At 36.2% G+C, this 72,089-nt stretch overlaps 2 protein-coding genes across 7 annotated transcripts in view; one reads left to right on the top strand and one right to left on the bottom strand.

The window, feature by feature from the left end:
* The window catches only part of LOC120354220, an 18,852-nt gene extending 7,106 nt beyond the window's left edge, over positions 1–11,746 (bottom strand). For 5 of the 6 annotated variants that reach the window (XM_039441006.1, XM_039441010.1, XM_039441007.1 and 2 more), the window contains exons 1-5: positions 11,584–11,746; positions 10,909–11,010; positions 9,094–9,291; positions 5,693–5,842; positions 1,103–1,285 (exon numbers count right to left, since the gene is read on the bottom strand). In XM_039441006.1, the coding sequence (XP_039296940.1) occupies positions 1,103–1,285; positions 5,693–5,842; positions 9,094–9,291; positions 10,909–11,010; positions 11,584–11,592 (642 nt within the window). In that variant the 5' untranslated portion in view covers positions 11,593–11,746. The remainder of the gene's footprint in view (positions 1–1,102; positions 1,286–5,692; positions 5,843–9,093; positions 9,292–10,908; positions 11,011–11,583) is intronic. The other variant, XM_039441011.1, reaches the window with a different exon arrangement.
* A 2,750-nt stretch (positions 11,747–14,496) lies between these two features.
* LOC111048902 (neprilysin-1) lies at positions 14,497–63,739 on the top strand. The gene is made up of 15 exons (XM_039441207.1): positions 14,497–15,016; positions 20,491–21,355; positions 22,218–22,262; positions 31,921–32,082; positions 36,088–36,171; positions 38,167–38,375; positions 42,030–42,215; positions 43,990–44,201; positions 45,769–46,020; positions 47,613–47,864; positions 49,118–49,328; positions 56,437–56,602; positions 58,054–58,173; positions 61,828–62,024; positions 63,527–63,739. The coding sequence occupies exons 2-15, from the start codon at positions 20,509–20,511 to the stop codon at positions 63,737–63,739; spliced, it is 3,156 nt and encodes a 1,051-aa protein (XP_039297141.1). The 5' UTR covers positions 14,497–15,016; positions 20,491–20,508.
* The last annotated feature ends 8,350 nt before the right edge of the window (positions 63,740–72,089 follow it).

Raw genomic sequence — 72,089 nt, 5'->3', positions numbered from 1 at the left:
CAACATGATACAGTATCAACACAATATGATACAGTATCATCTCAACTTGATACACAACACTATGATTTGATACATTCGCTATCTGCTTTGTGGAATGATAGACGAGGATAGCAACACCAATGTCAATCAGATGCTGCCATCATAATGTGGACTTCACTATGAAACAAGAACAACCACAACATGATACAGTATCAACACAATATGATACAGTATCATCTCAACTTGATACACAACACTATGATTTGATACATTCGCTATCTGCTTTGTGGAATGATAGACGAGGATAGCAACACCAATGTTAATCAGATGCTGCCATCATAATGTGGACTTCACTACGGAACAAGAACAACCACAACATGATACAGTATCAACACAATATGATACAGTATCATCTCAACTTGATACACAACACTATGATTTGATACATTCGCTATCTGCTTTGTGGAATGATAGACGAGGATAGCAACACCAATGTCAATCAGATGCTGCCATCATAATGTGGACTTCTCACTATGGAACAAGAACAACCACAACATGATACAGTATCAACACAATATGATACAGTATCATCTCAACATGATACACAACACTATGATTTGATACATTCGCTATCTGCTTTGTGGAATGATAGACAAGGATAGCAACACCAATGTTAATCAGATGCTGCCATCATAATGTGGACTTCACTATGGAACAAGAACAACCACAACATGATACAGTATCAACACAATATGATACAGTATCATCTCAACTTGATACACAACACTATGATTTGATACATTCGCTATCTGCTTTGTGGAATGATAGACAAGGATAGCAACACCAATGTAACAATGTTAATCAAATACTGACATTATAACGTGGACCTTATTTAAAATTATATCGTGCCATTATATCGAATTGGTAAAGTCTATGGGTGCATGGGGATGAGAAAATACTCAGTGCCGGTTGCACAAAAGCTGGTTAAATTTTATACATGATTAATCCTATGAGAACCAATCAGAGAAGCGATCTTATCAAAAAGGCCTTCTCTGATTGGTTCTCGTGAAATTAACCACGGTTAAAATTTAACCGGCTTTTGTGCCTCAATCATTCAAATTACCTTCGGACTATTTTCGTGCGGCTCACTCAAACAGACGACCATTTTAGTGCTCTTTTTTCTATTATTTTTTCCAGTTGTTTTTGACGCTAATTCAGCTGACTCGGATGGCACCAGTTTGAAGTGGTTGAATTCACCATTTACATTTTTATCATCGCTTCGAGTTCTATCGACAATGTCTAACCTCTGAAACAATTGCAATATACAAGTTGAAATAAAATCTGGTGTGGCGCACTCACACAACTTTCCTTGCCGTTATGAAAATTGATCATTTGACGCTAGTGTTCCCGCGCATCTCAAGTCTACTATTCAAAGATTTGAGCCAGCTGGTGACAGGGCAATAACGCTGGAGACACACATGAGGTCTGCTATCTCTTCATAGTGAATGATTTAATAGAATCAACAATAATTTGCAATTGAATAATCACATTTTCTCGAATTTAAAGCTTATTTTCAATTTTAGGTGAAAATGTTACTGAACATTAATTGTAGAGATTTTCATGCTCAATCTACTCCACTTGATTTTTTTCGTTTCAATTATATCTGAAGCCTGATAATTGGGAATCTATCTGCATTGATGGGGCGAAGCTCCTGAAATTTTTACAGATATGGGACTTGTGGCAGTTGATAGAGCTTATCGATGACTATTTAAGGTATAACTTTGATCAAAATCGTTGGAGCCGTTTTCGAGAAAATCGCGAAAAACCCTGTTTTTGACAACATTTTTGCCATTTTAGCCGCCATCTTGAATGGCATTTGATCGAAATTGTTCGTGTCGGATCCTTATATTGTAAGGATCTCAAGTTCCAAATTTCGAGTCATTCCGTTAATTGGGAGATGAGATATCGTGTACAGAGACGCACATACACTCATACACACACACACACACACACACCACACACACACACACACACACACATACAGACCAATACCCAAAAATCATGTTTTTGGACTCAGGGGACCTTGAAACGTATAGAAAACTTGAAATTGGGGTACCTTAATTTTTTTCGGAAAGCAATACTTTCCTTACCTATGGTAGTAGGGCAAGGAAAGTAAAAAGTAGCTGGCAGCAGAACAATTACAACATAGATTAACAAACAATATTGGGGCACCGAGCTTCGCTCGTTATTTATTTATTGACTTTTGATAAACCGAACACAATTCTTTAAAATGATTGGGGAAGGACTAACACGCACAGCCCAAAACTGTTTCTTCCCGAATCCTATACTATTAAACGACCAATTTCTGTTTATATGTTTGGATGTTCAATCAATTTCTGTTTATATGTTTTGATGTTCAATCAATTTCTGTTTATATGTTTGGATGTTTATATGTTTGTATTTCACCGGATCTCGAAAACGGCTCGAACAATTCTCACGAAATTCAGAGCATAGTAGGTTTATAATATGGATATTCGATTGCACTAGGTCTCATCCCTGGAAAAACTCTCTGAAGGACATTAAGAGGATAATTATTATTCATCCTTGGAAGAACAGATTTCGTCTTTTGTCGATAACAGAAGATGCGTGTGCCTGTGTGGGAGATTGATTGATTGATTGAGTACTTTATTTATGTAGATTACAATATATACTGGCTTATACACTTATATACAATAGCTTACAATACAGCAAAATTATAGATGAATTTACATAATATAGACTAAGAAAATAATTATTGAACTGTATATGATATGAAAAAGTAATTTGTAATATAATAACTATAGATATTATATTGTTATGCATCTACATAAATTGGCGGAGCTTTGGACATATCAATGTCCATTCTTCGGAAAGAATATTAAAAATATCCTCCCCACTAACTCTCTACCAAAAGAGAAAGAGAGAGAATTATTACCAGCTGTGTAATCATAATCAATCAGCGAGAAATTCTATCTAGCTAGACAATTTAATCGACTTGATCAACATAATCTGATTTGTTAACATGATAATCCTCCTGAACTAGAGTATATGATAATTTTCAAAGTTGATCATTATTTGACAATTTTTAGTGATTATTGAGTGTTAATTTATTATTCAATTTGGTTTGTAAATAATTTTAAATTAGAACTTTTTTGTTTTCAAATGTTTGAACAGAAAATTGAACCTGAATTCAAGTGTATGGAACATAACCTACTTTCTGGACCATTTATAGTGTATAAATCAAAATTCGGGAAAGAAGCAGTTTTGGGCTGTGCCTGTTTGTCCTTCCCCAATCATTTTGAAGAATTGTGCTCTGTTTATCAATAAATAAATAACGAGCGAAGCTCGGGGACCGATATTTTTGATTTATACACTATAAATAGTCCAGAAAGTAAGTTATGTTCCATACACTTGAATTCAGGTTCAAATTTCTGTTCAAACATTTGAAAACAAAAGAGTTCTAATTTAAATTATTTACAAACCAAATTGAATAACGAAATAACACTCACTAATCACTTAAAATTGTCAAATAATGATCAACTTGAAAATTATGATATTAGACACAGTCCACAGTCAGTGGCAAAATGGAGAGACTTGGCAACGTTTTTCTTCTATCTTTCTCCACTGCCATTATAACGTGGACCTCACTATAGGACTATCGGCTTCAGTTAACAGTCACATTTGCAACATAAAGGTCCTTCACCAATGATACAGTATCGAGACAATATGATACAGTATCATCTCAACAGTCACATTTGCAACATAAAGGTCCTTCACCATGGCATAAATCACAATAAATGATACAGTATCGAGACAATATGATACAGTATCATCTCAACAGTCACATTTGCAACATGAACGCCCTATACCATATCTTCTCTTATGCTATCTTTTCTCTATATGGTAATTACTGCATAGTTAAGAATGAATGGCTAACTAATTGACTTACCTTGTCTAGTTCTGTGATGTCTTTTTGAATCGACTGTTTCAAGTTCTTGTGTTTTTTCTCAACAGACTCTGCCAATAGATCACTAAGAGTAAATCCTTTATTGCGTGTATCTGCCTCATCATTATCATCATCGGATATGTCAATCACATCCTGAAAACAAAAATAATTTCAAAAGAAAGCTGACAAGAATTATTCATATCACAGAAGTCCTATTATAATGTGAACACTGCCTTGAAAACTAATGATAATATTTTAGTGTGAAAGAATAAATATTCAAATAAATTTGCATTGAAAAAACCTGAGGGGTGAAAGAAAGGAGACAGGGCCGCAGAAAGCAATGGATGAACAGGTAGAAGTTGTAGTGACCCTTCAGTGGTCGCCTATTGTTTCGACATTTTCGTGGTCTATTGTTAAGGATTTCACTCCGAGGAATAAATTGGTGGCCCAGTCCGATTACTTAAAGGCATTTTCAGCTGTAAACCAGTGGTAGCCTACAGTGATTGGATAAACACACACATTACTATACATTATAAGTACAAATTTAGTCAAACTAAGAACGTAATATTTTTTATATTTTTATAAAGATTACGTTCTTTTATACTTATCCTTACGTCCTATCATATTCAGTGTACATGATGAGACTATAGTTATTTGTGCAACTAGTGCGCAAAGTGACAGTTTGCTGCACCGAAAGAAACGTTTACGCCCGAGCCGTAGGCGAGGGCGGAATGGTTTGTTGAGTGCAGCAGAGGAACTTTGCGCACGTATTTCACATTAAGTTTTTCCTACAGTCACATTTGCAACATAAAGGTCCTTCACCATGGCATAAATCACAATAAATGATACAGTATCGAGACAATATGATACAGTATCATCTCAACAGTCACATTTGCAACATAAAGGTCCTTCACCATGGCATAAATCACAATAATGATACAGTATCGAGACAATATGATACAGTATCATCTCAACAGTCACATTTGCAACATAAGGTCCTTCACCATGGCATAAATCACAATAAATGATACAGTATCGAGACAATATGATACAGTATCATCTCAACAGTCACATTTGCAACATAAAGGTCCTTCACCATGGCATAAATCACAATAAATGATACAGTATCGAGACAATATGATACAGTATCATCTCAACAGTCACATTTGCAACATAAAGGTCCTTCACCATGGCATAAATCACAATAAATGATACAGTATCGAGACAATATGATACAGTATCATCTCAACAGTCACATTTGCAACATAAAGGTCCTTCACCATGGCATAAATCACAATAAATGATACAGTATCGAGACAATATGATACAGTATCATCTCAACAGTCACATTTGCAACATAAAGGTCCTTCACCATGGCATAAATCACAATAAATGATACAGTATCGAGACAATATGATACAGTATCATCTCAACAGTCACATTTGCAACATAAAGGTCCTTCACCATGGCATAAATCACAATAAATGATACAGTATCGAGACAATATGATACAGTATCATCTCAACAGTCACATTTGCAACATAAAGGTCCTTCACCATGGCATAAATCACAATAAATGATACAGTATCGAGACAATATGATACAGTATCATCTCAACAGTCACATTTGCAACATGAACGCCCTATACCATATCTTCTCTTATGCTATCTCTTCTCTATATGGTAATTACTGCATAGTTAAGAATGAATGGCTAACTAATTGACTTACCTTGTCTAGTTCTGTGATGTCTTTTTGAATCGACTGTTTCAAGTTCTTTGGTTTTTTCTCAACAGACTCTGCCAATAGATCATTAAGAGTAAATCCTTTATTGCGTGTATCTGCCTCATCATTATCATCATCGGATATGTCAATCACATCCTGAAAGCAACAATAATTTCAAAACAAAGCTGACAAGAATTATTCATATCATAGAGGTCCTATTATAATGTGAACACTGCCTTGAAAACTAATGATAATATTTTAGTGTGAAAGAATAAATATTCAAATAAATTTGCATTGAAAAAACCTGAGGGGTAAAAGAAAGGAGACAGGGCCGCCGAAAGCAATCGATGAACAGGTAGAGGTTCTAGTGACCCTTCAGTGGTCGCCTATTGTTTCGACATTTTCGTGGTCTATTGTTAAGGATTCCACTCCGAGGAATAAATTGGTGGCCCAGTCTGATTACTTAAAGGCATTTTCAGCAGTAAACCAGTGGTAGCCTACATTGATTGGATAGACACACACATTACTATCGATTATAAGTACAAATTTAGTCAAACTAAGAACGTATTATCTATATAATAAGAGAGAGTAGGGTTGTGTTTGTTCGTGTGTTCGTTTGTTCGCATCAAAACATGTCAACTTGTGGATTGCATACCGGAAAAACGGGAATGATTTAGATCTCCTAATTTTGAACATAGATTCTAAAAATATCAATCTCGTGCACCTGGAAGCTCAAATTTCAATTTTCCTTCTAGATTTTTCAGAATTAATGTTCAAACTTCATTAATAGTACATACAATTTCATAAAAAATCACCAAATCATATGGTCGGAATTAAGAAAATTCATTATATTAAAGGACTGGATTATACACGTATACAGGTGTAAAGTAGTATAGGAAAATTATTATGTTTGACGCATCATCACGTCTGAACTACTGGACTGATTAACTTGAAATTTTGCATATAGATTCTTGCTTAACCGAGGATGGTTATAAACCTATTTTAAATTCTTCAATATTTGATTACATCAAGTTTTCAGTTTGTCAAGTTTTCAATTATTTGTCATGCTTTCACTTGTTGTAAGGAAGCAGCAGAACATTTCTCTTAAAAGGGAAATTAGAAGATAGGGGTTTGGGGATCCTTTTCGAATGATAAAAACAGGTTTTCCGTCGCACCCAAATTTTTTCCACCATTTTGAATACAAGTTCTTTTTTTAATTGAAAGGTAGTCATATGATACATGATTCCGATACAGGGTTTCCCGAGAAAAGGTATGGTGAAAACCGCACATCGATATCTCAAACCTTTCAAAATTTATTCTCATTCATTTCCTTTATTATAGTATAGAAGCTGATAGATAAATGGATGATATATCCATCTATCTATCATCTTCTATACTATAATAGAGGAAAGAACTGGCTTAAAGACGTACACACACGTGTAGAGGATAGGAAAATTATGTTTGACGCATCATCACGTCTGAACTACTGGACTGATTTACTTGAAATGCTGCTTATAAATTCTTAATCAACCGAGGATTCTTATAGGCCTATTTTCAATTCTTCTGGATTTCATTACGTCAAGTTTTAAAATAGATCCTTGCGAAGCACGGGTTACCTGCTAGTTTTTTATATTTTTAAAAAGATTACGTTCTTTTATACTTATCCTTACGTCCTATCATATTCAGTGTATATGATGAGACCGAATACATTATATAGACAGATCATCAGCTGATGAATAGCGCACGAGGTGTGTAACCACGAATTGTATGTAACTCAAGTCAGTCTGTATACAGCTTGTGAGCAAGTTGAGTTTCATCAAAATGAACAATTAGAAATAATTGAATAACAAGTACTTGAACACTGATCTAAATGCAATAATAAAGTAAGAATACAAGTAACAGGTAAGGTGGAAAGTAATAGATGAGTCCCTACCAGCTAAGACTGCCTTCAAGAAAGCAGACGGGGCCACTCCGGCCACTAATGAGGGTAATGAAGCGGATTCAGAGGACAGTAGAGTGTGATAGTCCACAGTTGGAGGATGAACCTTTTTGGAACAATAGCCCAGTGTACAGGTAGCGCGGCCCCGTCTCCTTTCTTTAACCCAAACTGAGTTATATATAATGCATATGCATTCATAGGACATGGTCAATAATAATTTTACACTCAATTTCTTTAAATACAAATAGACTCAAGTAAGTTTTGGAGCCACTGACAAGCCTCTTCTCCAGCAGCATTTACTTCAGTCAGACCTCCATGATATGAGTGTTGTGGACACTCACATATCATTAACATTAACAAATGAATTAATGAATGAAATAAATATCATGTGTTTCATTGATTGAATTTGACCACAGGGTCAGAGGTGTATCCCCCCCCATGCTTTCGTCAGCTTAGCACACCTACCCACCTGCGTCCTCAACCAACAACTGAATTGAAATATATTTTTCCTACAGATGGGTACCCTGAAAAGTGACCATTTCTGCACTGATTGCAGGCCACAAAGAATCACTTTCCGCAGCAAAATCAAAATTAAGTTGGTAACAGTGACTGTGGGTCTAGCACGTTATAAGATTCTTGAGGTGGTGGACAACAGTGGATGACAGCCGCCCCCCCCCGCCATTCAAACACACAACATACTACATTCTATTTAAAATAAATTAAGGTTTTTATTAATAACAGCATCACAAACACAAACATTTGATGCATTTCAGGCAATTTCACCCATAATTACCCACTTTTCATATTCAATGGTAACTGTGGGAAAAATTTAATGTGAAATACGTGCGCAAAGTTCCTCTGCTGCACTCAACAAACCAAACGTAAACGTTTCTTTCGGTGCAGCAAACTGTCACTTTGCGCACTAGTTGCACAAATAACTATTTCCTACAGTTACCTTGAAAAGTGGCCATTCCTGCACTGATTACAAAACGCAAAGAATCACTTTTCCGCTCTAGTGCAGGAAAATTCTTTTCTGCACTCCAGATTTGCAACATGGCAACGCAAAATACTTAGTAGGTTATATGGAGCAACAGTGCAGCAAAATCAAAATAAAGTTGGTAACTGTGGTATAGTGTTGTGGTGCACGTTATAATAATATGAAGGCAGTGGATGACAGCGACAGCCACCACATTCAGCACACAGCCGCCTTCATTCATTTACTACTACATTATTCAATTTGACAATAAATTAAGGTTTTTATTAATAATAAAATTACACAGAAAAACATTTGATAGATTTCAGGGAATTTTCCCAATAATTACCCACTTTTCATATTCAATGGTAACTGTAGGAAAAATTTAATGTGAAATACGTGCGCAAAGTTCCTCTGCTGCACTCAACAAACCATTATTCGGTGCAGCTAACTGTCCCTTTGTGCACTAGTTGCACAAATAACTATTTTACTTACATTATTTTCGTTTGAAGGCTCTTTTGTTTTATCAACATTTTGTTCTCTTTCTTCTCCTCTATCCTCCTCCTCCTCCTTCTCTTCTACCGCTTCTTCCTCTTCTACGTTTTCCTCTTCCTCTTCTATGTTATCCTCTTCCTCTTCTTCTTCATCGTACTCTTCTTCAGACCACACATGTGTTGGAATGTCCAGTTCCTCCTGAAAATAGAATACATTTTTTTCTTATAATAGAACAAATAATTCACTAAAATTAGATTCACTTTAAACGATCAGCGTTATTATTATTATTATTATTGTAATTTGTTACGTGAAGCCACAAATCTGAGCAGAGCTCAAGTGGCATGTAACATGTCATGAACATTTTTCTATGCAAAGTGTATGCATCTGTATCAACTCAAAGTATGAAGGCACCACAACATTCCTCCATTGTATAGGGACACGCTTCCACAAGTACATTAGTAATTGAAGACAAGAAAAGCCTATGACTACCACATAACCGTATTCTTTCAGGTAGACAATTGAAGAGCTTCAGTCCCGAATAATATGGTCCTTTTTCCAAAAGTTATTATTGAAACCAGCATCACTGTTTCCCAATCAAGCAATTTAGATTTTATTCAACTGTAAACTGGAAGACTATAGTGAGGTCCACGTTATAATGGCAGTGTCTGATTATCAATGGTATGCTATCCTTGTCTATCATTCAACAAAACGAATAGCACTATCTCTTTCTCCTTTGCTCTGTTGCACAGATCGTCTTTTAACAATGTAGAATTAATAATAATTAATTAAAAAATATTTCATCTTCATCTTTATGAAATTATTAAGAAATATAATTTCTTGCTTAATAAAATACATTTGATTATTTTAAACGAGAATAGACAGTTAATATATATTACACTAGCCGTCAGGCTCGCTTCGCTCTCGATATCCGTCTAGCCAGTCCGTCTGGACCACCGACTGGATCGTCCAAGAATGAGATCAGCAGGCTCGCTTCGCTCGCCCGCATTTTTCATTTGAGCATTTTTATCAGACTAAACGTCTGGCTAAACGGATATGGCGAGCGAAGCGAGCCTGACGGCTAGTAACATAATATTCCCAGGATTGAAGTAGCAGTGCCCAATCAATTTTTCCGCGATAAATGCATTTAAATCTTCAACTTGGTGCCAACCTAACAAAGTCAACTCAACTTAATGCCAACCTGACAAAATTATTAATTTAGTTGCCAGTTAACAACTGTTTCGAAGAGGTACTCTATCTAGATTATAGTTCTATAGTAACATATGATATGGAAATTTCAATTATAATTAAGAGATTGGGAGAAGAAGAATATACATGCTAAAAGACGAACCTTAAACCCTTAAAGGGCCAACTGAACATACCTACCAAATTTGAACGTTTTTGGTCCGGTAGATTTTTAGTTATGCGAGTGAGTGAGTGAGTCAGTTAGATTAATAAACCTGTATTAGCTACCGTCTACAGAAGGCATTGACAGAGAATCGACAACGTTGTTCTCATATCTTTCTCTACTGCCATTATAACTTGGACCTCACTATAGGATAAAGGATGCATGTTTTTAGCTGCCCCACGAAGCCGACAAATTTAACAGCCGCCAGCCTCTGGACCGACCCTTGCGGGTTTCCTGAGCCTTGAGACGGAGGAAGAGTGAACCAAAGGGGTCCTGAGTTGCTACTACTACATAGGATAAAGAGAAAGCAATGCTACTTTATACTCTTTTGATACCGGTACTTATATAGCATGCATATAAGAGTATGCAGAGTATAACTTGAAGTAGTATGTAAATTGTTTTTTACGAACCTGTTTGAATTCAATGTCCTCATTTTCGAATTCATTGTTCAAAGATAGAGGATCGGTGATTTTGATAGCTTGAATTTCATCATCGAATTCCGAATCGCAAACCTGAAAGGAAAAATGAATAAATCCCGTTTCAATTAAAAACAAACTATGGATAAAATGTCGAAAAATTCCACCTGATTTTCAAAATTGTCAAACTATTGTTAACGTTTTACATTAAATTTGTTCAAAGGAAGAGTTTACTTTTTAACTTTTGGAATAATAACCTAACATGTAAATTAACTTAAAAATTGAGGTAGGGTACTTGATGCTCAAATTTTTAATTATCTTCCAACTAGAAAAAATGAATTCAATGTTAATCAGAAGTGATAAATAAAAAATAGATAATTAAATAATTTTGAAGGGAACATTCAGTGGCATTAGACAAAATACGGTACTGTTTAGATACTAAAAATAAACAAAATAAATTCTAGGTTATGATTTTTCAAGATTCTTGATTACAATTTTATTTGAAGGTACAAATTAGAAAAAAAACAAATAACTCCGAATTAGAAAATATGTATGTTTATTATTTTTTATATATTTTTATATAATTATTTGAATATTTATAAATAAATATTAATTCTAGTTGGTAGGGACATCTCTGAACACAAGACAAGCAAAGCGCAGAATACTTACAGAAACCATTTTCACACATGTTATTATTCACTCAAAGATTATAATTAACATTTTTCATAGTTTAAATAATTAGCAACAACTTAAAACAAGGAATTTCATGTTACTTATTAATTATAACCAAAACAACATGGAAGAAGACCACAATAACATTTTTAATTTGAAGAAAGATCACGTGATCACAATGGCAATTCCCTGTTAGCGTAGACGAGTCAAGTAGATGCATAGAGGTGCTTGGAGTGAAACATTGAGTTTCACGTTTTTGCCGCTAATGTCGCTATAGTGAGGTTCACGTTATAATGGTAAATTTTGATTATAGTGAGGTCCACGTTATAATGACAGAGGATAAAGATAGGAGAATAGCGATGCCGATTCTCTGCATTAATTAATTATATTTTATACACTGTCAAAAACATAATTGGCATCGTTGTGGACCTAAAAAAGGATAGTACCACCGGATTTGCCGAATGATAGACAAGGATAGCAAAACCAAAGTTGAACAAATACTGTCATTATAACGTGGACCTCACTATAGCAATCATGGTATTGCTATATTTGTATGTCATTCAATCAATCAATTCAATTCAATCAATCAATTTATTTCCAAATACAAAAAATATTTTTACAAACATAATAATCATTAAATTACAATAGTTTTTGGCGTGACTGGAAAAAGAAGCCTTGAGCTTCAGCCACGAGAAAAAAGCGGATAGCGCTATCTCTTTCTCGCTTTGCTCTGTTACCGGATCATCTTTTAACAATGTAGAATTATTAACTAACATTTTTCTCCACTGCCATTATAAAGTGGACCTCACTATATCTGTACCTTGCTAGTGTTTTTGAGTCAATTTTTTTAAATCAGTCTCATTCTGTTCAATCTAATTTTTAAAACTTATGCTTTATTTGAGTTTCTATTATATGAATAGTATATTGAGAAATTAGTTCAAGATTTTTAACAAATGATTTATCCCAACATTGATTCACCCACCACAGTTAATGAAGAAGCTATTCATTCTCGATTATAGAAATTCATTCTTCAGTCATAGAAAAACATAATTTCTCTACAAATAAAAAATAATTATTGATGATTTAAAACAATAGAACAGTTAATATTACATCATATATTCCGGTATCAGCTATCCTCTATAGAAGGCATTGACAAGGCAACGGATCAGCAATGGTTAGATCTCATATCTTTCTCCACTGCCATTATAACGTGGACCTCACTATACTTAAGGTGGGCTCCGAATCTATTTAAAGTCAAATACACTGATCGTTCAACAGGTATACAACGCACTCTCAGAGAAGCAGGAGGAGAATAAGAAGAAGAATGAGGAGGTGGCGGAGGTAGAGGAGAATGAGAAAGTGAGAAGGAGGAAGTGGATGAGAAGAAGGAGAGGAATAGGATGAGAACAGAGAGATTTCATTGAAAAGGGAAAGGAAAGAGCTGGCTTGTTATCTCAACAGAAAGAAAATGAGGAGGAAGAGGGAGAGGATGAGGAGGAGAAAGAGGGGTGATGAAGAAATAAAAGTAGGGGGTGCATCAGGTTGTGTAAGGTATATTCGAAATGAGTAGCGACACTTCTGTCCTTTGCTATTACTGTGATCATACTTTTTATTCTCCTTCTTCTTCATCATCATAATTTTTTTTCTTCTTCTACATCTTCTTCTTCTCCCTCTTCTTCTTCATCTTCTTCTTCGTCTTCTTCATCTTTATCTCGTCTTCGTCTTCAACGTTGAAAGGGTGGCAATCGATTTTTGTGTAACTACCCTCTTGCTAACATTCACTCACACTCTTTCTCTTTCACCCTCTAAGTCTCTCACACTTTCAAACACACTCTCTTATTTTCTCTCTCTCTCACTCTTTCTCTGTCTTCTCATCCTCCAAATCCCATTATTCTTTTTACCTTCACGCCAAACATATTTAAAAACAAAGTCTCTGTCACGTCTCTTATCTTTCAGACAGGTATCAACTTCTCTTCCACTACTCCTTCTTCTCCTTCATCTTCTTCTTCTTCTTCTTCTTCTTCTTCTTCTTCTTCTTCTTCTTCTTCTTCCTCTTCTTATTATTCTTCCTCTTCTTCTTCTTCTTCCTCTTCTTCTTCATCTTCTTCTTCTTCTTCTTCTTCTTCTTCTATTTTCCTCTCCACATCTTCAACCCTCTCTCCTACTTGCATTTTACCCCGTCAATTTTTTTTCTCTCCATTCTTTTCATCCTACTCCTCCTCTCACTCCTTTTCCCTCTCTTCCACCTCAGTTCAATAATTATTTTCTTAGTCTATATTATCTAAATTCATCTATAATTTTGCTGTATTGTATATAAGTGTATAAGCCAGTATATATTGTAATCTACATAAATAAAGTACTCAATCAATCAATCAATCAACCTCCTCCTCCTCTTCCTCCACCTCTCACACCTTCTTCCTCTTCTACTCCACATCTTCATTCTTCTCCAAACAAACAGAATTGGTGAAAAGGTTCTCTTTCCGTCGAGATAACAAGCTAGCTTCTTCCATTTCCCCTTCCACTAGAATTCCTTCTCACCCTTCTCCTCCTCTACCGCCTATTCCTCCTCCTCCTCCACCTGCACCTTCTCCTTCTACTCCTCCTCCTGCACCTGAACCTTCTCCTTCTACTCCTCTTCCTCCACCTCCTCCTCCTCCACAACCCATCATCATTTTCTTTCTGTCGAGATAACAAGTCAGCTTTTTCCATTTCCCCTTCCACTAGAATTCCTTCTCTCCCTTCTCCTCCTCTACCTCCTATTCCTCCTCCTATTCCTCCTCCTATTCCTCCTCCTCCTCCACCTCCTCATTTCCTCCCACTCCTCCCCCTCCACATTCTCCTTTCCTCCCACTCCTCTTCCTCCACCTCCTCCTCCACATCCCATCATCATTTTCTTTCTGTCGAGATAACAAGCCAGCTTTTTCCATTTCCCCCTTTCACTAGAATTTCTCCTTCTGCTTTTCCTCTTCCTCATCTCCTCACTCCACCACCACCTCCTCCTCTACCTCCATCACCCCCACCCCTTCACAGCATCCCCTGTGTAAAATAAACTGGACCTGCGTGGTGCGTCGCAAATATTTCCCCATCATATTTATTTACGTTCGCTACGTATAGCTGACTAGTGATCTACGTTCTAGGTTCTCTCTCTCTCTTCATCTCAGTGTACGTACTCAAATACGTTCCCCAAACAGATCCCAACACGTGTCTAATTATGTAGTTAATCAACATTTTGTGGCCTTAATCAAACCATCTACAAAACCATAAACACTAAATTTTCCAGTTGTCAAAAAAATAAAATTTTCTCAGTGCACCGTCTCCTGTGAATTTCTTTGGTGATTCTTTCCAAAATTTGCCCACCAACTCCTTCGGGGGCCAGTGCTGTTCTACAGGGGGCAGAATTGCCCCAAAAATAACCCTCAACCCACAACAGGTAAGTGAGCCCTGAAATCGTAACCTCAAATTTGAATCTATTGAATTTCCGTTCACAGAGTGGAATAGTTACATGTGTAGTGTTGAATTTGTGTAAAGATTTGATGGTTAGACATTAGGGGAGTCGAGAAGCATGCAGTATTTTGAATCTATGATTATAGGTTACAGGTGTTAGGATAGGTTATATCTGGACGTTGAAAAGTCAGCACCTGATTAACATTGGTGTTGCTATCCTTGTCTGTCATTACACAAAGCAGATAGCTCTTATTCTATCCACGTTATAATGGCAGTATTTCACTTGCATTGGTGTTGCTATCCTTGTCTGTCATCAATACATTGTCTGTCATGTACTTCTACATTGTTGAAGAACGATCTGGCAACGTAGTGGGGCTAGAAAAGGATATACTGTAATAGCTATTTATGTATAAGAGCGTAATGCGCGACTTTATCACTCGTGCAAAACAGTTATCACATGACACAAAGCAAAATTTTTTCTACAACTGACTTAACCTGTTAAATTACTTATATTGGCGGAGCTACAGTTACCGACTTTTTAGGTTAAGATCTGACCTTTTGGCGAGCTGCTTACCATCAGCTGATTAGCGAGCGTAAAGAAAATCTTCTGCACATGCGCGAATGATTTGCGAGTGTCAAGAAAACTTACTGTGCATGCGCGGATGGTTAGCGAGCAAAAAAGTAGATTCTCATCAGAAATGAGCTGTTTTACGAGGAGAATTGAGTATGTAAATTCTTTTTTTACGTGCAGTTGTAGAAAAATGATATCCTTGCCATAAACACACGACCGGGAGAGAGAGAGAGAGTGAGTGTGACATTTGACAATTGACCCAGTTATTGCTGGCATCTGGTGACAGAGCTGACAACTAGTAGTTTTCATTGTCGACTCATTGTCGACCAATGAGAGAGCGAGTAGGCGGAGCTATGAGGCATGGCTTACGAATTCCCACCTCAACTGTCATTGACTCTCTTCTCCCATGAAGTATAGTGCATTGTTTCTGGTTAGATTCACGTTTTAATGGCAGTATTTGATTAACAATGATATTGCTATCCTTGTCTACCATTCAACAAAGTGGATAGCGCTATCTCTTTCTCGCTTTGCTCTGTTGTCAAATCGTCTTTTAACAATGTATAATTAATAATCAACTAACATAATATGTCTATGTTAATTATGTGAATTCATTATGAAATTATTGAAAAATATAATTTCTTGCTTAATAAAATATAATTGATTATTTTAAACGAGAATGAACAGTTAATATTACATCAATAAACCTGTATCAGCTACCGTCTATAGAAGGCATTGACAAGACATCGTCAAAGTTGTTATCCTATCTTTCTTCACTGCCATTATAACGTTGACCACACTACAGTTTATGTGATTATTCAAAAATAGTAAAAAGTATGAAGAAATCATAAATCGCAGATTTGAGATTTGAATATCGATAATATAAATATAATATTGTGATGTAACTACATAAATCGACGGTGTTTCAACAAATAATTGTCGACTCTCTGAAAATGATGAATCGTAAAATAATATCCTTGCCATAAGCACACGACCGGGGAGTGAAACATTAAGAGAGAGCGGGAGAGAGAGTGAGAGTTTGTAGGGGTGAGGAGGGAGATTATAATGTAGGGGGGAGCTGGCTGTGATAATCATGCACCTAACGAGGCTGTAGGGTGATTTAGGGCTAAATTAGAAATGGGGTGACTAATGAAAAAAGGGTGAATATAACGGCAGAATGAGTAGAAAAATACGAAGAAGAAGAGGATAATGATGAGGAAGAAGAAGAAGAGAAGAAGAAGAAGGAGGAGGAGGAGAAGAAGTATAGTGAGGTCCACGTTATAATGGCAGTGCTTGATTAGCAATGTTATTGCCATCCTTGTCTATTATTCAACAAAGCGGATAGCATTATCGCTTTCTTGTTTTGCTCTGTTGCCAGATCGTCTTTCAACAATTTAGGATTGATAATTAATTAACAAAATGTGTCATCTTAATCATGTAAATGCATTATGAAATTAATGAAAAATATAATTTCTTGCTTAATAAAATATAATTGAACATTTTAAACGAGAATGAACAGTTAATATTACATCAATAAACCTGTATCAGCTACCGTCTATAGAAGGCATTGACAAGACAGAGGATCGGCAACGTTGTTCTGCTATCTTTCTCCACTGCCATTATAACGTGGACCTCACTATAGATCAAGGGACTGAGGAGGGGTTGATTGATTAGGATGAGTTCCAGTGACAGAGGAGGAGGAGAAGACGAAGAAGAAGAAGAAGATGAAGAATAAGAAGAAGAAAAAGAAGAAGAAGAAGAAGAAGAAGAGGAAGAAGAGGAAGAAGAAGAAGGAGAAGGAGGAGGAAGAGAAGGAGAGATTTTTCCGCTATATAAGGAGCAATGAAGCATATTTTCGCTTTTATCCCAGTTAAGATCTCGTGAGCGGACTTACTTGGCTTGAAGCAGGACTTAGCGTCAGACTTCGTTTAGTACTTAATCCGACTACTGAGGTACTAATTTCTTCCATCCATAGTGAGGTCCACGTTATAATGGCAGCATCTGATTAACATTGGTGTTGCTATCCTTGTCTATCATTCGACAAAGCAGATAGCTCTATCCTCTACCACCTGAGCACTGTTCCCAGATCATACTACAAAAATGTAGGTATATAATTAATTGAGAAAATTCAAATTCAAACTAAATTATGGAATTGTATTATCAAATTATCGAAAAATATATTTCCTTGACGAATAAAATATCCTATTATATTAAGCGAGCAATTTCTGTATATCTGTTAATATTTATCCATTTCTCTATTTTTATATCTGGTTATCTGGTTATTTATGTTCAACAGATCTCGAAAACGGCTCTAACAATTTTCACGAAATTTGGAATATAGTAGGTTTATGATATCAAAACTCGATTGTACTAGGTCTCATCCCTGGGAAAACTCGCTGAAGGACATGAAAAGGGTAATATTCATCCTTGGAAAAACAGATGATGATTTCGTCGTCTGTCGATAATAGAAGATGCGTGTGCCTGTGTGGGAGATCAGCTGTGTAATCAATTAGCTTACCCTATCTCACAAGAAATCTAGACTCGATGTCAATTATTAGAGATGGTATATATCACAATATTCAAAGTTAATCATTATTTTACAATTCCAAGTGATTAGTGAATGTTATTTAATTTGGTATGTAAACAATCTAAATTAGAACTTTTATGTTTTCAAATATTTAGACTGAAAATTTCACCTGAATTCAAGTGTATGTAACATAACCCACTTTTTGGAATATTTCTGTAGTGAGGTCCACATTATAATGACACTGGATAATGATAGGGGAATAGCGATGCCGATTCTCTGCATTAATGAATTATATTTCTACACTGTCAAAAACATAATTGGCATCGTTCTGGACCTAGGAAAGAATAGGCTTTGTCGAATGATAGACTAGGATAGTAAAACCAAAGTTGATCAAATACTGTCATTATAACGTGGACCTCACTATAGAACAAGAACAGCCACAACATGATACAGTATCAACACAATATGATACAGTATCATCCCAACTTGATACACAACACTATGATTTCATACGTTAGCTATCTGCTTTGTGGAATGATAGACAAGGATAGCAACACCAATGTTAATCAAATACTGCCATTATAACGTGGACCTCACTATAGAACAAGAACAACCACAACATGATACAGTATCAACACAATATGATACAGTATCATCCCAACTTGATACACAACACTATGATTTCATACGTTAGCTATCTGCTTTGTGGAATGATAAACAAGTATAGCAACACCAATGATAATCAAATACTGCCTTTATAACGTGGACCTCACTATAGAACAAGAACAGCCACAACATGATACAGTATCAACACAATATGATACAGTATCATCCCAACTTGATACACAACACTATGATTTCATACGTTCACTATCTGCTTTGTGGAATGATAAACAAGGATAGCAACACCAATGATAATCAAATACTGCCTTTATAACGTGGACCTCACTATACCAAATGCACATATTGTAATCAATGACCAATAATTAGCATTAAAATCTAAATTCGGGGAAGAAACAGTTTTGGGCTGAGCCTGTTAGTCCTTCCCCAATCATCTTGAAGAATTGAGTTCTGTTTATCAATAAATAAATAACAAGCAAAGCTCGGTGTCACGATATTGATTGATTTTTTTGGTAAACTGAAATCTAAAAACTTGACACATGACGAATTGAAGACTTGACGAACTGAAATACCGACAAACTAATAACTGAGATATACCAGTATCAGCTATCCTCAGCTATCCTATAGAAGGCATTGACAAGGTAGAGAATCAGCAATGCTGTTTCTCTCCTATCTTTCTCCACTGCCTTTATAACGTGGACCACACTATATAGAGCGTGGATCCAACTCTGCTAACTCAAAGTGACAGGAACACGATAAGGCTCTATACACAGGTGCCTATTGTGTGAGACAGGTCTATTTATTTACACAACAGTCCTACGTTTTACTCTCTCTTCTTCTTCTTCTTCCTCTTCTACTTCTACTTCTACTTCCTCTTCTTCTATTTCTTCATCTTGTTCTTGTTTTTCTTCTCCTTCTTCTTCTTCTTCTTCTTCTTCTTCTTCTTCTTCTTCTTCTTCTTCTTCTTCTTCTTCTTCTTCTCCTTATTCTTCTTCTCCTTCTTCTTCTTTTACTTCTTCAACTTTTTCTTGTTTTTCTTCTCCTTATCCTTCTTCTTTTCTTTCTTCCTGTTCTTCTCCTTCAAATACTTCTTCTTCTTCAAAAATGAGTAATCTCATTATTTTTCAAGAGTATACTCAGTGTTTTCAAGTTTGTGTTTCTTAAATGGTTCCAAATAACTCAATATTATCCGTTTTAAGTGGTAATTGAGTGGAATATTTCTAATCAATTTATTAATTCAAGCCATCTCAGTTCAAAATTTTAAGTTTTCATGTTTATTTTGGACTAAAATTTTATAAAAATCGTACACATTAAATTCTAACCTTATCTTGGACTTTGTCACCTATAAATTTGGTATAAAAATAACACAAGGACTAACTTATTATTTTATCTACTAATTTTATTACTTTGGTTTCATTTGCATTGTAAAATGAATGAATAAATGTGGTATTCATGCAAAAGATATAAGATCAGGTCATTCTCACTCAGTAATAGCCTACCCTACTAAAATTTCATATTTTACGACAAAAATTTATTACTGGAACACTTATGCATAGCCATACTTTATACAGGAACTGATAAAATAAAGTATGTAGAGGAACCCCACTGAAATAATCAGTTGGGTGGTTGAGACGTGATGATGCATCATTTGTGAATTTCCTATCCCCTACATGTATAAGCCAGTTCTTCCCCTTATTATAGTACAGAAAATAACAATTTTATTTTGTTTTGTGTTGAACTACAGATCTCACTTTTGGAGCCAATGAACGGCTGCACAGTGTTTCCAGCCGATGGCACGCTTAAACTGGCAACAATGGACAAAGACGAGCTGCACATCCGCGAGAACCCGCTGTCACAAGTTGGCAACAGCGCACTGAAGGCTACACCACAGCAGCAGTCTTGCGGGCAAATTGGCAACAACGCTACAGAGGCTACACTGCAGCAGCAATCTTGCAAACAAATTGGCAACAGTGCGAAGGAATCTATGCCACAACAGGAAGGTGGCAGGCAAATTGGCAACAGTGTGAAGGAAGCTATGCCACAACAGGAGTGTGGCAGGCAAATTGACAACAGCATGAAGGAAGCTATGTCTCAACAGCAGTCTTGTGGGCAAATTGGCAACAGTGCAAATGAAGCTATCTCACAACAGCAGTGTAGCAGACAAGGTGGCAACACCGCAAGGGAAACTATGCCACTACAACAGTGTAGCAGTCAAGGTGGCAACACTGCAAAGGAAGCTATACCACAGCAGCAGCGTAGCAGGCAAATTGGCAACAACGCACCACCAGCTCCACCGCAGCAGCAGCAGTGTTGCCAGACTGCCGGCCTTCGTGTCCTATATGCCAGCGGTGGCGATGGCGGTAGCGGAGAGGCGGCAACACCGCACCGGCGGCTACGCAGCAGCAGCAGCGGTGACGGCGAGCTGGCAACACCGCCCGGGAGGCTGCGTCGCACCAGCAGTGTAATGAGGCTGGTTATGTACAGGCCGGGCTTTGTCGCCTCTGTGCTTCTACTCATCTTTGTCCTGCTGATTGGCGCTCTCGTTCTAGTCGGCATGGCACACGAGGAGTGTACTAACAACGGGCTTCTACTAAATAGAATACAAAAAGGTATGTACATCAGTTTATTGATGCATATAATGAGCTCAGTTTGAAGAGAATATCAACGTCTTCCTTCTATATCTTCATTATTTTCCATGTAGAATCAACCGCTTCCATGTAAATTTGAGTTGAATGGAACCCACCTGACTTCCTGATAATATACGACTTTGAACTGTCATAACTCCTCCGTTTGTTGATCGATTTCGCTCGGTTGAAGCTCAGTTTGTAGAGAATATCAATGTCTTCCTTTTTTATTCCCTTAAATTTTCATGTAGAATCGACCGCTTTCAAGTAAACTTGAGCTGAACGAAACCACCTCTGACTTCCTGATAATATATGACTTTGAACTATCATAACTACTTCGTTTGTCGTTTGATTTCTCTCGGTTACAGCTCAGTTTGTAGAAAATATCAATGTCGTCCTTCTGTATCCTCATCATTTTCCATGTAGAATCAACCGTTTTCACGTAAACTTGAGCCGAATGAAACACCACCTCCGACTTCCTGATAATGTATAATTTTGATCTATCATGAGTTAACTCCTTCGTTTGATTCCGCTCGATTGAAACTCAGTATGTAGAGAATATCAATATCTTCCTTTTGTATCCTTATTAATTTTCATGTAGAATCAACCGCTTTCATCTAAACTTGAAAAATCATTACTATACTTATAAATATTCGAGATTTCTATTTGATTCGTCAACACTCAAGGTATTATTTTTTGGGTAGATTTCAATTGCAGTGCAACAAACCGGTAACAGTTTGTGTGATGTATTGCTTGTATTATATTCTGTGTTATACCCATGCTGTTTGTGAGTGTTTCTTTATGCAAAAATATGAATTTTAATCTCAAATTTCAATTTGAATTTCAGCAGCCAGGCAAGAAGTATGTCTTACCGAGGCATGTGTCAGAACTGGTGAGTTGATTATCTATTATCAAAACTATCTATTATCAATTTATTCATTTTCTAGCAGGTAACCCGTGCTTCACAAAGGTCTAATTAAAAACTTGACCCACTGAAATCTTGATGAATTTGAAAATAGACCTATAACCATCATCGGTAAAATAAGAATTCATATGCAGGTAACCCGTGCTTCACAAAGGTCTAATTAAAAACTTGACCCACTGAAATCTTGATGAATTCAAAAACAGACCTATAACACCATCATCGGTAAAATAAGAATCTATATGCAGGTAGCCCGGATTCCACAAGGGTCACATTAAAAACTCGACCCACTGAAATCTTGAAGCAAAAATAGACCTATAACAACCATCCTCGGTAAATTAAGAATCTATGTGCAGAATTTCAAGTTGATCAGTTGAGTAGTTTAGACGTGATGATGCGTCATTCGTGAATTCCCCACTTGTATAAGCCAATATTGTTTCCTTATTTTATTATTGATCAAAATTGAAGATAAATCCTATCTTACAGAGTGGATTCCCGTATCAAATATTCAATGAAAATGTATAACAAATGTTCTACTATATACCACTAGCCGTCAGGCTCGCTTCGCTCGCCATATCCGTCTAGCCAGGGGGCTCCGCCCCCTGGACCCCCGACTGGGTCGTCCAAGAATGAGATCAGCAGGCGTTTCAGCATTTTTATCATATGTTAGGACGATCCAGGCGGGGTCCAGACTAAACGTCTGGCTAAACGGATATAGCGAGCGAAGCGAGCCTGACGGCTAGTATTTCAATATTCCCAGGAATAGCTCTGATTGAAGTAGCAGTGCCCAATCAATTTTTCCGTGATAAATGCATTTCAATCTTCAACTTGGTGCCAACCTAACAAAGTCAACTCAATTTAATGCCAACCTGACAGAATTATTAATTTAGTTACCAGTTAACAACTGTTTCGAAGAGGTACTCTCTCTAGATTATAGTTCTATGTTAACATATGGTATGGACATTTTTCAATCATAATTAATAGAATAAGAAGAATATACATGCTAAAAGACGAACTTTAAACCCTTAAAAATCACCCTTAGAGTTAAAATATTGCCAAAAGATTTCTTAGTGCGCCTCTAAAGGGCCAACTGAACATACCTACCAAATTTGAACGTTTTTGGTCCGGTAGATTTTTAGTTCTGCGAGTGAGTGAGTGAGTGAGTCAGTCAGTGAGTGAGTACCATTTCGCTTTTATATATATAGCATAACTGAAATCAAATTTGGATACACTTCAGAATACCATACACCGACGTTTTTTTTTTTGAATACATTGCATGATTCGAGGAACACCAGCTGATGATAGAAGAATAATTATTACAGAGAGCTACCAGGTGATCGGACAAGCAGAAGAATATAATGAAGGAGAAGAACGAAACAAAGTAGAAGAAGAAGGACATGAAGGAGAAGAAGGTGACAAATAAGACGAAAAAGATGGAGAAAAAGGAAACAAAGAGGAAGAAGAAAATGGAGGAGGAGAAAGAGACAAAGAAGAAGAAATAAATGGAGGAGAAGAAGGAAACAAAGTAGAAGAAGAAGGAGATGAAGGAGGAGAAGGAGACAAATGAGAAGAAAAAGATGGAGAAAAAGGAAACAAAGAAAAAGGAGAAGATGAAGGAGAAGGAGGAGACAAAGAAGAAGAAGAAGAAAATGAAGGAGGAGAAAGAGACAAAGAAGAAGAAATAAATGGAGGAGAAGAAGGAAACAAAGTAGAAGAAGAAGGAGATGAAGGAGGAGAAGGAGACAAATAAGAAGAAAAAGATGGAGAAAAAGGAAACAAAGAAAAAGGAGAAGATGAAGGAGAAGGAGGAGACAAAGAAGAAGAAGAAAATGAAGGAGAAGAAAGAGACAAAGAAGAAGAAATGAATGGAGGAGAAGAAGGAAACAAAGTAGAAGAAGAAGAAAATGGAGGAGAAGAAGGAAACAAAGAAGAAGAAGAAGAAGAAGAAGAAAATGAAGGAGAAGAAGGAAACAAAGAAGAAGGAGAAGAAGAAAATGAAGGAGAAGAAGGAAACAGGGAAGAAGAAAAAATGGAGGAGAAGAAGAAAACAAAGAAGAGGAAGGAAATGGAGGAGAAGGAGGAAACAAAGAAGAAGAAGAAGAAAATGAAGAAGAAGAAGGAAACGGAGAAGAAGAAAAAATGGAGGAGGAGAAGAAGGAAACAGAGAAGAAGAAGAAAATGGAGGAGGAGAAGAAGGAAACAAAGAAGAAGAAGAAGAAAATGGAGGAGGAGAAGGAAACAGAGAAGAAGAAGAAGAGATGGTATGAGACAACCCCGAAAATGATAATGGAATGCGAAAATTGGAAATGGGAGTGTGTGTGCCAGTATCTGAGAGGAAATGAGTTTTCCGAAGAAGAGGAGGAGGAGGAGGAGGAGGAGAAGGAGGAGGAGGATGAGTGTCGTAATTCATCCTGAGTGAGTCGTGCGTGATATTGACGATGATGATGATAATGATTATGAGGCTGATGGGGAGGGGGAGGAGAAAGATGAGGAGGAGGGAGAGGGGGATGAAGAATAGGTGGAGGAGAAAGAGGAGGAGGAGAAGGAGGAGGAAGAGGAGCGATGAGAGACAGGTAGTAAATTATTGAGAGGAGGAAGAGGCGGTGTGTGCTGATTGAATGCATTATATCTAAATCGCTTCAAATCCTCACTGATTGAATAAAATATCACAGTAGAATAAACAGAGGGATAAAACATAATCGAAATACAGAATCGTAATACATAATCTATACAATATAATAAAAGAAAGAACTGGCTTATACACGTAGAGGATAGGAAATTCACGAATGACGCATCATCACGTCTCAACTACTCAACTCATTAACTTCACATTTTGCATAAATACATTCTTAATTTACCGAGGATGGTTAAAGGCCTATTACAAACTCTTCAAGATTCTACTTGATCAAGTTTCAAAATGGACCCTTGCTGGGCACGGGTTGCCTGCTATCAAAACTAGTAGTTCTTTGAACAGTAGACCACACGCAGTATTCTCATCCACAAGTACCTGATGTCACCTGTTTTAAATGTTAACAAACTCAGTTCACGTTTAAATTTGTATTCCATATGATATAACTAACCGTCAGGCTCGCTTCGCTCGCCATATCCGTCTAGCCAGGGGGCCCCGCCACCTGAACCCCCGACTGGATCGTCCAAGAATGAGATCAGCAGGCTCGCTTCGCTCGCCTTCATTTTTCATTTAAGCATTTTTATCATATGTTAGGACAATCCAGTCGGGGGTCCAGACTAAACGTCTGGCTAACCGGATATGGCGAGCGAAGCGAGCCTGACGGCTAGAAATATAATATTCCCAGGATTGAAGTAGCAGTGCCCAATCAATTTTTCCGCGATAAATGCATTTAAATCTTCAACTTGGTGTCAACCTAACAAAGTCAACTCAATTTAATGCCAACCTGACAAAATTATTAATTTAGTTGCCAGTTAACAACTGTTTCGAAGAGGTACTCTATCTAGATTATAGTTCTATAGTAACATATGATATGGAAATTTCAATTATAATTAAGAGATTGGGAGAAGAAGAATATACATGCTAAAAGACGAACTTTAAACCCCTTAAAAACAACCCTTAGAGTTAAAATATTGCCAAAACATTTCTTAGTGCGCCTCTAAAGGGCCAACTGAACAAACCTACCAAATTTGAACGTTTTTGGTCCGGTAGATTTCTAGTTATGCGAGTGAGTGAGTGAGTGAGTGAGTCAGTCAGTGAGTGAGTGCCATTTCGCTTTTATATATATAGATTCATACAGTTCCGTGATAATCTTTCCATCTGATGAAAATTATTTTTTTACAATCAAAAATATTATAATTTCTTCAGCATCATTCAGTTCATTTGATTATTTTTAATCACCTATGAAATTAGTTTTTTTTCAACTGTGAGAATATTGATACTGATGGGCACGCATAATAATACCGTGACTGCAAAACAAAAAAATCTGGTGTGGTGCACTCACACAACTTTCCTTGCCGTTAAGAAAATTTATCACCTGACGCTAGTGTTCCCGCGCATCTCAAGTCTACTATTCAAAGATCCAAGCCATCTGGTGACAGAACTACAACGCTGGAGACACATGAGGTCTGCTATCTCTTTCATAGTGAATGATTTAATAGAATCAACAGTTGCCTACAGTTTGCAATTGAAATAAAAACATTTTCTCGAATTTCGAGCTTATTTTAAATCTTAGGCGAAAATTTTACTGGACATTAATTGTAGAGATTTTAATGCTCAATCTTTTCCATTTAGAATTTTTTGTTTAAATTGTATCTGAAGCCTGACAATTGGGAATCTAAAAGCAAACTTTGCATAGATGGGGCGGAGCTCCTGGAATTTTAACAGATATGAGACTTATGGCAGTTGATAGAGCTTATCAATGACTATTTTAGGTATGAATTTGATCAAAATCGTTGGAGCCGTTTTCGAGAAAATTGCAAAAAACCCTGTTTTTGACAACATTTTCGCCATTTCAGCCGCCATTTTGAATTGCATCAGATCGAAATTGTTCGTGTCGGATACTTATATCGTAAGGACCTTAAGTTCCAAATTTCAAGTCATTCCGTTAATTGGGAGATGAGATATCGTGTACACAGCCGCACATACACTCATACACACACACACACACACACACACACACACACACACACACACACACACACACACACACACACACACACACACACACACACACACACACACACACACACACACATACAGACCAATACCCAAAAACCACTTTTTTGTACTCAGGCGACCTTGAAACGTTTAGAAATTTAGAAATTGTGGTACCTTATTTTTTTTCGGAAAGCAATACTTTCCTTACCTATGGTAATAGGGCAAGGAAAGTAATATTGGAACCAAATACCTTAAAGAAGCATACGTCTTTAAGTTCTTTGATTGAAACTATAGACCTTATAGAGAAACAGGAATAGACTGGCTTCTCCAGACATCATATTATGTGTAATCCACTTGTCAGCTGATTGATTATGAATAATTCTATAGTCTGATTTATCCTATCTTCAGAGTAGATTATATATAGTGATATCGTAGTATGGAGGAATTCCTTTTTTCATATTATCCTTAAAATGCGAAATTTCAAAAAACCTTGTGTGTACATCGACGCGCAGTTGAATAAGGAATATTTCTGCCAAATCTCATAGAATTCTATCAACGCGTTTGGCCGTAATCGCGTTACATACAGACAGACAAAAGAAAATCCGAGTTAAAACATAGACCTCACTACGTTCGGTCAATTTTCAAGAATCAAATAATAATAGTAGATCAGAGATACCGGGATGTATTGGATCACAGCTATCTATTATAGAAGGCGGTGGTAACTGAGAATCGGCAACTCTGTTGTCCTATCATTTGCACTGATTTTATAACAGAAATCTGACTATGGAGTGAGATTCACATACATTTGTCAGCTTTGTTTAACCGGGAAAAATACATATTATTCAAGAGGAATACTGACAAATGAAATATCACAAAACTCAGAGATGCTAAGCGGGTTGCATATATTACTCCTGTGATTTTTTTCTCATTTAGTTTTTTAATGTTTATTAAAAACTAGCGGGTAATTAACAGTTGACAAACTGAACCCGTTCTTCGCAAGTGTGTAATATGACAAATTGAAAACCTGATTCACTGAAATCTTTAATTAATAATCAGAAACAGGCCTATAACCATCCTCGGTTAATTAAGAATCTATAATGCGAAATTTCAAGTTAATCAGTTGAGTAGTTGAGACGTGGTGATGCGTCACTTGACAAACTGAAAACTTGACTCACTGAAATCTTTAATAACCAAAAAAAGGACTATAACCATCCTCGGTTAATATTAAGAATCTATAATGCGAAATTTCAAGTTGATCAGTTGATTAGTTGAGATGTGATGATGCTTCAAACATAATTTTCCTATCCCATACATAAATGTTTAAACCGATTCTTTTTCTCTATTATATTTTAAAAATATTTTTCAATATTATTTCTCCTATCTAGAAAAACAATTTACTTTTTTCTGTTTTCTCCAACGGTATGATAAAGGAGAGACAAACTAAAGGAAGGCGTAAAAAGTAATAAATGAAAGATGATGTAAGATTGAGGATTGAATGAAAAATTGTCAAAAAACCACCGATTTATTGATACTAAGTAAGACCAATTTCGGTTATTACACCATTGTCAATCTCTGATTAACAAATTTATTTATTTATTTATTTATTATTCATTCTTTTTACAATGGAGCACAGATCGGGAGAGAAAAACTAAGAATACCTTGTACTATTTCTCTCCCAAATTTAGGTAACATTAAAAGTCCAAAATGAGAAAAACTAGAAAACATCAGTTTATCAGATATTGACATTGGTGTAATAACCGAAACCGGTCTCTCTAAGTATCAATAAATCGGTGGTTTTTGACAATTTCTCAGTATTTTTCATTCAATATTAATAATTACCACAATATCAACTTCTCAACTACACAAATAGATTGAGGATAAATAAAATACGATTATTGATCATCTCAAATAAGAATGAACAGTTAATATTACATCAGATATACCGGTATCAGCTATCATCTATAGAACACAGTGGCAAGTCAGAAGAATAGGCAACGATGTTCTCCTATCTTTCTCCACTGCCATTACAACATGGACCTCACTATAGTTGTTCATCAATCTTGATGATTTTTGTGATGACACTCGTCCGCCATTTTGAATACTGATGAAGCAGCAGCCAATCAGAAGAGAGCTTTCAATAATTGGAGTACCGTGTCAAGATATTTATTCATTAATCCAGAATCTATTCATCTATCCAAAATATATTCATTTATTCGTAAGATGTTTTCCTACGTGCTTTATCTTGTATCATACTTTTCAGCAGTGTCCCAATTATTAGAGAGCTTTTGAAAATGGAGAGAACGGAGAGAAGGGAGAAAATGGAAAATATGAATTATGAATGAAATCAAGTGAAAGCAATCCAGACGTTTCCATTGGCATAATTTGACGAGAAAATAGTTATTTGTATATCTAGAGTGAAAAGTACGACTTTTTCTCCCTGAGGGAAAAGTTTGAAGCCCGAGGCGAAGCCGAGGGCAACAATTTTCCTGAGGGAGAAAAAGTATTTTTCACTGGTGATGTACACAACATTTTTCCTCCATCTACATTTTTTTATAGAAACTGCAAATAAAATCATTTTAATAACTTACGTATTGGTGACAATGTTTCCTAACAACATAACCTGAAATCTAAAGCCTAAAAACTGGCCGTTTGATTGGCACTGCCGATTGCGAAGTTGCAACAATTATATCAGCTGGGTGTCTACCAAAAATGGCTGACTCCAGATCACGCGGTTAAGATTTGAATTGCAGATCAAGAATATTTTTTTGGCTGGTATTTTGAATAGAATAAGATATTTTAAGAATTGTATAAATTTTTATCGTCTACTAATATTAAGAATATAATATCATTCAAACATATATTTCATGAGTTGATCAAATTTCTGGTTGTGGTATTGAATTCAGTTGACTCAATGACAGACACCTCTTTATGCTTTCTCATCTGAGCTTAGACCTTCTGACCTATTCCAAATGTACGTTTTTAAAATAGAGATGCTTCCCATGTTATTTAAATGGAGTCACTTTTACTCCCTAGGGAGTTTTTCTGTTTTTTAGTACCGAGAGCGAAAAAGTGACACTTTAGTATCATGTTTCAGGGAGTAAAGTAAGTACTTTTGACAGTAGGTGGAGGAAAAATAAATGTATTATTGACTAGCAGGTAACCCGTGCTCCGCAAGGGTCTTTTTCAAAACTATAAACCCCTGACGGACTGAAATCTTGTCTCATTGAAAACTCGACGTAGTGTATTGAGGACTAAAAAAACTGAAATATGAAAACTGGACAATGTAAATACATGCCGAATTGAAGACTTGATTAACTGACATCTCGTCTTACTGGAAACTCGACCCAGTGAAAACTTTACGAATTGAAAAACTGAAATCTAAAAACTCGACAAAGTAAATACATGCCGAATTGAAGACTTGATTAACTGAAATCTCGTCTTACTGGAAACTCGACCCAGTGAAAGACGAAATGAAGACTCGACGAACTGAAATCTTGTCTTACTAAACTCGAAAACTTTACGAACTAATGACTTGAACTCGACAAAGTAAATACATGACGAATTGAAGATAAGACCAACTAAAATATTGATAATATTAAGTATGAAATCCTTTCTACTAGAAATCTTTTCCAACCGAGTACTTGACGTACAAAAAACTTGACGAACTAATAACTAGACGAACTGAGAACTTGACAAACTAATAGCATAGAGAAACGATAGCGTAAGTAGATATCCTATGGTATAGGGCGTTTATGTCGCAACTTTCACTGTTATCCCAAGCCGATAGTTCACGTAGTTCTTTCCCATGCAGCTGTGTGACGCTGGTAGTCTCTAAAATTGTGCCGTTCCTACACTCTCACCCCAACAAAACAGTAAAAATTGACAATAATCGACAGTAATCGGCTTGCGATAACAGTAAAAGTTGCGACATATACCATGGGATATCTATTTATGCTATAGTTTCTCTATGCTAATACCTTAACAAACCCACTAGGAACTCGATGAAGAAAACTTTTTCAAATTGCAGACTTGACAAACTGAAATCTTTCTTACTAGAAATCTTTCCAAACCGAATACTTGACGAACAAAAAACTTGACTAATTAATTGACCGAGCGAAGTGAGGTCTAAGATTCAAGTAGACGGTTTGGCATTAGGCCTACTCTTAATGTTTGAATGTTTATATGTTGCGCATTCACGGCGAAACGCGGTAATAGATTCTCATGAAATTTGACAGGTATGTTCCTTTTTAAATTGCGCGTCGACGAATATGAAAGGTTTTTGGAAATTTTGCTTTTCAAGGTATATTATCCTTGAGGAAAAAGGAGCCTCCTTCATACGCCAATATTGGAGTGGAAATCAGACTATAGAATTATTCATCATAAATCAGTTCTCTAGTGGACTATAATACTAGCCGTTCAAAAACATCGAACATCTTGAAAATGTATTTTCCCATCAACGTTGTAGACAGTTGCAGCCAGACCTGATAACAGCGCTTACACTCACATTCCGGGACGACACGTTACGGTACGATAGGACAGAAAGCTCTATGTTTATTTGGGATTTTTCCTAGACATTTTAAATTGATAAATTATTTATTTATTTTTGAGAAAACATAACAGGTCAATGTAACCATAGAGAAACAATACCGTAGCGTAAGTAGATATCCCATGGTATAGGGCGTTTATGTCGCAACTTTTACTGTTATCCCAAGCCGATTACTGTCGTTTATTGTTGATTTTTACTGTTTTGACCGGTTAAGAGTGTATGAACGGCACAATATGAGAGACTACCAGCGTCATAAAGCTTCACGGGAAAGAACTACGTGGGCTATCGGCTTGAGATAACAGTAAAAGTTGCGACATAAACGCCCTATGCCATGGGATATCTACTTATGCTATTGTTTCTCTATGATGTAACTTACTGAGCGCGAGGTCTAATGTACACAGAGCTACTAGTAACTAGATGAACTGAAAACTCGACGCAATGAATCTCTGTTTCAGCTGCCACCCTGCTATCAGCCATGGATCGTACAGTCTCGCCGTGTGATGACTTCTTTCAATACGCCTGCGGGTCTTGGAATAAAAAGCATGTCATCCCGGAAGACAAGAGCTCTATCAATGTATTCGACGTCCTATCAGACCAACTGCATATCATACTCAAAGGTATGTGTACTAACATCTTACAGAACATTTAGGGCCGGATGAATTCTACAAACCATCAGTTTTAATACAATATGATACAGTATCACCACACATGATACAGTATCATCACAACTTGATACACAACACCATCATTTGATACAAAACTTTCAAACTTTGAATGAATTCTACAAACCATGACTTATCTTCTTCCTATCTCGGACTATGTGTAACCTATCTAAATTTGAGGGAGGAATGGCACAAGGTTACTTATTTTTCCTCTCCCTATCATTTCGATGATGTACTTATTGTATAAATTAAGAAAGATTGATTTTTGCTGAGGGTCGGTTTCCGAGCTCGGGACTTAGCCAAGTCCTAGACTTTAAACAGCTGGAGTCAGAAAATTAGCTTTCCAAAACGGGCCGTAGTCGCAGCTTCTATAACAGTAGTTGCAGTTTTTATGTTCTCATTTCTATAATATTGGAAACGTTTTTCCTTGACGAAATTAAACATTTCTAAAGAATTCAAAATAGCTGAAACTTTACACTATTTTCTATTTATTTTATTTTGTGCTCAATTTTCTAGTTATTCGAAATTTAATTCAAACGTGACTTTGACAATGACTGCGACTACGCCCCGTTTCGGAAAGCCAATTTTCTGACTCCAGCTGTTTAAAGTCTAGGACTTAGCTGAATCCCGAGCTCGGAAACCGACCTTAGCAAAAATCATTCTTTCTTAATATTCATACAATAAGTACATCATCGAAATGATAGGGAGAGGAAAAATAAGGTAACCTAGTGCTATTCCTCTCCCAAATTTAGATAGGTTACACTTAGTCCGAGATAAGAAGAAGATAAGTCATGGTTTGTAGAATTCATTCAAAGTTTCAAAGTTTTGTATCAAATTATGGTGTTGTGTATCAAGTTGTGATGATACTGTATCTTGTGTGGTGATACTGTATCATATTGTATTGAAACTGATGGTTTGTAGAATTCATTCAAAGTTTGAAAGTTTTGTATCAAATTATAGTGTTGTGATGATACTGTATCATGTGTGGTGATACTGTATCATATTGTATTGAAACTGATGTTTTGTAGAATTCATTCAAAGTTTGAAAGTTTTGTATCAAATTATGGTGTTGTGTATCAAGTTGTGATGATACTGTATCATGTGTGGTGATACTGTATCATATTGTATTGAAAATGATGGTTTGTAGAATTCATTCAAAGTTTGAAAGTTTTGTATCAAATGATGGTGTTGTGTATCAAGTTGTGATGATACTGTATCATGTGTGGTGATACTGTATCATATTGTATTGAAACTGATGGTTTGTAGAATTCATTCAAAGTTTGAAAGTTTTGTATCAAATTATGGTGTTGTGTATCAAGTTGTGATGATACTGTATCATGTGTGGTGATACTGTATCATATTGTATTGAAACTGATGGTTTGTAGAATTCATTCAAAGTTTGAAAGTTTTGTATCAAATTATGGTGTTGTGTATCAAGTTGTGATGATACTGTATCATGTGTGGTGATACTGTATCATATTGTATTGAAACTGATGGTTTGTAGAATTCATTCAAAGTTTGAAAGTTTTGTATCAAATGATGGTAATGGGTTGAAATGAATTTCTAAAAGTTATTTCATATCTTCTTGCGCTATCTTTCCTCTATGCTATTATTTAGAAACTCTGAAAAATGTTACTTTGTACCGGTTGCACAAAAGTCGGTTAAATTCCGATCATGATACAGTAGAAACATAACCTATTTTTTGGACATGTAATCAAAATTTGGGAATGGAATAGTTTTGGGCCAAGCCTGTTGTTCCTTCCTTATCATATTTATATGATTTGTAATTGTATCCACGAATAAACCAATCAGGGAAGGCTTTTTCGAAAGAAACCAACAAGAGAAGGCTTTCTCGGAAATAATCAATCAGTTGAGGTTTTTCCCGGAAAGAAGGCTTCTCTGATTGATTCTCGTAGAATCAATCACGATCAAAATTTAACAGACTTTTGTGCAACCTGCACTCAGTCTTTAAAAGGTGAGTGAAACGAAAAAGTGCTTGTAAACACTGGCCGAGAGATAAAGTGACCTAAAGAGAGTGTGTGTGTGTGTGTAAGAGAGAAAGGGGAAGAGAGAGAGAAAGAGGGAGATTGATTGATTGATTGAGTACTTTATTTATGTAGATTACAATATATACTGGCTTATACACTTATATACAATAGCTTACAATACAGCAAAATTATAGATGAATTTACATAATATAGACTAAGAAAATAATTATTGAACTGTAAATTATATGAAGAAGCAATTTGTAATATAATAACTATAGATAATAGTTATATTGTTATATATAGTTATATTGTTATGCATCTACATAAATTGGCGGAGCTTTGGACATATCAATGTCCATTCTTCGGAAAGAATATTAAAAATATCCTCCCCACTAACTCTCTACCAAAGGAGAGGGAGAGGGAGAGAGAGTGAGAGAGAATAAGAGTGAGTGATTGTGAAAAACAAGAGTTATGATGAGAAAAGCTCTCATTAATATTGATAAGCTCTTGAAGAAGAAAAAGAAGTGGCATCTCACTGTTTTCATATAAAAGCGTCTCCTTCTTTCTTTTCGTATCCTCCTCCTCCTTCTCCTCCTCATCATCATCATACTCAACCCCTCAATCACCTCGTCCTCCTCCCTCTTTCTTACTTTCTTATTACTACACGTCCTTCTTTTTTTCGCAAACAAAAAAACTGTTGAATATTTGAGGCGTCGAGATGGGTACTTACTTCAATAGCCACTCACGCTCCACTCCTTTTACTCCTTCTCCATCTCCTCCTCCTTCTCCGTCTTCTTCTTTCTCCTCCTTTCCCGCCTCTCCTCCTTCTCCCTCTTCTGCTTCTTCATATACATCATCTTCTCCTTCGTCTTCTTCTTCTTCTTCTACTCATTTTTCTTACTCATCCAAAATGTGTTTCAACGTTTTCAAATGTTTATCAAATGCTGACATTATAACGTGGACCTCAATATACTCTGTGACTATGAATAAACAAATAAATAATTGACCGAAGCGAAGCTGAGGTCTTAGTTTCGACTCGATCAGCTTTTGTCTGTTTGTTTGTTTGTACCGCAGTTACAGTCGCAGTTATTGTCCGATTTGGATGAAATTTGGTATACAAGTTCTTTGAAACAAGGTGCAGAAACGTATGTGTAACGACTCTTGATAAGACCTCTGGTTTTGATATAAATTTAATATAATTTGTGCCGCTCTAAAATGTGCTGTATTGAATGAATGGTATCGTTGGAATGCTATCGATATTCGATAGAGGACAAGATTTGTCAGCGGTGAACCTTGAAACGTCTGAGCCGCTCCAAATCATACTGCATTTATTAATATTGAAGAAAACTTCTCACTTGATTGCACCCATTTCTTCTTCCCTTTTCAACACGATATTTCCCTGTTTCATAGATGAATAGTTTCTAGACCTACCGAACCGGCCGGAGACATCACAGCTTAGTTAGCTCTTGTTTTCGTTTTAGTATGAGATCGGAAACCGACTTGTGAGCATAAACATTCTGCATAGGCATAACAAGTCGCCTTAACATTGAATCCACTTTTCATGAAAAATATTATTAGCAACCTTCTGTCATTGTCACCAACAAACCCTTGTTATTTAGAATAATTTCCGTCTCACTATCGTCTGTGAGACGATTCATAGTCTAAATTGCCTAATGCATATTCCATTTTTCTGTCAGTTGACCGATTTCTTATAATTAATTGTTAGAAAATTTGTAATATTGTAAATATGCGGACGATATGAATGTACCTCCTTGAGAGACCGGTGTCCCTGGAAACAATGTCTTTAGCACTTTCAATGGAGAAAATAATAGATGACATGGATAAATCTTCACAATATAATGTACTTTCCTAATGGCCCTTCTCATTAGTTTGAAAGTTGTAGGCTATTCATGAGCGAGGTCTACTGTTCGCAGAACTACTAGTTAATTGATAAAGTGTTTTCTTGTGACAGGTGTGCTGGAAGAGCCAAGCAATGATGAAGACAGCTCTGCTACAAGAAAGGCCAAACTGTTCTACAAGTCCTGTATGGATATCAGTGAGTATTCGTCAACTAAAGCAAAGCCTTTCTGCAAGAGTATTGATATCAGATGTTATAAAGATATAATTTTTATAAAGATGAGCCAATCTGTTCCACGAGTCTTGACGGATATCAAGTAGTAGCCTTTGGTCTAGTTTAGTTTTATCTTGTCAAAAAGCACTACTATACATACCGGTAATAAATCAGTGCTTGTTAGGGCCGTTTGCACAGTCGAAGCTTAAACTGAATTCAATCAGCTGGTCACTTAAACTCAAAATGAAACACATTATAACAAACGAGACTTGATACGGATTTAATCCAGTTTGAAATGAATTTGATACTAAACTGTGGCTGTGCAAACGGCACTAAGTGTCAGTAACTCTAGAGTAGTGCAGCCCAACGAGAATCAAGATTTGAGACTCCATTATCAGTGCAATTTGAACTTGGGTAATTGTGATTGTCCCACCATTAAAAAAGTCAATAATACTAAGTACTTGGGAATCATAATTGATGAAAACCTAAAATGGGATGTTCATATTAAATACATATGTAGAAAAATTAGATATTTATCTTTGAAATTTTACCAAGTTAACAGAATTCTTAATAAGAACCACCTGAAAATGATGTATCATGCTCTAGTCAAGTCAATTCTGCAGTATGGCATAGTTGTTTGGGGAGGCTGTTTCAACTGTCATATTGCTGAATTATTTGTAGCACAAAAACTGATAATTAAAACTATATTAAGCAAACCCAGGCTCTATCCAACGGGTATGGTTTTTAGTGATTTTAAGGTCATGACTAATACGTCAATTATACATAGAAACCGTAATTGTATACTTAATAAAATATAGATCCGATTTTCCTCTCACAATAAACTCTACACTTAATTATTATAATCTAAGGGCCACTGCTAACAAATATGTAACCTATAAAACTAATATTGAATGTATAAGGAGGCAGTTAATTTACATAGGTACTAAAATAATAATCCTCATTCCAAATCACTTTCTCATAGACAATAAGACCAGCGGAAAAATTAAACTGGATATAAAAAACTGGACATACAGTAATTTCTTCTTCCATTTAGATATATGACTCGAGATTTCTGCTCCAGCATTGTTCTTTCTTTTTTCAGTGGACTCGCTTACCTTTATTTTGAGTACCTATTCCTCTGTTTTCTTCCTTCCCCCCACTTCTCCCTTACCTTTTTCCCTCATTACTTCTCTTCTCTTCTTTGCCTGCCTATTACATGGGAAACCATAGTTGGCTAGGTATCTTCCTCTCTTTTTTTCTCTTCTCCAACACACCCAACCACAAAGCCCAAGGTTTTTTATATTTGTAACATTTTATTGTGTTTTATTTGTTTCATAATTCTTTGTAATTTTGTTTTGTCTTGTTTTGTGTGTTTTTAATAAATTGAATTGAATTGAAAAAAAACTTGTATCCAAGTAACACTCATATCAGGAGATATAGGCCTACTCAAGTCTTCCTTGTCACGTCTCAACTCAAGTCCCCTTAGACTCCAGTCTCACTTGACCCAAGTTTTCCTTGACTCAAATCACCCTTGACTCAAGCCCATCTTGACTGAAATCACCCCTGACACAAGTTCACCTTGACTCAAGTCTCCCTTTACTCGACTCAGCACCTTGATTCGACTTAGCCCAAGTACCCTTTAACCACAGTCCACCTTGACTCGGATCTCCCCTTTGACTTGAGTCTCCCTTGACACAAGTCTACCTAAGATCTTGTCTCCCTTGACTCGACTCGACCCGACCCAAGTGGGCTAACCCTTGACTCAAGTCTCTCTAGACCTAGACTCTAGTTCACCTTGACTCAAATCTTCCTAAATTCAAGTCCCTCTGGACTCAAGTATCTCTAGACGCAAGTCCACCATGACTCAAGCCTCCCTTGACTCAAGTCTCACTTGACTCAAGTCTCACTTGACTCAAGTCTCCCTCAACACAAGTCTACCTTGCTACCTTGACTCAAGTCTCCCTTACCTTGTGTTTGCAGAGCAAATCCGGCTGGTAGGCGACGCCCCGGTGAGGGCAGTGCTTCGCTCGCTAGGGGGCTGGCCTGTCACCGAAGGCCATGCCTGGACTCCGCCCCCAGGCCGCCTCGAAGTGCTATTGGGCCGGCTGCGCGGCGAGTTCAACATGGGCTGGCTCATCGAGCAGTGGGTGGGGCCTGACGACAAAAACTCTTCTGTGAACATTCTTCAGGTGCGAACAAAGTAAGAGACACCAACACACAAACATGTAGAAAACACACACCTACACACACAGTCATACAAATTCACACACACACACACACACAACTGAACAAATAACTACAAAGTCAAACATAAAAACACTCATCTCACATGGGCTACTTTTAACAAATCAATAAAAACAATACAAAAATCTTGAAGTACCCTTTATTTCCAGAAACTTTAAAATAGTTCACCAACTATTTTGAAGTTTTAAAAAAATAAAGGGTACTACAAGAGTTTTATCTTGTTTTTAATAGAAGTCAAACATCTAAAAAAACTTCAAGAAGTGTCTACATTTGTATAGTGGATTCAGGTTTTTGTTCTTTCAAACTTGGATTCCAAGTTTTCGAAATAGAATCATTTCATACAAGTAAACTTGTCTAATGTAAACTCCCATCAAGGGAGATAAACAACACAGACAAAACAAACACAAACTAGTATTTACCAAACATCAATAACTTAGGAAAAACACACAAAAATACATGATAAACAGTTGAAATTTATGTAAAAAATCATCATGGAAGCGTTGTAAAACAAGGATGATGAAACTGTGATGATGAAGATGTGTTGTACTTTTGATGTGAATGAAGTGACAGACTTCAACAACACGGATAAAACACAAGAACACTAACACCTGGTTTCAAAAATTCAGTTCATTTTCAATGGTGAACGAATGTCATAATTGGAGAAGGCTTCTTCAAAAATAAAACTTCTTCAATTGGTTCACTTGACATTTATTCATCATCAGAGACTTCTATGAGAAAATGAGTGGAGTATTCAAATATTCCACACATAGAGATTATTATTATTTATTTATTTACAATGCAAATGACACTGATGTAATAACATTGAAAGATGAAATAATAAGGTAGTCCTTGTGCTATTTTTCTTCCAAATTTATAAGTGACAAAGTCCAAGATAAGGTTAGAATTTCACGTGTACAATTTTTATAAAATTTTACTCTAAAATAAACATTGGAACTATAAATTTTGAATTTAGATGGCTTGAATTAATAAATTAATTAGAAATATTCCACTATAGCTGCCTACCAAACGCAAAGGGTTGAAAGATTCTATTATGAGGGTGATTGTATTTCAAATCATCGTTTACTGTCATAAAACATACAATAAGTTGAGACAATCGTCATCATTTATTGAAAATAGTATATTCCGCACCTAGAGCAGAAAATGAGATTTTTCCGGATCGAAATCAGTTTTCAAGTCCGAGGCCGTAGGCCAAGGACTAGAAAAGATTGATAGCCGGAAAAACATTTTTGCCCGTGGTGCAAACAATATTTTTTGCCACACTACAGGTATTGCTGACAAAATAAATGAAGAATACTTGTTATCATACCTATCTCTTGATTTTAGTTGTAGAAGATTTGTAGTCAGGATTTCAGATTCTTTTAAAATTTCACTTGGAATATCATGGGCGTCATCATCTTCAAGCATTTTTGAAAATTCGGAATGCACTAATCAACAATGAATAATTGAATAAAAATGGTTGCATAGCGAATGCTGAATTAGTTTGATTCGAAATTCGAACTGAAATGATGGCGACTTGCTACCTTGACTCAAGTCTCCCTTACCTTGTGTTTGCAGAGCAAATCCGGCTGGTAGGCGACGCCCCGGTGAGGGCAGTGCTTCGCTCGCTAGGGGGCTGGCCTGTCACCGAAGGCCATGCCTGGACTCCGCCCCAGGCCGCCTCGAAGTGCTATTGGGCCGGCTGCGCGGCGAGTTCAACATGGGCTGGCTCATCGAGCAGTGGGTGGGGCCTGACGACAAAAACTCTTCTGTGAACATTCTTCAGGTGCGAACAAAGTAAGAGACACCAACACACAAACATGTAGAAAACACACACCTACACACACAATCATACAAATTCACACACACACACACACACACAACTGAACAAATAACTACAAAGTCAAACTTAAAAACACTTCCCTCACATGGGCTACTTTTAACAAATCAATAAAAACAATACAAAAATCTTGAAGTACTCTTTATTTTTAGAAACTTTAAAATAGTTCACCAACTATTTCGAAGTTTTAAAAAAATAAAGGGTACTACAAGAGTTCTATCTTGTTTTTAATAAAAGTCAAACATCTAAAGAAACTTCAAGAAGGGTCTACATTTGTTTCAGGTGGATTCAGGTTTTTGTTCTTTCAAACTTGAATTCATAGTTTTCAAAATAGATTCATTTCATACAAGTAAACTTGTCTAATGTAAACTCCCATCAAGGGAGACAAACAACACAGACAAAACAAACACAAACTAGTACTCAACAAACATCAATAACTTAGGAAAAACACACAAAAATACATGATAAACAGTTGAAATTTATGTGAAAAATCATTATGGAAGCGTTGTAAAACAAGGATGATGAAACTGTGATGATGAAGATGTGTTGTACTTTCGATGTGAATGGAGTGACAGACTTCAACAACACGGATAAAACACAAAAACACTAACACCTGGTGGCAAAAATTCAGTTCATTTTCAATGGTGAACAAATGTCAAAATTAGAGAAGGCTTCTTCAAAAATAAAACTTCTTCAATTGGTTCTCTTGACATTTATTCATCATCAGAGACTTCTATGAGAAAATGAGTGGAGTATTCAAATATTCCACACATAGAGACATGGAAAGATTCTATTATGAGAGTGATTGTATTTCGAATCATCGTTTACTGTCATAAAACATACAATAAGTTGAGACAATCGTCATTATTATTTATTGAATAGTATATTTTGCACCTAGAGCAAAAAATGAGATTTTTCCGGATCGAAATCAGTTTTCAAGTCCAAGGCCGTAGGCCAAGGACTAGAAAAGATTGAGAGCCGGAAAAACATTTTTGCCTGTGGTGCGAACAATATTTTTTGCCACACTACAGGTATTGCTGACAAAATAAATAAAGAATACAAAATAGAGAATACTTGTTATCGTACCTATCTCTTGATTTTAGTGGTAGAAGATTTGCAGTCAGGATTTCAGATTCTTTTAAAATTTCACTTGGAATATCACGGGCGTCGTCATCTTCAAGCATTTTAAAAATTCGGAATGCACTAATCAACAATAAATAATTGAATAAAAATGGTTGCGAAGCGAATGCTGAATTAGTTTGATTCGAAATTCGAACTGAAATGATGGCGACTTCAGATGAAGAAAGTTGACACTCGCCCAATCTAGCAGATGACTTATTAACTATGGACTTCCATGTTAGCGGCTGGAAAGAGTACTCTTTCCGGCCTAGGCCGGAAAGAAACCTGTTTCTTACGTCAGACGAGAGTCGTCTGCAAACAAGGTCTTTCATATCTACGTAGGGACTGGAAAACAGCTGCTTTCTGTGCAGTGTGGCGAAAACATAATTGAACATGATCTTTTAGGTTATTTAGACAAATTGAAATTCACTCACTCTGAGATCCTCACCCTGTCTTGGTCGACGACAGCATTTACGCACAAACGAAAACCCAGCTTTAGCTGAACTTTTCTATCAAATTTGAACATTCTCTATCAATCAGATACTGCAATATTATAACGTGGACTTCACTATAGATAGCTTCCATTTTGAAGGTTATTGCATGATGGCAATTTCAATAATATTGTACATGTTTTGTGTGTCAGTTGGACCAGATTCCACTGGCTCTACCCAGCCGTGACTACTACCTGAAGCCGAGCAGTGAACGGGACTACCTGGCCGCCTATCACAAGTACATGGTCGAGATGGCAGTGCTGCTGGGTGCCACCAACCGCACACAGGCCGAGGCCGAGATGAGTGACGTCATACAGTTCGAGAAACGGCTGGCCGAGGTAGGGATTGCCTTACTGTGACGTCACTGAAGCCAGTGGTGATTTGCTTCACTGTGACGTCACAATGGGTATTTCAATACTGAATATTATGTGGGTGAAGCAAAAATTAGAGTTGAGTGATGAAATACAGTTCTAGAACGGCTGGCCTAGGGAACTATAAATAGTCTTTATAGTTCCTTAGGCTGGCCGAGGTAGGAATGTGACGTCACTGAAGGTATTGGTGATTTGCTTCACTGTGATGTCACAATGGGTATTTCAATACTGAATATTATGTGGATGAAGCAAAAACTAGAGTTGAGTGATGAAATACAGTTCGAGAACGGCTGGCCTAGGGAACTATAATAGTCTTTATAGTTCCTTAGGCTGGCCGAGGTAGAAATGTGACGTCACTGAAGGTATTGGTGATTTGCTTCACTGTGACAAGACAATGGGTAGTTCAATACTAATTAGTATCATGGAAGTAGTACCATCTTGAGTCTGGCCGCGGCTGAAGTGAGGACGTCATACAGTTCGAGAAACGGCTGGCCAAGGTAGGGATCGCCTCACTGTGACGTCACTGAAGCGAATGTCATTTGTCACAATTGTCACAATGTCACAATGGGTATTGTGCATTCATTAACTACTCAACCAACTACTGAGATAACCAACCACTGAAGCCAGGAAAAAGTGGAGATCAGTGACGTCATACAGTTCGAGAAACAGGAAATCATTGTCTAATTTTGAAAAAACTCTTCCCAACTTTTTCAAAATTCTAGGCCATTATTCGGCAATTTCTTGAGCAATTTTTCGTGGCTCACAAGCGGTAATACTAGAGGTAAAAATACTTTAGATCTTTGTGAAATTTGAAGCAACTTTTCTCAATGCTGGGCCATTATTCGGGAACTTTCCTGTGACCTATAGCCTTGATCCCTGAGGTGGAGATACTCTAGATCATTGTGTGATTTCAAAAAATCTTCTCCATCAATTCTAGACCATTACACAAAGTAGAAGGAATTCATCTCTGTGACCATTATGAGGCAACCTATCTGTGATTCTCAGGCCATTATCCCAGAGGCGGAAATATTTTGAAGAAACTTCCCAACTTTTCTAATTTTGAAGAAACTCTTCTCAACTTTTCATCAATTCCAGACCATTATTTGGTAATTTTGAAGCTCATTTTTTTTTACAATTCTCGACCATTATTTGACAAATAATGTCCATAAACATATCTGAATAATTGAATGAAAAAGACCAAGAAATTGTCAAAAACCACAGATTTATTCATACTTAGAAAGACTGGTTTCGGTTATTACACCATTGTCAATCTCTGATGAAGTTTATCATCTATTGTCAATCCAGTTTTTCAGAGATTGACAATGGTGTAATAACCGAAACCAGTCTTTCTAAGTATGAATAAATCTGTGGTTTTTGACAATTTCTTAGTATTTTTTATTCAATATGAATAATTACCACAATATCAACTTCTCAACTACACAAAAAGAAAAAAATATCTGAATAACAAACACATCTGACTGCTAGTCGTTTTTTCCAATAGCAGAAAGTGATTAAATGATAAGCAGTTCGTGATGGAAAACAACATTGAAGAACATTATTTGACAAGTTTAAAGTAATCTTCTTTCAATACTAGGCAATTTTGAAGCAAATTTTCTGTGATCCACAGGCCTTGATCCCAGAGGTAGAAATATTCCACATTACTGTGTGATTTTAAAGCCACGTTTTCTTAATTCTAGACCTACATTTGGCAATTTTCAAGCAACTTTCTTGTGACCCTCAGGCCGTGATCCCGGAGGCAGATCGTCATGACCACAGCCTTATCTACCAGAAGCTGACGTTGGCAGAACTTCAGGCCGAAGTGCCCCAGATAGACTGGCTGACCCTCATCACACAATTCCTCGAACTGCGTCTGGACCTACAGGAGCCAGTCGTCGCCTACTGCATGTCCTATTTCAAGCAGATGGGAGTTATACTACAGCAGACTGATCGAAGGTTGGTAGAATCATGAAGAAAAGATAGCATAAGAAGATATGTCATGGTTTGTAGAATTCATTCAAAGTTTTGTATCAAACTTTGTGTATCATGTTGAGATGACACTGTATCATGTTGTGTTCATACTGTATCATGTTGTGGTTTTTCTTGTTCTATAGTGAGGTCCACGTTATAATGGCAGTATTCGATTAACATTGGTGTTGCTATCCTTGTCTATCATTCCACAAAGCAGATAAGGAATGTATGAAATCATAGTGTTGTGTGTCAAGTTGACATGATACTTTATCACATTGTGGTGATACTGTATCATTTGTGGTGATACCATAATGGAAATGAGAAGATATGCCATGGTTTGTGGAATTCATTCAGTTTCGAAGTTTTGTATCAAATAAATTATAGTGTTGTGTATCAAGTTGAGATGATACTGTATCATATTGTGGCAGGACTGCATGTCCTACTTCAAGCAGATGGGAGTTGTACTGCAGCAGACTGATTGAAGGTTGGTAGTAGAATCATGGGGAAAAGATAGCATTAGATGATATACACGATGATTAGATGATGACATGGTTTGTAGAATTCATTCAAAGTTCCAAAGTTTTGTATCAAATTTTGGTGTTGTGTATCAAGTTGAGATTATACTGTATCATATTGTGGTGATACCATGATGAAAACATCATGAGAAGATATGCCATGGTTTGTAGAATTCCTTCATAGTTTCGAATTTTTGTATCAAATTATGGTGTTGTGTATCAAGTTGAGATGATACTGTATATCATATTGTGCTGATACTGAATAATTTTTTGGGATATGCCATGATAAAGGACCGATATGTTGCAAATGCCACTGTTAACTGAAGCCGATAGTCCTAGTAGTTGTTTTTGGTGAAGCTATGTGACGCTGGTAGTCTCTCATACTGTGCCCTTCTTACACTCTTACACTCCCAACAACACACTAATAATAGACAGTGTATAGGGTGTCTATGTTGCAAATGTGAGTGTTAACTGAAGCCGATAGTCCTAGTAGTTGTTTTTGGTGAAGCTATGTGACGCTGGTAGTCTCTCATACTGTGCCCTTCTTACACTCTTACACTCCCAACAACACACTAATAATAGACAGTGTATAGGGTGTCTATGTTGCAAATGTGAGTGTTAACTGAAGCCGATAGTCCTAGTAGTTGTTTTTGGTGAAGCTATGTGACGCTGGTAGTCTCTCATACTGTGCCCTTCTTACACTCTATGGCTCAACTGACACTTAGGCGACTCAGGTGCAGAAGAGACTGGACTCTAGTGGAGAGCATGTGTTTCCAAATGGTGACGTCGCGGAGACTAGAATCGACTGGTCTGAGTGTCACCATTTGGCAACACATGCTCTCCACTAGAGTCCAGTCTCTTCTCCACCTGAGTCGCCTAAGTGTCAGTTGAGCCTTACACTCCCAACAACACACTAATAATAGACAGCAGTTAACAGTAGTTGGAGAAGAAATTTGCAACATGACGTTCCTTTACCATGGAATATCTTCTCCATGCTGAGACCCTCAAGTGAATTTTGTTCAATGTTGTGTGTACAGGGTGATCCACAACTACCTGCTATGGCGATTCGTGATGGAGGTGGTGCCACACATGGTCGATGACTACCAGGCGAAGGAGTACGAGTTCCGACGCACCATGTCCGGTGTGGAGCGGGACTTGAGCAGGTGGACGCAGTGCGTCGAGTGGACCAACAAGAAGATGGGCATGGCTGTAGGGGCGCTCTACATCAGACAGAACTTCGACCAGCACAGCAAGGTTACTCATCAACATTATTTTAATCTAATCTATCTGTAATATGATGAAGGGAAGAAACAGCTTATACATGAATGGGATAGGACATTCATGATTTTAATTTAATCTATCTATTATGATAAAGGGAAGAATCGGTTCAAACAGGTACGGAATTGATTGATTGATTGATTGAGTACTTTATTTATGTAGATTACAATATACACTGGCTTATACACTTATATACAATAGCTTACAATACAGCAAAATTATAGATGAATTTACATAATATCTTCTTCTTCTTCTTCACATGCCTGCTCCGTTTCGGATGTTGGCGATCATAATGGCTATCCTGATCTTGTCGACGGCACTACGGAACAGCTCTGCAGATGACTGGTGAAACCATAGCCTCAGATTTTCCAGCCATGAAATTCTCCTTCTGCCAGGTCCCCTTTTTCCGTTGATTTTTCCTTGAAGGATCTCTTGCAGAAGTCTGTATCTTGAGCTATTCCTCATAATGTGGCCGACGTATTGGAGTTTTCTACTTTTAATGGTATTCAGGAGCTCCGGTTCTTTATTCATTCTCCTGAGAACCTCTTGATTAGTAACTTTTTGCGTCCAGGATATTTTCAGCATTCTTCTGTACAGCCAGAGTTCAAAAGCTTCAATCTTTACCATTGTTTCTTTTGTGAGGGTCCATGCTACATAATATGACATACATGCTTACATAATATAGACTAAGAAAATAATTATTGAACTGTATATGATATGAAAAAGCAATTTGTAATATAATAACTATAGATAATAATCATATTGTTATGCATCTACATAAATTGGCGGAGCTTTGGACATATCAATGTCCATTCTTCGGAAAGAATATTAAAAATATCCTCCCCACTAACTCTCTACCAAAAGATAGATTCGGAATAGGAAATTCACGAATGACGCATCATCACGTCTCAACAAGGTTCTCAACTAAAGAACTCATTCAATCAGATGAAGAATTTATAGTATGCAATTACTATAGTTTTTCAATTTATTCATTCATTGACCGAGCAAAGAGAGGTCTAAGATTCGAGTCGACGGCTTCGCATTTCTTATTATGTTTCGCATTTACGGCAATAGATTTCCATGAAACTCGACAGGTAGTTGTTTTTGGTGAAGCTATGTGACGCTGGTAGTCTCTCATACTGTGCCCTTCTTACACTCCTACACTCCCAACAACACACTAATAATAGACAGTGTATAGGGTGTCTATGTTGCAAATGTCACTGTTAACTGAAGCCGATAGTCCTAGTAGTTGTTTTTGGTGAAGCTATGTGACGCTGGTAGTCTCTCATACTGTGCCCTTCTTACACTCTTACACTCCCAACAACACACTAATAATAGACAGTGTATAGGGTGTCTATGTTGCAAATGTGAGTGTTAACTGGAGCCGATAGTCCTAGTAGTTGTTTTTGGTGAAGCTATGTGACGCTGGTAGTCTCTCATACTGTGCCCTTCTTACACTCTCACACTCCCAACAACACACTAATAATAGACAGCAGTCAACAGTAGTTGGAGAAGAAATTTGCAACACGACGTTCCTTTACCATGGAATATCTTCTCCATGCTGAGACCCTCAAGTGAATTTTGTTCAATGTTGTGTGTACAGGGTGATCCACAACTACCTGCTATGGCGATTCGTGATGGAGGTGGTGCCACACATGGTCGATGACTACCAGGCGAAGGAGTACGAGTTCCGACGCACCATGTCCGGTGTGGAGCGGGACTTAAGCAGGTGGACGCAGTGCGTCGAGTGGACCAACAAGAAGATGGGCATGGCTGTAGGGGCGCTCTACATCAGACAAAACTTCGACCAGCACAGCAAGGTTACTCATCAACATTATTTTAATCTAATCTATCTGTAATATGATGAAGGGAAGAATCAGCTTATACATGAATGGGATAGGACATTCATGATTTTAATCTAATCTACCTATTATGATAAAGGGAAGAATCGGTTCAAACAGGTACGGAATTGATTGATTGATTGATTGAGTACTTTATTTATGTAGATTACAATATATACTGGCTCATACACTTATATACAATAGCTTACAATACAGCAAAATTATAGATGAATTTACATAATATAGACTAAGAAAATAATTATTGAACTGTATATGATATGAAAAAGCAATTTGTAATATAATAACTATAGATAATAATCATATTGTTATGCATCTACATAAATTGGCGGAGCTTTGGACATATCAATGTCCATTCTTCGGAAAGAATATTAAAAATATCCTCCCCACTAACTCTCTACCAAAAGATAGATTCGGAATAGGAAATTCACGAATGACGCATCATCACGTCTCAACAAGGTTCTCAACTAAAGAACTCATTCAATCAGATGAAGAATTTATAGTATGCAATTACTATAGTTTTTCAATTTATTCATTCATTGACCGAGCAAAGAGAGGTCTAAGATTCGAGTCGACGGCTTCGCATTTCTTATTATGTTTCGCATTTACGGCAATAGATTTCCATGAAACTCGACAGGTATTTTTCCCTTTTTGTGTAGTTGAGAAGTTGATATTGTGGTAATTATTCATATTGAATGAAAAAGACCAAGAAATTGTCAAAAAACCACTGATTTATTGATAATTAGAAAGACCGGTTTCGGTTATTACACCATTGTCAATCTCTGATAAACTCTGATAAACTCGACAGGTATGTTTCTTTTTGAATTTTGCGTTGACGTATACACAAGGTTTATCGAAATTTTGCATTTCAAGGATAATACAAAAGGAATAGGAGCCTCCTTCGAACGCCAACATTAATCTGATCAGACCATAGAATTATTCATCATAAATCAGCTGTCGAGTGGATTATCAATTGCATGCAATTGCAATGACGAATGCAATAAATAACTGAAAGTAACATGGTATTTTCTCTCGACCTTTCTCTGCTTTCAACTCGGGCTGACCTGTTGCCAGTATGTCTTGAAGGAGATTAGCTTTTGATGTTAACATTTCTGATACACCAACCCCAACAGCCATCATAGCCGTTTTCACACAGATATCTCACTGACACGACATACAGACAGGATCATTATTATTTAACGTATGGCTGAGACCCTCAAGTGAATTTTGTTCAATGTTGTGTGTACAGGGTGATCCACAACTACCTGCTATGGCGATTCGTGATGGAGGTGGTGCCACACATGGTCGATGACTACCAGGCGAAGGAGTACGAGTTCCGACGCACCATGTCCGGTGTGGAGCGGGACTTAAGCAGGTGGACGCAGTGCGTCGAGTGGACCAACAAGAAGATGGGCATGGCTGTAGGGGCGCTCTACATCAGACAAACTTCGACCAGCACAGCAAGGTTACTCATCAACATTATTTTAATCTAATCTATCTGTAATATGATGAAGGGAAGAATCAGCTTATACATGAATGGGATAGGACATTCATGATTTTAATCTAATCTACCTATTATGATAAAGGGAAGAATCGGTTCAAACAGGTACGGAATTGATTGATTGATTGATTGAGTACTTTATTTATGTAGATTACAATATATACTGGCTCATACACTTATATACAATAGCTTACAATACAGCAAAATTATAGATGAATTTACATAATATAGACTAAGAAAATAATTATTGAACTGTATATGATATGAAAAAGCAATTTGTAATATAATAACTATAGATAATAATCATATTGTTATGCATCTACATAAATTGGCGGAGCTTTGGACATATCAATGTCCATTCTTCGGAAAGAATATTAAAAATATCCTCCCCACTAACTCTCTACCAAAAGATAGATTCGGAATAGGAAATTCACGAATGACGCATCATCACGTCTCAACAATGTTCTCAACTAAAGAACTCATTCAATCAGATGAAGAATTTATAGTATGCAATTACTATAGTTTTTCAATTTTATTCATTCATTGACCGAGCAAAGAGAGGTCTAAGATTCGAGTCGACGGCTTCGCATTTCTTATTATGTTTATATTTATGTTCCGCATTTACAGCAATAGATTTCCATGAAACAACAGCTATTATAGCCGTTTTCACACCGATATCTCACTGACACGACATACAGACAGGATCATTATTATTTTCCTACAGGTACCTTGGAAAGTGGCCATTGCTGCACTGATTACAGAACGCAAAGAATCACTTTTCCACTCTAGTGCGCACTCTTAATACTAAGGCCCGGTTGCACAGCAGCTGGTTAAATTTTTTGAAATTAAGATTTATTAAAATTTTCAAATTAATTGGATTAATTTAATTTTTAATTTGAATGAATTATCGATTATTAATTTTCAATTGGATTATCAAGTTTAAAATAAATTAAAGTTGTTATTAATTTATACAGACAAACAATTTGATGGATTTCAGCCATCATTTTACCCATCATCAACCACTTCTCATATTCAATGGTTACTGTAGGAAAAGTTTAATGTGAAATACGTGCGCAAAGTTCGTTTGCTGCACTCAAGAAACAATTCCCCCCTCGCCTACGGCTCGGGCGTAAACGTTTCTTTCAGTGCAGCAAACTGTCACTTTGCGCACTGGTTGCACAAATAACTATTAACGTATGACGGATACACAACAAATATATAATAGCTCATGAGTCTCAAATGCCTAGATTTATACACTGTACATTTCCAAATTCTTTGAGATGTGTTGTTTTCGGTCAGGAGAACATAAGTTTGTCTGGCCGCCATCATTTGCTAGATGCTAGTCCATTCAGCGTTACCCAATGTGCACCATGAAGGCGAACTAGCGTTACACATATTTAAGTTAAAAATCTGATTGCTGGAACAATTAGACAGGATCATGAGACAGTATAATGGGAGGCTGTGGTTTATAGAAGGTCTACTGTTCACAGAACTACTAGTATAATAAAGGGAAGAGTCGGCTTATACACATAGGCCTACAGGGTAAGAAATTCATGAATGATGCATTATTATGTCTCAACTAGGTACTCAACTAAATAACTTATTCAGTCAGATAAAGAATTAATTGCATGCAATTACTACAGTTTTTTCAATTTGTTCATTCATAACATCAGCTCAGGCTGATTTGGGAGCTATCACACAGACAGTCTTTAATGCTTAATGCACTGACACATGATTTCAGCTGGTTGAATAAGACTAGTCGGGAAGCTGTAGTGTGAGTAGTTTTTGAGAAAAAAGTTGAAATATGCAAAAAATCTAAGTAGAAAAACACAGACTTCTACGTTTGATGCCCAATAACTTTCTTTAATGACCAGTAAACATATAATTTTTCGCAATAAAAATTGTAGAGAATTTAATTCTGAAAAGGATTATGTAAGCTGTGTAAACTAAATTCAAATAAAAGTTGAATAAAATGTATTCTTATGTAGTACATTACACCACAAAAATTTGCTGTTTTATGAGGAGATAACTAATAACTCATAAGTTGTAGCTGATTGCAAATAAAATATTCGGTTTTTTAGGAGAAGTTTTTTTTATGAAAGTAGCATATCTAAATGACATTGAACTTATACCAAAAAACCAGTAGATTATGCCATTGAGCCTGGGAGGAAGCTCGAACAGAAGTAGATAATCTCCTATGATTCCTGCCCAAATGTTTACTGAAAACTGATGTTGTGGAAGATTAGGATTGATGGCATGAGGATTTTCAGCTGCCCAAATATGTTGGTTGTGGTCGTTAACGATAGCTGTTCTTGTAGAGTGTGCCTCGTCGATAAATAAAACGGTTGTTAAAAAGTTTGGGTAAACAAGTTTTACTAAAAACCATCGGCAAATACCAGCACGGAGAATACAGTCTCGTGGAAATAGAGTATGAACTTTCTGGAGGTGGTATGGATGTAATTGTTGCTATTTTAGTATCCTCCAAATAATGGATTGATTGACATTAAACTGCACTGACAATTCTCTTGTGCTCTTCTCTGGATGTTCATAAATTTCATTAAGAACTTGTTCTTCTAACTCAACAGTCATAATAGATCGAGGTCTGCCTGCATAAATGTGCTCTTTGGATATCAAAGAATCTGTTTCAGACAGACGTTGATGAATAGTGGCAAAAAACCTTGAACTTGGACATACTCGGTTAGGAAAGTTCTCTTGATACAAACGTCTTGCTTCAGCTTGCTTCAGTACTATTGCCGTAGTGTCCAATTCCATGCATTAAATGCATGTCAGCTAATTCGGAGTATGAATAATGTCTAAGATTACCTGCCATTTTTTTAAAGTTAACACTTAACACAAAAGCAAAGTGGAATGGTTACAAATAACTGGTTAATAGATTAAACAAAAAACACAGCGCGGTTACAGTAGGCCTTACTTACAATTTTTTTTTTTTTGTTCAACAGTGAGCTAAAATATTTCTGAAAATAATTTTCAGCTGATAATTTCTTTTAAATATTTTCTTATTTGAAACATAATAAATCAGCTGTTTTGGAACAGCTGTTATTAAAATCCATGTTTTATTTGCAATCAGCTACAACTTATGAGTTATTAGTTCTCTCCTCATAAAACAGCAAATTTTTGTGGTGTAATGAACTACATAAGAATACATTTTATTCAACTTTTATATGAATTTAGTTTACACAGCTTACATAATCCCTTTTCAGAATTAAATTCTCTACAATTTTTTATTGCGAAAAATTATATGTTTACTGGTCATTAAAGAAAGTTATTGGGCATCAAACGTAGAAGTCTGTGTTTTTCTACTTAGATTTTTTGCATATTTCAACTTTTTTCTCAAAAACTACTCACACTACAGCTTCCATACTAGTTTTATTCAATTTTTCAGATATTTTCACATATGAATCCAGCATAAGTTTTTCAAAAACTAGTCCCCAAACAATTCAGCATCGGTGTATTTCACCAGAGGAACTGAATTCCGGGCGAAATCTTTCACCCTGTATAGCTCGCTAATGAAGCGTTTATGGATATATGTTTATATGAACTTTTTTTTCTTATTTTCACCTCTACTATCACGTATTAAAATATTTTACCATAATTATGAATCACTCTGTATATTATAGCTCATGAGTCTCAAATGCCTAGATATACACTGTACATTTCCAAATTCTTTGAGATGCTGTGTTGTTTTCGGTCAGGAGATCATAAGTTAGTCTGGCCGCCATCATTTGCTAGATGCTAGTCCATTCAGCGTTACCCAATGTGCACCATGGAGGCGAACTAGCGTTACACATATTTAAGTTAAAATTTGATTGCTGGAACAATTAGACAGGATCATGAGACAGTATAATGGGAGGCTGTGGTTTAGAGAAGGTCTACTGTTCACAGAACTACTAGTATAATAAAGGGAAGAGTCGGCTTATACATGTAGGCCTACAGGATAAGAAATTCATGAATGACGAATTATTATGTCTCAACTAGGTACTCAACTAAACAGCTTATTCAGTCAGATGAAGAATTAATTGCATGCAATTACTACAGTTTTTTTCAATTTGTTCATTCATAACATCAGCTCAGGCTGATTTGGGAGCTATCACATAGACAGTCCTTAATGCACTGACACATGATTTCAGCTGGTTGATTTTCGCTATCGGCTTTGTGGAATGATAGACAAGGATAGCAACACCAATGTTAATCAAATACTGCCATTATAACGTGGACCTCACTAAAGAACAAGAACAACCACAACATTATACAGTATCAACACAATATGATACAGTATCATCTCAACTTGATACACAACACTATGATTTGCTACACTCGCTATCTGCTTTGTGGAATGATAGACAAGGGTCGCAACACCAATGTTAATCAGGTGCTGACTTTATAACGTGGACCTCACTACAGAACAATAACAACCACACATGAAACAGTATCAACACAAAATGATACAGTATCATCTCAAATTGATACACAACACTATGATTTGATACAATCACTAACTGCTTTGTGGAATGATAGACAAGGATAGCAACACCAATGTTAATCAGGTGCTGATTTTATAACGTGGACCTCACTATAGAACAATAACAACCACACATGAAACAGTATCTACACAAAATGATACAGTATCATCTCAACTTGATACAGAACACTATGATTTGATACATTCGCTATCTGCTTTGTGGAATGATAGACAAGGATAGCAACACCAATGTTAATCAGGTGCTGACTTTATAACGTGGACCTCACTATAGAACAAGAACAACCACAACATTATACAGTATCAACACAATATGATACAGTATCATCTCAAATTGATACACAACACTATGATTTGATACAATCACTAACTGCTTTGTGGAATGATAGACAAGGATAGCAACACCAATGTTAATCAGGTGCTGACTTTATAACGTGGACCTCACTATAGAACAATAACAACCACACATGAAACAGTATCAACACAAAATGATACAGTATCATCTCAACTTGATACAGAACACTATGATTTGCTACACTCGCTATCTGCTTTGTGGAATGATAGACAAGGGTCGCAACACCAATGTTAATCAGGTGCTGACTTTATAACGTGGACCTCACTATAGTTTAGAATGCACCCCACTATAGTACCATGGACCTCATTATATTTCGATTTTCACCTCATTATAGAATCATTATAACGTGGACTCATTTGAATTTGATTTGAATGTTTGTAATTTAGTTTGAGTAACCTACCTTTCTATGTGTAAATGTTTGATTTCAATGTATAGTAGCATTATCAAGTCAATCAGGCACACGTTTGTTTCCGGAGTATATATTTTGTTCAATATTATTTATTATTTTTTTGTTCCCCTCTGACTACAGACTCAGGGACGAGTCTTTCAGCGGGATGGGTGATGTGTCACCTGGTCATATGGGACATATATATGAATCATATATTTATCTCATATTGATCAGAATTTTAGAGTTTTAATTTAGAAAAGTTTAATGAACAGTGTTTTTGTCTTTGAATAATTTTTGTCATCGACAGAAAGATTGCCAAAGTGGGAAGCCATTTTCATAAAGGTAGGTGACTACTGAGTCATTGTTCTTAAATTTTCCATAACCACAATTGAATCCTCACTAGCAGCAAAGCGAGTAGCCCCTGAAATATTCATCTGATTATTATTAATTCGTAATTTCTAATAATTATAATTCTAATTTTGTAATAAATAATTTATTGATTTTGTTTTAAATATCAAAACCTGTACGATCTTTTCTTGTGTTTTTTTTTCATATTCCCACCCTTATATTTGGTGGAGGCGTCATGCTTACATATTCGGTGAAGGCACATCTTGCTTACACTATACATTACTAATATCGGGGCACCGAGCTTCGCTCGTTATTTTTATTTATTGATAAACAGAATACAATTATCTAAAATAATAAAATAATAAGCCTACAAATCTTGTAACATAGTGATAGTGAGTGATACCATAGAGAAACAATAGCGTAAGTAGATGTCCCATGGCATAGGGCGTTTATGTCGCAACTTTTACTGTTATCTCAAGCTGATAGTCCACGTAATTATTTCCTGTGAAGCTTTATGACGCTGGTAGTCTCTTATATTGTGCCGTTCATACACTCTTACCCCAACAAAACAGTAAAAATCTGGTGTGGCGCATTCACATAACTTTCCTTGCCGTTATGAAAATTGATCACTGACGCTAGTGTTCCCGTGCATCTCAAGTCTACTATTCAAATATTTGAGCCAGCTGGTGACAGGGCAATAACGCTGGATACATACATGAGGTCTGCTATCTCTTCATAGTGAATGATTTAATAGAATCAACAATAATTTGCAATTGAATAATCACATTTTCTCGAATTTAAAGCTTATTTTCAATTTTAGGTTAAAATGTTACTGAACATTAATTGTAGAGATTTTCATGCTCAATCTACTCCACTTGATTTTTTTGTTTTAATTGTATCTAAAGCCTGATAATTGGGAATCTATCTGCATTGATGGGGCGGAGCTCCTGAAATTTTTACAGATATGGGACTTGTGGCAGTTGATAGAGCTTATCGATGACTATTCTAGGTATGAATTTGATCAAAATCGTTGGAGCCGTTTCCGAGAAAATCACGAAAAACCCTGTTTTTGACAACATTTTCGCCATTTTAGCCACCATCTTGAATTGCATTTGATCGAAATTGTTCGTGTCGGATCCTTATAGTTAAAGGACCTTAAGTTCCTAATTTCAAGTCATTCTGTTAATTGGGAGATGAGATATCGTGTACACAGACGCACATACACTCATACACACACACACACCACACACACACACACACACACACCACACACACACACACACCACACACACACACAACACACACACACACACACACACACACATACAGACCAATACCCAAAAACCATTTTTTGGACTCGGGGGACCTTGAAACGTATAGAAATTTAAAAATTGGGGTACCTTAATTTTTTTCGGAAAGCAATACTTTCCTTACCTGTGGTAATAGGGCAAGGAAAGTAAAAAATGTTTATTTTGCAGTTGAACATAACAGCTGATGAATTCCTGGTGAACATTTTGAACATTTACCGGTACGACGCACGCCATAATCTGCAGAACCTCGGCCAGCCCGTCAACAAGGATAGGTGGGCCATCAACGGTCCGGCCATTGTCAACGCTTTCTACAACCCTAACAAAAATGATATCGGTGAGTCACTATCACTCATTCAATATTCACTCATCCCATTCTTCTTCTTCTTATTTTTCTTCTTCTTCTTCTTCTTCTTCTTCTTCTTCTTCTTCTTCTTCTTCTTCTTCTTCATCGTTGTCGTCGTCGTCTTCTTCTTCTTCTTTTTCTTTCCCTGTCTTCTCCTGGGGGCGTGTCAGTCGAGGCCGACGACAGTCGACGCATACGACAGTAGAGGACTGTTTTCCAGTCCTCTACGGTCGTAGGCCTCGACTGTCGGGAGTGTACGAAAATTGAAGAGTCCTCTACTGTCGCCTAACGCAGGCGACATTTGAGGCCTCTTTTTCAGGAGTCCTCTACCGTCGCAGGTCTCGACTGTCGGAGCTGTACAAAAATTAAAGAGGCCTCTACTGTCGCCTAACGCAGGCGACATTTGAGGCCTCTTTTTCAGGAGTCCTCTACCGTCGCTGGCCTCGAATGTCTCAGGTCTCTACCGTCGCTAGTCTCGACTGTCGCAGGACTCTTCTGTCGTTTGCCTCGTTTGACATCGACCCCTTCTCCTCCTTCACCTTCTCCTTCTCTTGCTCCTTCTCCTTCTCCGTCTCCCCTTCCTTATCCTGCTCCTGCTTCCTTCTTCTTCTTCTACCTCCTCCTTCGCCACCACCTCTTCCTCATTTTACACCTTCTCCTCCTCTTCTCATTTCCTCCACAGCCTCCTTTCTCAGAGTTTGATCTTCACATGCGTACAGAGTGTTCTTAAATTATTATCAACTCTTCAACTCTTTGTGAAATTTATTACAATATACTCACCGTTATAGATTATGTCAAACGAAAGAGTATAATATCCATATATATATATATATATACATATATATATATATATATATATATATATATATTATATATATATATATATATATATATGAAAATGAAAGTCTGTTTGTTTGTTCCCTATAGACTCGAAAACTACTCAACAGAACGGCATGAAACTTTGGGAATATGTTGTGTGAATATTGGGGATGGTTTCTGACCAGAAATTTTAATAGGGGGCCAATAATAATTATATATTAATCCATTTCACACACCTATGTTTTCGAAATTGTCGGCCGAGCGGCTAACGTAGAACGGGAAGATCGTCTTGATTCAAGATCATGTTGTGATAATATGATTTAGCATCTAAACTTACCAGCTGTAATAAACACGTCACTCTGTTATAAAATTGTTTACTGGTATTAAAACGGTAGTTTCAAGCACATAGGAAGTCCGTATTGGAATGTAAATGGAAATATGTCAGATAAATTTCATGATTCACCAGATAAAGTTTTACATGAGATACATTGACTTTGACGAAGTTCGCTGGGTAAGCTAGTTCTGTAAGTAGTATGTGATCAGTCTCACATTTTCAATGTTTGTCCATTGTTTTCATGTATTATTCCTTGATTGATCTCAAATAAATGTGATTTTGTTTGCAGTGTTTCCAGCCGGCATACTGCAGCCATCATTCTACAGCCTGCACTTTCCGAAGTCGCTCAACTATGGAGGTATAGGAGTTGTCATTGGACATGAGATGACCCACGGATTCGATGATAAAGGTTGGATTTGTTGATAAATTGAACGAGCGTCAGCGACTTCTTACTTTCAACTCAAGGCCAAAGTTGTTGTCCGTCTGTTTGTATGTTCCACAATAACTTTAGAAAGAATTGATCAGATTCAAATTTTCAGCACGTATTCTTCGAACCTTTTTACAGGTCAAGTTCGTTAGAGAACTAAATTGATTCAATCCTTCGTCCTTTTTCAGGATATAACAAGTAACATTGAAAGTTGAATGAAAAAGACTAAGAAGTTGTCAGAAAACCACTGATTTATTGATAATAAGAAAGACCGGTTTCGGTTATTACACCATTGTCAATCTCTGATAAACTCAGAGTTTATGGAATAAACTCAGAGTAAACAAACTCAGAATAAACAAACTCAGAGTTTATCAGAGATTGACAATGGTGTAATAACCGAAACCGGTCTTTCTAATTATCAATAAATCAGTGGTTTTTTGACAACTTCTTAGTCTTTTTCATTCAATATGAATAATTACCACAATATCAACTTCTTAACTACACAAAAAGTAACATTGAAAGTGCATGGGAAAAAATTTGTCGTGATTTATAATTTAGTCCGCTGAAGAATTCATTGCATGCAATTACAATAGTTTTTCCATTCATAACATTAGCTTAAGCTGGGTTTTCGTTAGTGCGTAAATACCGTCCTCGACCACGACAGGGAGAGAATCTCAGATCGGGTAGATTTCAATTTGTCTAAATAACCTAAAAGATCATGTTCAATCAATTAAAAAAAAATAAAAGCATGCTTTGAAATTAAGCGAACCACCTCTATCTACCTTTCAACCGAATAGCTATTAATAGGTTTTTCCTACAGCTACGTTGAAAAGTGACCATTCCGGCACTGGTTTCAGAACGCAAAGAATCACTTTTCCGCTCTAGTGCGCAAAGTATTACTTTGCGCACTCTTAATACTAAAGCCCGGTTATTGCACAGCAGCCGGTTACATTTTTAGAAATTAAGATTTATTCAAATTTTCAAATTAGTTGGATTGATTTAATTTTTAATTTGAATGAATTATCGATTATTAATTTTCAATTGGATTATCAAGTTTAAAATAAATTAAAGTTGTTATTAATTTATACAGACAAACATTTGATGGATTTCAGCCATCATTTTACCCATAATCAACCACTTCTCATATTCAATGGTAACTGTAGGAAAAACTTAATGTGAAATACGTGTGCAAAGTTTGTTTGCTGCACTCAAGAAACCATTCCACCCTCATAAACGTTTCTTTCGGTGCAGCAAACTGTCACTTTGCGCACTAGTTGCACAAATAACTATTTTCTGCTTGCAATTACCCTATCAGAATTATTACCTATCACAATTATTGCAAATAATGCTGCCGCATTTCAAAGCGATAATAATTGAAAACCAGATCACAGATCATTATTTCACTTGAGGCAATTGTTTTGATATCACTACTTCGTTACTGTTCGTGTATTCTGCTCTTTTTCTTTTTCTCACCTTCTTAGTTACATCCTCTTACTTCTTATCTTTCTCTCCCTGTAAGAAACATGTTAAATGACCGAAACATGTTGTGATAAAATATTTAAAAAAAAGGGTACAGAGATTTTTATTTTCTTCATATTTAGATTATGTTCAACTATGTTTTAATGGGAGAGGTTGAGTTTATACTTTTTAATAGCAATATGTTGATTTATTATTAGAAATGTTTGATTCTTGAATAATAAAGATTAAAAAGTATTTTGTCAGCTGTTTTAGCACACTTGAAATTTGGACAATATGAATGTCAACAACTCAACTGCGGAAGTTTACGCAGAACGAAAATGCTCCTTCAGGCTATTTGGGAGCTATCACACAGACAGTCCTTCATGTGCTGACACATGATTCCAGCTGGTTAATATGCAACATAATTCACAACTTTTACATCAACAAACTGATACGGGTTGAGATATCAATGTGCGGTTTTCTGCCATTCATTTTCTCTTGGAAGTCTGTATCGGAATCATGATCATATGACCACCTCCTCGAAAGAGTTTAATTTGTATCCATATAAGGGATAAAGATGTTGAAGCGACAGAGTAATCCTTGTAGGGTAATTTTTCATTTCAAATCGGACCCACAATGAAACCTACTGTCGAATTATTCTTGTCAAATCAAATCAAATGTTTTTATTGTCGTTCACAATATTATACATGTATTGACAAAGTCATGAAAACGGAGCATAGTCCTTAGTCTAAAGCCGAGGTGAATAAAAACATAATGTATATAGAATTTAAACATTAAAAATAAAAAGCACTATAAAAATAACACCAGGACAGACAATAAAATTTGGAATTGAATAGCAGAATTGATTGAAACAACACTTCAGCACTTCTAATACTTAACACCAAATAATTATATGTGGATGCTCAAAGAATTCCTCAATGTCATAGAAAGGATTTTCACTCAGCCAAATATACAATTTATTGAGAAAAGTCATATTATCATATTTGTTAATGGACCCCAACAAACTATTGTAAACCTTTTTGTACATTATACAGTGACTATTAAGAGATTTACTTAATCTGCAATATTGGAAATTCATTTTACCCCTATTACGTGTGCTGTGTGAGTGGACATGTTCATTAAGAGTTGTTTCTGGTAATTTCTTTAAAGAGTAAGCAGCAAGTTCAAAGATGTAAAGATTGATGACAGTCTTGATATTTAATTTTATAAATATAGGCTTACAGTGATCCAAGGGACCTGAAGCATTGATAACTCTAACAACTTTGTTTTGCAACCTCAATATCTCTGCAACCCTCGGAGAATTGCCCCATACAAGAAGACAGTATTTAATAAGGGACTGAAAAAACGCAAAGTAAGCCATTCTCTCACACTATGTGGAGTCACACATTGCTTCAGACGTCCAATGAGATAGATGACTCTTGAAAGCCTAGCTTTTAAATAATCAATGTGTTTTCCCCAGGTCAGTTGATGATCAATGTGTACCCCTAAAAATTTGACATTATTTACAATATCCTGTTGAGTATATTCATTATTCAACAGGATATTGTAAATAATGTTAAATTTTTCGTGAGAGAAATATTCAGCTGTTTCCATAATTTTCCGCAGCTCTGTACAATTGAAAGTTGCGAGTTTCAAAGATTACAATACAACAGTTCACGAGCGAGTTCTCCAATCCAGGGGGTCACTATACTCTGTACAGATTAACTTGTGACTTGGGAGCGACATGCGCAGCAGAGAAGGCATACAGAGGTAGGGATACAACGGCTGCGAAGTTGCCGTTCTGACCGGCCAGCATTCCTCTCATTTCTCGTGAGTATTCAAACGCTCATGTAAAACTTACGGAGTTTCCTGTCTGGAATCCTTCAATCGACTGACTCAAATTGACAAATTGGCAACTGCACTTTTACCTATTACTCATTGGCTGATCTCCCTCCATTTCTCTCCGCCGCATATTCCTCCAAGTCTTAGTTAATTTGTACAGATTATAGTTTATTACTTTATTTGCATGTTGCAGGTCGTCAATTCGACAAAGAAGGCAACATGAAGCAATGGTAGACATTTTTGAGTTTAGTTTGGTTAACATTGCAACATTTGTGTTTTATGTTGTGTTTCATGTTGTGTTTTATGTTGTGTTTCATGTTGTGTTTTATGTTTCAGGTCGTCAATTCGACAAGGAAGGCAACATGAAGCAGTGGTGGAACAACGCGACTATAGTGGAGTTTCGCCGACGCACACAGTGCATCATAGAGCAGTACTCGCGCTACAAACTGGACGACGTCGGCCATTTTCTCAACGGCAAAATGACACAGGGCGAGAATATAGCTGACAATGGCGGACTCAAACAGTCGTTCCGGGTATTTATTTATTCACAACTAGTTTTGTAAACAGTAGATACGCCACGCAGTTATAAACCACAACCCATTCTATCAGGATCTACTCACACTTAGGCGACTCAGGTGGAGAAGAGACTGGACTCTAGTGGTGAGCATGTGTTTTGACGTCGCGGTGACTAGAATCGACTGGTCTGAATGTCACCATTTGGAAACACATGCTCTCCACTAGAGTCCAGTCTCTTCTCCACCTGAGTCGCCTAAGTGTGAGTTGGGCCTAAGAGTAAATTCTGTCCTTTCGTGTCGGTTAGATATCGGTGTGAAAACGGCTAGTGGCTGTTTGGGTTTGTTTATGCTAATCATCTGTTGTATAAAAAGCTACTACCATCAAAAGCTAATTCCCTACAAGACATTCTGGCAATACGACCCGTAACTCTGGTCAACTCTGACCCAGCCAGAATTGAAAGCAGAGAAAGGTTGAGAGAAAGTACTATGTTACTCTCAGTTATAAATTGCATGTGTCATTGCAGCTCTTGACGTAATATTGCTGTATGAAGTAAACTCTTTTCCTCTTATATAAACCTTAAACTTGAAAATTTAAAAAAACCTTGAAGATACATCGATGCGCAATTCAAAAAATCTGGTATGGTGCACTCACACAACTTTCCTTGCCGTTATGAAAATTGATCACCTGACACTAGTGTACCTGCGCATCTCAAGTCTAATACTCAAAGATCTGAGCCAGCTGGTGACAGGACAATAACGCTGGAAACACACGAGGTCTGCTATCACTTCATAGTGAATGATTTAATAGAATCAACAGTTGCCAACAATTTGCATTTGAGTAATCCATTTTTTCGAATTTCAAGCTTATTCTCAATTTTAGGGGAAATGTTACTGAACATTAATTGTAGAGATTTCCATGCTTAATCTTTTCCATTTGATTTTTTTAAAAATTGTATCTGAAGCCTGATAATTGGGAATTTAAAATCAAACTTTGCATAGATGGGGCGGAGCTCCTGAAATTTTTACAGATATTAGACTTGTGGCAGCTCATAGAGCTCATCAATGACTATTCAAGGTATGAATTTGATCGAAATCGAAAAAAAAACACACAGATACAGACCAATACCCAAAAACCACTCATTTTGACTCAGGGGACCTTGAAACGTATAGAAATTTTGAAATTGGGGTACCTTAATTTTTTTCGGAAAGCAATACTTTCCTTACCTATGGTAATAGGGCAAGCAAAGTAGAAGGAACATTCCTGTAAAGTTTCATGAAAATCCAATGCACCATTCCGCTGTAAATGCAGGACATACAACATAAAAAACATACATAAACACATAAAGAGAAATGCAAAACCGTCGACTTGAATCTTGAACCTCACTTCCCTCGGCCAATTAGAATATCATGTACACTGCACTTTTGTGATTATATGACGAGCTTATACAGTGTGAATGTCTGACAAAATAATTCATTTGAATTTGAATGTGTATTTCAAGTTTCCTGTGTGTTGTGCGCAGGCCTACCGCAAGTGGGTGGCAAAGAACGGAGAGGAAGCTCTTCTGCCAGGCATCAATTTGACTCACAATCAGCTGTTCTTCCTCAACTATGCCCAAATATGGTGTGGAACCATGAGACCTGAAGAGGCCCTGAACAAAGTCCGCTCCGGTGTTCACTCTCCCGGCCCTGTGCGGGTCACCATTCCACTCTCAAACAGCAAGTACGTAGCTTAACCTCGCACCTTACTACATAGTAACATAGAGCATAAGATTGGGAATTACATAAGAGTACTGTATTGGTAATATCATAGAGAGAAAAGATAGCATCAGAAGATATCCTATCAATTCAATTTGGAAGCTTTGTATCAAACCATGGTGTTGTGTATCAAGTTGAGATGATACTGTATCATATTGTGGTGACACTGTCATTGCTGGTATAGCTCAAGAGTGTCTCCAGGATGGCTGTGCTCCCATTGGTCAGTATCATTCAAAGTTTGGATGTTTTGTATCAAATCATGGTGATGTGTATCAAGTTGAGAAGATACTGTATCATATTGTGTTGATACTATATCATATTTATTTATTCATTTATCTATTTATTTATTAGAACACGATATTTGGAAAGAGAAACAGGCAATTGCCCAAAACTTCTTCAATTCCTTGATTTTGGCACATAATATTGTGTTGATACTATATCATAATATTGTGTTGATACCATATCATATTGTGGTGATACTATAAAGAAAAGATAGCATAAGAAGATATCCCATAGTATAGGATTCCACATTTTGAATCTATTACTGTCGACTACTGTCTATTATTAGTGTGTTGTTGGGAGTGTAAGAAGGGCACAGTATGAGAGACTACCAGCGTCACATAGCTTCACCAAAAACAACTACTAGGACTATCGGCTTCAGTTAACAGTCACATTTGCAACATAGACACCCTATACACTGTCTATTATTAGTGTGTTGTTGGGAGTGTAAGAGTGTAAGAAGGGCACAGTATGAGAGACTACCAGCGTCACATAGCTTCACCAAAAACAACTACTAGGACTATCGGCTTCAGTTAACACTCACATTGTTGCAACATAACGCTCCTTTGCCATGGGGATATCTTCTTGCACTGATATTTAGCATAGGTCAACCGTCTTATATATTTGAATCTTCATAAATGAAAAAACTCTTATCCAGTCTAAAAAGACCTTTACAATCTAAAATTAGAAGGCTTTTTAATCACAAATTCTTGTGGTTCAACTATGTAATAGACCCACGCAAATCATAAATGTTTCTTGATGCTATTGTTTCTTTTAACAATTTTAAAAGGATACTTAGATTTATTATTTTTATTGATGTTTCTTGATCTAATATATTCTAGATACCGTTCCTAGTGTAAGCAATAACTATTGTTTAATAGTATATTTCTGTATTATTTGTATCCTGTAGTTGTGATAGTAACTTTTCAATAATTGTGTAATTTTAATGCTAATTATTGGTCATTGATTACAATATGTGAATTTAGTATAGTGAGGTCCACGTTATAATGGCAGTATTTGATTATCATTGGTGTTGCTATCCTTGTTTATCATTCCACAAAGCAGATAGCGAATGTATCAAATCATAGTGTTGTGTATCAAGTTGGGATGATACTGTATCATATTGTGTTGATACTGTATCATGTTGTGGTTGTTCTTGTTCTATAGTGAGGTCCATGCTATAATGTCAGTATTTGATTATCATTGGTGTTGCTATCCTTGTTTATCATTCCACAAAGCAGATATCGAACGTATGAAATCATAGTGTTGTGTATCAAGTTGGGATGATACTGTATCATATTGTGTTGATACTGTATCATGTTGTGGTTGTTCTTGTTCTATAGTGAGGACCATGCTATAATGTCAGTATTTGATTATCATTGGTGTTGCTATCCTTGTCTATCATTCGCAAAGCAGAGAGCGCTATCCTGCACCACCTCTGCACAAGGTCTATTTAATAAACAATCCATGACACAATCCCGTGATGCATTGCAAAATCGCCATTTTATGGGGTCCCAGTTCACCAATTTTCAAATTTATCAGCTGTTATCATTATGGATTGAACAACTTGATGTGTTATTTTGTAATATTGTTCAAGGAAAGCTTGAATTGTAAAATAAATTGTTCCGACAGAATAATAATATTTAGATTCCAACTAGGAACTGAATTGATGATTTTTTAATTTAATTGATCGGGAACTTGAAACTCTTCTTGAATTATTGGCCTCGCATATTTCTGTCTTGTTCCAATGCCTTTTGAATCATAATCCTTGAGTTACAAGAATAAGAACAATTTTTAATAACAAATAAATGGATAATTGAAGCATTTATTATTGAAATTTCACTATTAAAAAATTGAAAACCTGAATTCATATATTACCTGAACTAGAATATTTGTTACGAGCACAATTTTGTTACGAGCAAATTGAATTAGATTGGATTTTCAAATGTACTGCCATAAAGACCCCATAAAATGGCCGCTCCATGAGGAACATGAGTGTCATGACCAGTATTTAATAGACCTTGCCTCTGCACTGTTCCCACATCGTATTACAACAATCTAGAAATATAATTAATCATCAAAATATTCAATCTCAATTGTGCTATGTATTTTTATTATTCAATCTTTGATAAATTTTTTGACGTAAATAATATATTTATAGATCATTCTAAACAATAATGAACCGTTAACAATACATTCGATATACCGGTATCAACTATCCTCTATAGATGGTCGAGAATCGGCCACGTTGTTCTCCTATCTTTCTCCACTGCCATTGTAACATGGACCTCACTATCGCAATAATTGGTTTGGGTTCGGATTGCTGGGACATTTATTAAATCTAATGCACCATCAAATCCTTAGGTTCAGATTTAATGACAGTCCTAGAAACTTGGCCTTTATGTTGAATCCATAGGTTCAGATTTAATGACAGTCCTAGAAACTGGATCTTTATGTAATAATATTGTTTTAAAAGTACAATATTAAGATATTATGGTTTACAATCAACATTTTCAAAGTGTTTTAATCCTTGTGAAAGAACCCTGATAACTACAAATTTCAAAAAACTTGTATTGATAATATGAATAACTATTTTCTCTGACTATGAATAACTATGAATATTATAAATATTTTGGAGCATGTTTGGAATCTTCTAAACCTTCTAGATCTTCTAAACAGAACCCTGACCTTCTACGCATTTCCAGAATATATTCTATAGTGAGGTCCACGTTATAATGGCAGTATTTGATTAACAATGGTGTTGTTATCCTTGTCTATCATTCCACAAAGCAGATAGCGCTATCCTCTACCACCAACGCACTGTTCCTACATCGTTTCTCAACAATGTAAAAACATAATAATTAATGAACAGAATATTTAAGCTCAATTATGAAAATTCATTACCCATTGAATAATATATTTTCTTGAGAAATAAAATATAATTTATTATTTCAAACAATAATGAACAGTTAATATTACATAGGATATACCGGTATCCTCTATAGAAGGCAGTGGCAAGGTAGAGGATCGGCAACACTGTTCGACAATCTTTCTACGCTGCCATTATAACGTGGACCTCACTATAAAATAATATATATTATATATACCATGCTATTGTAAATAATCCTTGAAAAATTACTCTAGACTTTTAAAAATCCCTTACTCTTTTTTTCTAATTTAAATTCTCAAAAAATATTATGCAATATAAGTACAATAATATAAAGATAAAACCGAATGAAAAGCGAGTACAATACACATTGAAAATAAATAATTGATAAGAATACAATTTAAAAAATAAAACAAGCAAATAGAACTATTATTGATAATAGTTCAGAAAAAAAGATATAATTATTTATTTATTATCCAGTGCACACTTTAAAAGTCTATCACAGTGTTGAAAATCAGTTTTTTAATGAGAAACTATAGTGAGGTCCACGTTATAATGGCAATATTTGATTAACATTTGTGTTGCTATCCTTGTCTATCATTTGACAAAGCAGATAGCGCTATACTCTACCACCTCCGCACTGTTCCCACATCATACTACAACAATGTAGATATATTAATTATTACAAAATATTCAATCTCAATAATATTATAAGAATCTTCCATTTACAACCATTGGGAAATATAATTTCTTGACTAATAAAATATCATTGAGTATTTTTAACAAGATAAAATATTTACATCAGATATACTGGTATCAGCTTTCCTCTATAGAAGGCAGTGGCAAGGCTGAGAATCGGCAACTCTGTTGTCCACTGCCATTATAACGTGGACCTGACTATTAGGTGACATTCTAGTCTAGTACAAAGAAGAAATACTATTGATAATAATAAATTGAATTATTATAAAATTTAACATAAAAATAATGAACAGTTTATATTTGTATACCCAGAGCAAGTGTATGTGAAAGACACTAGATTTGAGTAAGCAAGAAAAATATGAATTTTCTAATAAAAGTATTATGATTGCAAAAAAGTGTTGTTATTGAAACTTATTATCTGTGTTTTTTAGTATAAGAATTCTATCCTTTCAAAAATTCTATGTCCTTGATTTCCTTGAAAACTATTTAGATTATTGAAGTCTAAGGGCCAGTTTCCGAGCTCGGTATTTGGCCAAGTTCTAGACTTTAAACAGCTGGAGTAAGAAAATTGGCTTCCCAAAACGGGGCGTTGTCATGGTCATTGTCAAAGTCATTGTCAAATAAAATTAAGAGAAATAGTATATTTCGCACCTAGAGCAGAAAAATGAGATTTTTCCGGATCGAAATCAGTTTTCAAGTCCGAGGCCGTAGGCCAAGGACTAGAAAAGATTGAGAGCCGGGAAAACATTTTTGCCCGTGGTGCGAACGATATTTTTTGCCACACTACAGGTATTGCTGACAAAATAAATAAAGAATACAAAATAAAGAATACTCATTAAGTTATCGTACCTATCTCTTGATTTTAGTGGTAGAAGATTTGTAGTCAGGATTTCAGATTCTTTTAAAATTTCACTTGGAATATCACAGGTGTCGTCATCTTCAAGCATTTTTGAAAAATCGGAATGCGCTAATCAACAATAAATAATTGAATAAAAATGATTGCGAAGCGAATGCTGAATTAGTTTGATTAGAGATTCGAACTGAAATCATGGCGACTTCAGCTGATGAAAAAAGTGGACACTCGCCCGATCTAGCGGATGACTTATTAACTACGGACTTCCATTTTAGCGGCTAGAAAGAGTACGTTTTCCGGTCTAGGCCAGAAAGAAAGCCTTTTCCGACGTCAGACGAGAGTCGTCTGCAAACAAGGTCTTTCAGATCTACGTAGGGACTGGAAAACAGCTGCTTTCTGTGCAGTGTGGCGAAAATAGTGTAAAGTTTCAGCTATTTTGAATTCTTTGGAAATGTTTAATTTCATCAAGGAAAAACGTTTCCAATATTATAGAAATGAGAAAATAAAAACTGCAACTACTGTTATGAAAGCTGCGACTACACCCCGTTTTGGAAACTAATTTTCTGACTCCAGCTGTTTAAAGTCTAGAACTTAGCTAAATCCCGAGCTCAGAAACCGGCCCTTAAAAAATTATATTCTTTAAGTAATTCGATGTCCTTGAACATCCTCAGCTTCCTTGAGAATTTTTTAGATAATTGGTTGTAATTCTATCCTTTTAAAAACTCTATGTCCTTGAGAAATATCCTGAGCTCCTTTGAAAATTATTTTGATAATATTGGTTGAGAATCCAAGACAAGACAATGGCTGATGAGGCTGATTGATTGATTGATTGAGTACTTTATTTATGTAGATTACAATATATACTGGCTAAGGAAAAACGTTTCCAATATTATAGAAATGAGAAAATAAAAACTGTGACTACTGTTATAAAAGCTACGACTACGCCCCGTTTTGGATAGCTAATTTTCTGACTCCAGCTGTTTAAAGTCTAGAACTTAGCTAAATCCCGAGCTCAGAAACCGGCCCTTAAAATTATATTCTTTCAGAAATTCTATGTCCTTGATGAATATCCTCAGCCTCCTTGAGAATTTTTTAGATAATTGGTAGTGATTCTATCCTCCCAAAAATTCTATGTCCTTGAGAAATATCCTGAGCTCCTTTGAAAATTATTTTGATAATATTGGTTGAGAATCCAAGACAAGACAATGCCTGATGAGGCTGATAGAGATGGAGAAGAAGATGAAGAAGGAGAAGAAGATGATTGATTGATTGAGTACTTTATTTATGTAGATTACAATATATACTGGCTTATACACTTATATACAATAGCTCACAATACAGCAGCATTATAGATGAATTTACATAATATAGACTAAGAAAATAATTATTGAACTGTATATGATATGAAAAAGCAATTTGTAATATAATAACTATAGATAATAATTATATTGTTATGCATCTACATAAATTGGCGGAGCTTTGGACATATCAATGAGGCTGATAGAGAGGGAGAAGAAGATGAAGAAGGAGAAGAAGATGAAGGAGAAGAAGAAGACGAAGAAGAAGAAGAAAAAGAAGAAGAAGAAGAAGAAGAAGAAGAAGAAGAAGAAGAAGAACAAGAACAAGAACAAGAACAAAAAGAAGATGAAACAATAGGTCTAGAAAGAAACGGTCGGTAACCTCAAATTAACAGCTGATAATAAAATAATTATAACATAGGGGTTTATTAGACTCTAGTATTCCCTTTTCACCATGTGCCAGGTATAATGACCGCAAAACGCCTTTCATATATCTGTATATATCTGGTTATTTATATACACACTGCTACATATATAGCACACACTATATAGATAATAGAATGTTGATAGTATAGGGGCGATGCATGGGAATTTTTGAGCGTGGGAATTTGGGTCAGCAGAGTTCTTTCCCTTTCATAGTATATATTATATAGAGAGTGTATGTACAGAATACATGTATATACTCCACCATACGTAACTCTCAATCTGCCTTCAGTTTCTTTCTAACTCCCTCTTTGTCACATGGGGGCTCGAACAGATGGCCTAGAAGGAGAAGGGGAAGAAGAAGATGAAGAACAAAATTGTAAAGGTGTTCTGAAAGGGACCCGCTGTACACATATATAACAATGTGATGGGGTAAATTCCCACGGACTTTAGTGGTAGGCCTACCTGTATTATAATTTCCTATCTATTTGGTAAAGAGTTAGTGGGGAGGATATTTTTAATATTCTTTCCGAAGAATGGACATTGATATGTCCAAAGCTCCGCCAATTTATGTAGATGCATAACAATTTAATTATTATCTATAGTTATTATATTACAAATTGCTTTTTCATATCATATACAGTTCAATAATTATTTTCTTAGTCTATATCATGTAAATTCATCTATAATTTTGCTGTATTGTAAGCTATTGTATATAAGTGTATAAGACAGTATATATCGTAATCTACATAAATAAAGTACTCAATCAATCAATCATCAATCAATCAATCAATCTATATTGAGGTCCACGTTATAATGGCAGCACTTGATTAGCAATGGTATTGCTATCCTTGTCTATTATTCCACAAAGCATATAGCGCTATCCTTTACCACCTCCGCACTGTTCCCACAGCGTACTACAACAATGTAGATATATAATTAACTAGCCGTCAGGCTCGCTTCGCTCGCCATACCCGTCTAGCAAGGTGGCTTCGCTCCCTGGACCCCGACTGGATCGTAAAAAAATGAGATCAGCAGGCTCGCTTCGCTCGCCTGCATTTTTCATTTGAGCATGCTTAATTCCATTAGAAAGTCAAAGTACTGAGAAAAACGCTGATTTTGGGCGTATCTTTGATGAAATATCAAAGTCACCTCATCACAAAATTTTTAGACCCTAGCACAGAATTAATAATAGCAGTAATAGCAGTAAACTCCTAATTATAGGAGTTTTCTCTGACCCTAGCTAAACCTCTGTACCAAATTTGAACATTGTCTGTCTATTAATTGATGAGAAACTGAGAAAACGCAAAAAACCGCTAATTTTGGGCGTATCTTTGGCGTTATTTCAAATTCCTTCTAACACAACATTATTACACCCCAGCTGAGCTTCTGTAGTGAATTTGAACATTTTCTGTTCATTTGTTCTCGATAAAGCTGAGAAAGAGCAAAAAAAAAAACGCAGATTTTGGGCGTATCTTTGACTTTATTTTGAATTCCTTGTAACACAACATTATTACGCCCTAGCTGAGCTTCTGTACTAAATTTGAACAATTTCTGTTCATTTGTTCTCGATAAATCTGAGAAAAATCAAAAAAATAAACGCTAATTTTGGGCGTATCTTTGACGTTATTGCAAATTCCCTCTAACACAATATTATTACACTCTAGCTGAGCTTCTGTAATGAATTTGAACATTTTCTGTTCATTTATTCTCGATAATGCTGAGAAAACTCTAAAGAACGCAGATTTTGGGCGTATCTTTGGAATTTTTTTCAAATGCGTTGTTAGTGCGCCTCTAAAGGGCCAACTGAACATACCTACCAAATTTGAACGTTTTTGGTCCGGTAGATTTTTAGTTCTGCGAGTGAGTGAATGCCATTTCACTTATAT

Source organism: Nilaparvata lugens, chromosome 14 (genome assembly GCF_014356525.2).
Source record: "Nilaparvata lugens isolate BPH chromosome 14, ASM1435652v1, whole genome shotgun sequence".
Taxonomy (NCBI): Eukaryota; Metazoa; Arthropoda; class Insecta; order Hemiptera; family Delphacidae; genus Nilaparvata; species Nilaparvata lugens.
Note: the sequence above shows the minus strand (reverse complement) of the source record. Positions and strands in the feature narration are given on the sequence as shown.

Bases quoted from the DNA above. Each gene is read 5' to 3' on its own strand.
- LOC111048902 (XM_039441207.1), top strand. From the start codon at position 20,509: ATGAACGGCTGCACAGTGTTTCCAGCCGATGGCACGCTTAAACTGGCA. The intron at 44,202-45,768 runs GTTGGTAGAATC...TTGTGTGTACAG, and splicing joins CTACAGCAGACTGATCGAAG to GGTGATCCACAACTACCTGC. The intron at 46,021-47,612 runs GTAATATGATGA...TTGTGTGTACAG, and splicing joins TATTTTAATCTAATCTATCT to GGTGATCCACAACTACCTGC.